Source organism: Adiantum capillus-veneris, chromosome 5 (genome assembly GCF_014529385.1).
Source record: "Adiantum capillus-veneris isolate H3 chromosome 5, ASM1452938v2, whole genome shotgun sequence".
NCBI lineage: Eukaryota > Viridiplantae > Streptophyta > Polypodiopsida > Polypodiales > Pteridaceae > Adiantum > Adiantum capillus-veneris.
In genome coordinates this window covers 16,223,942-16,296,030 of record NC_140935.1, presented here as the reverse complement: position 1 = coordinate 16,296,030, position 72,089 = coordinate 16,223,942, and the positions used below count along the sequence as shown (strand labels likewise).

The following is a 72,089-nucleotide window of genomic DNA, read 5'->3' as shown; positions in this document are numbered from 1 at the left end:
AAAATTAGGTTTAGTTGGCTTTTATAGGAGCTCACCCCATTCACATTTGGGCGCCCATGCTTAACCAACTAATCCCTTGAATGTCCAAGTTAAAGTACGCCTCTCATCGGCGATCACTCTACCTTTCCCTATTGGTCCGACAAGCCCGGTACCTGACTCTATCGAATACATAATACGCGTCCATCGTAGGTGATGGGGTGTCCGTGAGCCGTGAGGGTTAACACCTAAAAATGAGGGGAGAGGGATCTTTATATAGGCTCTCAAGGCCAGGTCTAAGAATAGAGGAAAGCAAAGAGACCTAAGTTCACGTAAGTTCGCGGCTCTTTTTCTTTTTGCCGGATAGGAATTTTGATGGGCAATTTCAATTCTCCAATTTTAAAAGAAGCTTGTCTTTCAAGGCAAGAACTCTAAACTTAACTCCCTCCTCTTTCTTTCCTGAAAATACTCCTCCTTTACTAAAATTTCTCTCTCTTTCCTAAAAGGTCAACTCCTATCTTTAGATACAATCTTGAGGCTTACATTTCCCATCAACCTATTGTTTTCAAGTGAATAAGGGTCATAATTAGTAGTTCTAGAGTCCGATTTTCAATCTAATCGTTCCATTAGAATGCTCTTTAAGTTAATAAAATGAAAACCTTAAATATTTGAAAAGTAAATGAAATAATTTTATTGAAAAATATTGGGTACATTATAATTTTTGGTCTCAATTGATCTAGAGATGCCCCAAATGTGGACTACAGAGGTCAACGCAAAGGTGACAGGGGAGAGCCGCAGGGACAAGGCATCCTTAGGAAGATGGGCATCACAATGCGAGAAAAGGTTACAAGATATTGCCTTCTCAACTCAGACATGATGCAAAAGTGGCTAGAGAGGTACAAATGGGAAAAGCAACAATGCTTGACAGATCGCCTACAATTTGATCGCAATCGTGCCACTAAAAATCTTTCTATTCTAGATCATCTTCAAAAATGGGGATGGGGCTATTGTGGTAGATAGGGTTGGAAAGGCCATGCGACAAAGGATTCGACCGCTCTATACGGTTCAGTTTGGTCACTGTGTGATGGAGGTTTGGGATAATCTTGACGATGAAAGAAAGAGTTACATCATCGAGAGTCATTCGTAGAGAGTACAGGCCGGCGAAGGGGTATGATGAAGTCTTGAATGCTTGGATTTTGGGCGTGGCAAAGGCCACAATGTCACACCGTCGGTCAGAGGCGAGAGACATGCACAATGCCAACAGTTCAAAGCCGGCATGGTTGAATGTAGAGGAGTGGGCGGGGATTGCACGAGAGACACAAGACAACCCATGAGATTTCAGCAACAGAGAGATGTAGCCAAAGCACGTTTGGAGTCTATAGGAGCGTCACATCTTGGGAGTGGAGTCTATGATACACTTAGACATGAGTTTATAAGTATTATACGTATGCTTTGCATTGTTGAAAATATATATGAAGTTTGAAGATTTAGCTCATGATGAAACCATAATTTTGTAGGAAGTTACCGTGAAGCGCCTTTCGACACGTCAAGAGGAGAAGTACGGGTATAAGTATGGACTTGTGGCCCTTTTGACCCAGCTGTAGAAGGAGTGAGAGGATGTCAACTGGGAGGCATTACCATGATGGTCTTCTTGATATAGTCTTACTCAGTCATCTTTATACAATCTTTTTTGTAGGTATGGCCTTCTTGATACACTTTTACCTACTGATTGTTTGCATGTACAGTTTTGTAGTGCTTATTTTTATGTTTTTCATTCCGTTTGTGATTATGATTTGTTTCACAATTATGGTATGGCACAGAGGTTATGGTTATGGTATGGCACAAAGGTTTTGATCATGGTTTGGAAATCAAGTTATGGTTATGGTTTTGCAATGATGGTATGGCAATTATGATATGGTTAGGGTTTGACAATCAAGTTATGGTTATGGTTTACAGTGATGGTATGGCAATCATGTGATAGTTATGGTTTGTCAATTAGATTATGATTCCGGTTATGGTTATGTCGTTGTGCCTATGGTTGGGAGTCAACGTTATGGTTATGATTTTGAGAACTTGTCATAATCAAGCTTTTGATTTTGTGGTTTGTTTTTTTTTACATTTTGCTAATCCGTATACACCCGCTCTTTAGCATCAACTTGTAGGTGGAGTGTGGTTGCTTGTGCACTCTTCCTTTGGGTAGAGAGGGCTATTTTCTGTGACTACAGTACATGCAACATCAGTTTCCATCCCTCTCTATCCATAAAAAATTTTATAGGTTTGGTCGTTGGAACACACTGCGGTATACACGCTAGTATAGGCGTCGAAAAATCCATCAATATTACATACAACTTTTGGCGCTAATAACTACGTTCATACAAGCGTATATTACTGCATGTATTCCGACGGTTATAAATGTGTATATTTCAACGGCTTTTACCGATATTTATACTAACGCTACGATACCGATGCTTATTACAATGCTTCTTCCAGCATATTTTACTAATAAAAGAAATCTTGTCTCGCTAGTATCTGCGCCGATTTTTGTGCACGTGTTGTAGTGACCGGGAGGGCCTAACCTGCACATTCCATAGACTCAGACACTCTTTGCAACACCACAAGCAAGCACAGTCCCTTTGCATTGCTCTTTCCACAACCTTTCACATCCGCAACACCTCTCTCTCTCTCTCTCTCTCTCTCTCTCTCTCTCTCTCTCTCTCTTTGCACATCACAATCTCGTGGGGCGGGGCAGAGGGGGGGGGGGGGGGAATGCATGGCAACACACACCCAAAACACACACACACAACAATAGAAAAGAGAAGGAGGGAGGGAAAATTGCCAAAAATTGTGGCAATGGTTTCTTCTACTTGCTCAAGAACACCATGTACAATCTTGCTCCGTCGACAGAACCTCCATGGGCACAAAAAACTATCCCAATCGCCCTTGTTGGTGCCTTCTCTATGGATATTCTATCCTCCTACCCTCATTGCAGATGACCAAAAACACTCCTCTCCTCTTGGAGCTCTCCTTCTCACAAAAAGACCTCCAAAATAAACCCCTAATTGAAAAACAATTTCCCCCCTATAGGGCGTTTTTATCCCCTCCAGACAAGTGTCCACTTTGCCTCTTTGGAATCGCATGAGAATGGTCACTACTTTGATCAGTCAACCTTCAATTGCTTACATGAGATCCTTCCGGAGGGGCAACAACAATGCCATTGTTTCTCCCTTGTAATCTTGCCCTCAAAAGGTTATTGGTGGGAGAACCACTTGGCTATTCTAGCCATGTCTTAAAGGTAGGTGCATTCAACACTTGGCCATCATAACACTTGTAATTTTACACAATGTTTGTGGGATGAGTAGATTCTAGATCAACCACTTGGCCATTTAGACTAAGAATTGGAAAGTAGGTGCATTATTGGAGTAGGGTGTCATCAACAGATTTAGAGAATAAAGAAGGCTATCTTCCTAGTCGCCCCGATCTTTTAGGACGGGGACCTTGCAGAGTAGATCCTAGATCCACCACTTGGCCATTTAAACCAAAGTTTAGGAATTAGATACATCAAAGATCCACCACTTATAGGACTGTGCACATCACCATCCACTACGTGCACCACCACCACCGTCTCTCAGCCCTGCCAAAACCCACTAGGAGCACCACACCACCAACACAATGGCAGTGTAGTGCTCGTTGTCACCATAGCAAGCCACGCAAGGGAGATCTCCCTCTCTCCCCTAGATACATCTAATGGGGGTCACAACATAGCTTATACACCCTTCTCTGTCGGTCCATGCAATTTATATTGTCCTATTTTCTCACCACATGGCACTGCTTTTTTGTGTTGGCCATTCAAGCTTCAATAGATTCAAAAAAACATTAACCTTTTGAACCCCCCCCCCCCCCCCCCCCCCCCCCCCCCCCCGAGACTTCAACCACTTATCATCTACTACTCATTGACCCAATCTCCAAGCCGCAAAGACCATCTAGAACTTCACCTCATTGCCTTCAAATTATGGAAGCCTTATCGCACTTGGACCCTACCATGCTTGCAAAAATTGAACAAAACTAGCTGGCACCACCCGATTGGCAACCAATGCCCACTTCAAGTGCTTGTACCCCAACCTTTGTGACTCCCATTGACGATCCCTTGCATCCTATCAACTTCATAGAGTATACACCACATTCTAGAACTTTGTTGAGGCCAAAAAACTACCAAATGGCACATCTACCGATGCAATCGGTTGGGCACGTAACTAGCCCCCTTGAAAATTTGAACTGGCCATAACTTGCCCGTTGGAGCTCTCATTGATGATTCAAAAAAACCAACATGCTCCAAAACTTGAGTACTTTGTATCTATCCTCTGACATGAACTCTCACTACTTGTTCCCACTTTCCCCATCCGTCTGTGTTCTACAAACCACTTCAAAATTCAAGTCACCATAACTTTCACTTCATAGGTCCATTTGAGAAGTCGTCTAATCTAACTTGTAGAGAATCTTGAAAAACACATTGCAAAACAAAGTCCCAACACTTTGGAATTCTACACCTACCATTATCTTTGTCCTATTTTGATGCCTTCTTAGCCTAAAAAACCGCATTAAGCATACATATCCACTATCACTTGCCTACCCATGTCTTCCACACCAGCTTTAGCACTCTAGCCTACACCTGTCAGCATAGAAATCTATGCATGTGCCTACTGCTATCATTGACCACCTTTGGATGCACCATCATTGTCCACCCCCTTGTTGGAAATTTATGTTCAACCAAAAGATTGCTTTATTCCCCTAGAAACTGCAAAAACTAACAAATACTGTGATCAAACCAAAAGAAACCACCATATGTACAAGGTCTCATTCCTGCTTCTACCACTTCTCAAGTGCCTTTCCCAACCCCTTGTATCACAACATAGCTTCCACCTGGGGCAAATGGCCAACCACTCGTTGCACTGTGCAAAAAACCACCAACGCTTCTTGGATCACATAGGAAAACTTGGTCCTCACCCTTCACCTCCATCACCTTCCCATAGTGCTTCACTCAACCACCAACCTGATCTCTCCATATGTCTTCATCTATATCCTCATCTTGCATGTCAATGCATGAAAAAACTATACCCGACCCTCCCTTCCATCCATGCACTGCAACAATTTCCATGCAAGAGATCTCCTCTAAAAGGCATTGTGTTTGATAGAAACACTCCTCCACAGTTGTCTTAGCCGGTATAACCATGGTAGCAGACAATTTCCCACCCAAAGGAATATCCTCTATTGGAGGGGCAAACCCTCGCATCTGTATCATGGGCAAAGCTCTATTAACAAGCACCTACAAATCTTCATCCATTTCCACCATTGGATCATTCTTGGATCGTCAAACCCCCAATCAAAATCATCCTAAATGCATACGTGAACCAAAGAACGTGTATCCATGGCATCACATGTGCAATCCATAGGTGAGTGTAGTACTTCCCCTTTATAGAATCTAGCACATCATGAGAACAAGAAAAGCACCCAACTCCCTTGTTCTCAACTTCATTGCTATTCTCATGTTGATTGTGCATGATCACTTGGATATCCATAAATGCTACCTTATCTTTTTTTGCAAAGCTATGAACTAACTGCACCTCTACAACACTCTCCACTTCAACCCTCATTAACACGGCCATCAACATAGTGCTGCATTCCATCCTTGTTTGCATATCCTTCCTCACATGCTGTAGCACTTCAACCTGATCTTCTTTGACATTGCCGATTACCACATTATCAGACACACAACAAGGTATCTCTACCCTTACCAACACAGGTTCATCGGAGTCTGTCTGCTCATCATAAGAGGCGGAATCATTTGATCTATCCTCCTTTCTTGTCTTTCAAAAGCGTGAGATTGTATCTTCATCTTTATCCTCTTGCTGCTCCATAAAGGCTTGACCACCCTCTTGGCTTTGCACACAGTGTTCATCCACTTCCATGCTCTTCACATCTACAACTTGGATACACTTTGCTACCTTTTCATGCATAACCGCTATGAGAACATGCTCTTTTACCTCTTCATTCTTCTCTTGAAACTCATCACATGTCATTTTCCTTTCACACAGGCTCTCTTTGACAAGAGGCTTATCCTCATTAACAAGAGGCTTATATCATTATCCATTGGCATAGGCATATCTTAAACTGGAAACTCCAAAGGAACATAATCAATCATAGGCCTTACCCTAGCAGGCTTTGAACTCCACATAATTGGAACCACCTTTGATTGGCCCATATAACACCTTGCTGTCATGACATGCATATACTACACAGGCTTCAACAAGCCTAGCTCAACTTTCTTCGTCACTTTGTATTTCTTTACTTTAGCAACCTTGAAAGCTTCATCATAGCTCTTTGGGTCCTCATCCTCCACTTTCTCTTGAACTCGTGGATGTAAGCAAGCTAGAAACCTCTCCAACTTGAATACTTCCACATTGGCCACTTGGGTAGCAACAACCAAATCCTTCCAGCATGCTTCAAACTTATTCAAAATCATTGAAATCTTCACTTACATCTTGCCATAGGCCTTTGTTCCTCGTATCCACTTCAACATCCAAATCCACCCTTCAAAACCTATTAAGAAACTAATCTCGAGGAACACCAATCCAACTCTCTCTACTTGTAGCCACCAAACCATTGAACTAGGCCTTTCTCTTACCTTGCAAGACCAATGGCAACCTATGCGACTTCTCTTCATCACTCCACATATGCAATGACAATATAAACAGTTCTCAAAATGTGAGATCCACTAATACGCATCGTTATCACCATTGAAAATTGGGCCAACACTTTGCCACATTTTGGATTACGAACACATCACCATGGAGCAATCAACATGTTCCTTTGTGGGGATAGTAGAAGATGTAGAGGGGGAATGGGGAACATGCCCAACATACACAACAATGCCTCTCTATAGCCCAAGGTATTCACAACAGCCATGTCCTCTTGAATACACCTTCAAAAAAATACACTTTACACTGATAGGGCCTCACCTACACATTCCATAGACTCACTCACTCTATGTAGCACCACAAGCAAGAACACTCACTTTGCACTACTCACTCCACAGCATTCCACACATGCAACACCTCTCTCTCTCTCTCTCTCTCTCTCTCTCTCTCTCTCTCTCTCTCTCTCTCTCTCTCTCTCTCTCTCTCTCTCTCTCTCTCTCTCTCTCTCTCTCTCTCTCTCTCTCTCTCTCTCTCTCTCTCTCTCTCTCTCTCTCTCTCTCTCTTTGCACAACACAACCTGGGGGGGGCAGACATGCCAACACACACACAAGAAGGGGAAATTGACACAAATTGCAGTAATGACTGCTTCTATTTGCTTGAAAACACCATGTACAATCTTGCTCCATCGACACGTCCTCAATGAGCACAATAAGCTATCCCAATATCCCTTGTTGGCACCTTCTATATGGAGCTTCCTTCCTCCTGGCCTCATTGTAGAGACCAAAACCACTCCTCTCCTCTTGGAGCTCTTGTTCTTTGAAAAATATTTCCACAAATAAACCCCCCAATTGCAAGAACTTTTGTCCCTATATTCCATTTTTATCCCCTCCTTAGCAAGTGCCTTACCTCCGAACAAGTGTCCACTTTGCCTCTTTGGAATTTCATGAGAACGGTCACTACTTTGTATGACGGTGTTGTTGTTGCTTCCTTGTGACCTTGACCTCAAAAGATTATCAAAAAGGGAACCCCCGCTATAGAACATTCCACATTATCATCCGCTTTGCACGCCATCGTCACCATCACTCGGCCCTACCAAAACCCGTGAGGGGTGCCACTTGCTCACCACCAATGCAGTGCTGGCTTGTTGTCTCAATAGACATCCATGCAATGTAGCTCTCCCTCTCTCCCCTTGATACACCTAATGGGGGTCACAATGCAACTTATATACCCTTCTCTACTGTTCCATGCATATGGGGTATGCCCTTGCCATGTGACTGCTCCATTAAGTTGCCCTTCAAGCTTCAAAATATTCAAAAAAAATATAAATCTTTCGATATTTTTTCCCCGACTTCAATCGCCCTATCATCTACTGCTCACCAACCCGGTCTTTAAGCTTCAAAGACCATCTGGAACTTCACCTCACCTCTTCAAAGTATGCAAGCTTTACCGCACTTGGAACCAACCGTTGGAAAGGGGGAAGGGGGAACACACCCAGCACACTCCAAGCTTGCCTCTCTATAGCCCATGATAAATTCCACACCCCAAACCACATAGAATCACACACATGCGTACACTTTCTGCCAACCTCCAATGCATCAACTCGCCCTCGAGCACCACCATATTTCCCACATGTCCCATGGCTTTGATCATCGACCTACTTTTCATGAACATCTTTGACTACCGATGCTAGGAGAATTCAATTAGCTAGCTTGAGCACCATCAAAAAAAAACTCCAAGGCTTCATCATGGGCATTAGTCAACAAAGTTTGGTCCGCAAAAAAAGTTTTTTGTTGACAAGATCTCCGCCGGGAGATGTTATAACCACCTTGACTCTAAATTTGCACGCTCACCATAACTTTTAGTTGGAGAAGTGACATTCCCCTTTATGTGAGCATCCAAAGAGATTTGGACTCGTCAAACACGAGCAAACATTATGCATATTTTGTGGCATCATTTGAAGATGAGATCCACCATCCCTTGGCACCCTCAAGCATCATGACCTAGCAAAGCTTTTGAACCATATTCAACCTAAGATTTTGAACCATATTCGACCTGTTAGATGTTTCATTTGGCACACATATCTCGACCATGCTAGTTGTACCTTGTATCAAATAGCCATTGAAGCACTATGCCATCTGCTTGCAAGTATCCATGTACCAGCTTTTGAGATCTCCCTCGGCCAACCAAATCTAGTTGCATCATCATTTCTCAACCCCTCGTTAAGCATTGATGCTCAACCATAGCATTATTTAGGTAAAATAGAAGTGCATAATAAGAGTACAATATAGATATGTACATAGGCTAGATAAAAGTAGATAGAGAGAAAGGTTCATCTGTTGTAGAATCCTCCTGGATCAATGGGAAATTTATGAGCTTTCCAAAGCGTGGTTGCAACTCCTCTTGGATGAATTTGGTAGTATTGAGCATCGCCATCCATCTGTACTACATGCATATTCCATACGCCGACTTCATACACAAAGTAAGCCTGTAAACCAGCCTGTGAAGCCTCTGCACCATACATCATTATCCTCTCACCTGCTAGAGAGCCCTTCATAGCATAATATTCTCCCCAAAAACTTTGCAATCGGTACACAATTTCTTGCAAAGCCACCTTCAGCAACATGTCCATCAACAGCATGGCACAAACCTTTGACAACATGTCTTCCAACGGTGCTTCTTGGAGAACCAAGCCTACCTGCTTCTCAAGCATACTCTCTATTGTAGGTACTTCGAATTACATACAGCCATACTTGACTCACATGCAAGTATTCCTCTACCATAGCCTTTGATGCTACATCTTCAACCACTTCGGGTGAGAGCAAGTCGGATTGCTCAATCATCAGCTCTTGAATCTCAACCTGCTCTTCTAGGATTGCTTCTACAACCATATTATCTGCTAAGCCAAAGATAAAGCCATGATCTATTACCTTGTTCTCTGGTATGTTGAAATCATCCACACCTTCTGAAATGCACTACTTCTCTTCAACAAAATCGATAGGACAAGGTTGCCCAACCCACTAGCTACCTTCTTCTTGCACACCGTCCTCAAGCTCCATGTACTCATCACCTGTTTCTTTTGTTTGTTTTCTTTCCAAGTAATATTTGTACACATTTTGTTTGTTAAAAATTACATCCCTACTCCTAAAGATTCTACCATCTTCAAAATTCCATAGGAGATACCCAAAGTCACTTTCTCCATAGCCAATGAAGAAACACTTGTTGGACTTTGCATCTAGCTTTGATCTTAGGCTTCTACCTATGTGCATGAAAGCCTCACACCCAAACACTTTGAGAAATGCATAATTCTTCGGTTTACCTGTCCATGCCTCTTCTGGAACTCCCCCACCCAATGCCGTTGACGGTGATCGGTTGATTGAGTACACAGACGTACTTATACAGCTTCCACCCAAAGCTCAAGCGGTAGGCCTGCAGGTAGCCGCATGCATCGTGCTCGCTCCATGATTTAACTATTCATCCTTTCTGAAATCCCATTTTGTTGAGGTGTCCTTGGGGTTGTCAATTGCCTCCAAATACCATTTCTAGCACAAAATCTTTCAAAAGCTTGGCTGCAATATTCGCCTCCATTGTCGGATCTAAGGCATTTAACCTTAGTACCTGTTTCATTCTCCACAAGGCTTTCCACCTTTCGAATATGGAAAACACATCAAATTTATTCTTCATCACATAAACCCATGTTTTCCTAGTCGCATCGTCTATGAATATTACATAGTACCATGAGCCACCAAGTGATGGTGTACTTGCATGACCCTAAACGTCATAATGAACCATAAACACAATCTTCACAGAACTCTAAGTCCACTTTTTTCAAATCTGGTAGAAGCTTCTTTGTTAGAAAGATTTGCATTCCTTTGGTACTCATATGCCCAAGCCGATAGTGCCACACCGCACTGTTGACTTCTGTAGCTATTGCACAAGTTGAAGATTGCGTGCTAACAATACACAAGTAAAGTATACCGACCTTTTCTCCCTTGGAAACCACCAAAGATCTCTTTGAGATCTTCCATTGTTTGCTTCTGAATGCAATGTTATGACCTTCATCATCCAATTGTCCTGTAGAGATCAATTTTTTATGAAGAGAAGGAACATGCCTAACATCTTTAAGCTTCCTTTCATTTTCGTTAGCAGTTTTGACACAAATGTACCTTTGCTGACAATTTCACAAGCTTCATCATCTCCGAAGTATACATACTCAAAATTACATTTGGTGTAATCTTGGAAATGCTGCTTGTACGATGTCGCATGGAATGAAGCCCTGGAATCTACTATCCAGGAATTAGACACATTGTTTAATGAGAGAATTAGAGCATCTTTCTCTACTTTACCTGTCACATTGGCCTCCAATGTTGGCTTCTTATCTTGAGACTACAACTCCTTCTTCTTGGACCAACAATCCTTCTTGAGGTGGCCCTTCTTGCCGCAGTTCCAACATTCAAGAACTGACTTTGTGTGTGACTAGCTTCGCCTTAAGCGATCACGACCCTTTTGGTTTCTGAACCTCTCCTTAGGCCTTTCTCTTGTTTCTATTGACAATGCAGCACTTGATGATTCTCATATGCTTGTCCTTCGCATTTCCTTGCTTAGGAGAACACCCACAACATCATCAAACTTAAGAGTAGAAGTACTTACAGGCATAACAAGGATGTCCCAACTATCCGGTAGAGATGATAGTATAAGAAGAGCTTGCACTTCATCATCGAAATTGATTTTCACCGATCGAAATTGACTTATGTTTGTGTTAAAGTCATTTAGGTGTTCTGCAACTGAACCATTCTCTTCCATCTTTAGATTGAATAAGCGCTTCATGAGAAATACCTTATTGGATGCCAATGGTTTCTTATAGAAGTCGTCAAGTGACTTCATCAAGTCCACCGTGGTCTTCGTCTCCAAAACATTGAAGGCCACCGTTGACGCCAAGCTTAACCGGATTGTTCCCAATGCATTTTGGTAAAGTACAATTCATGCTTCATCTGGCATCGTTGAGGGCTTCTTTGCAAGACCGCCTAGTGGCAAATAGAGGTCCTTCTGGTAGAGATAGTCTTCAATCTGCATCTTCCAATTTTTGTAGTTTTTATCATTGAACTTCTCAATCTTGAGCTTTCCTTCCTCAGCCATTACTGCCACTCAATTCAAGGAATTCTCTCCTTGAGATAATTTAGCTACGAGCAAAACCTTGCTCTGATGCCAGTTGTTAGAAAATATGACGTAGCTAAGTAAATAATTGAGTAGATTACTTAATGGAGAGAGATAATTTTTGCACACAAGAGATTATAGAGTAGAGAGAGAGAGAGATTACACACGATAACAGTGGTTCATCCAATGTAGGCTACATCCATGGGAAAGCAGCCACTAAATGGCTTTAGTACTTCAAACAATAAGTAGGTTATAAGGGATTATACCCTTAATAGAGCTCCCACCTTGCTTCACTCTCACCACCCCACACCCACCTTGTTGCATCAACTTCACACTATCAAATGTGTGTAGAAATGACCTCTTTTTCTAGGCCAAAAGGGCTGCCTCTCTCAGGAGAGGCAGCCATGTGTGCCATCCTTTTGTAGATAAGTCTAAATCGGACCCTCCAATCTGTCCATGTGTGGCCGCCCTTGAGAAGACAAATCCGCTTTTGAATTCGACCACTGGCCATTGACTTCTGACCATCGGCCACCAGTCATTGACTACCGGCCCCACGGCCCAACCGGCCAACCAACCGGTCATTTTCCTACCACTTTCCAACCGCCGTCCGGCCATAATATTTTGATCACTCGAGACTGGGCATGAAAGGGCATGAGAATTTTGGTTTCCGGTGGGTGGTTTTTATTTTTGGTGAGTGATTTTTCTTCATGGCCGATGGCTTCCCCTCATAACGAGGGCCTTACAAATGTGCGTTTTTTATACAAAAAATTACAAGGGTTAAATCAGGCTCCATACTTAACACCCTTCATGAACATCTTTGACTAGGATGCTAAGAAAAATCAATTAGCTAGCTTGAGCACCATCAAAACAAATCTCCAAGGCTTCATCATGGCCATAAGTCAACAAAGTTTGCTCCGCAAAAAAGGAGATCTCCGCCAGGAGATGTTTTAACTGCCTTGACTCTAAAGTTGCAACTGCTCGCCATAACTTTTAGTTGGAGAAGTGTCATTCTCCGATATGCGAGCATCCAAAGAGATTTGAACTCATCAAACACGAGTAAGCATTATGCATATATTGTGGAATCATTTGAAGATGAGATCCACCATCCCTTAGCACCTTCAAGCATCATGACCTGGCAAAGCTTCTGAACCATATTCGACCTATTAAATATCTCATTTGGCACACATACCTCGACCATGCTAGTTATACCTTGCATCAAATAGCCGCTAAAGCACTATGCCATCTGCTTTACAAATATCCATGTACCAGCTTTTGAGCTCTCCTTGGGCCGACCAAATATGACTGCACCATCATTGCCCAACCCCTCATTGAGCACTGATGCTCAACCATAGCATTAGTTAGGTAAAATAGAACTCCATAATAAGAGAACTGCAATATAGATATGTATATAGGCTAGATAAAAGTAGATAGAGAGAAAGGTTCATCTGCACTAGAACCCTCCCGGATCAAATGGAAAGCCGTGAGCTTTCCCAAGCATGGTTACAACTCCTCTTGGATCAAATTGGCAGTACTGACCATCGCCATTCGTCTATACTACATGCATATTTCACCCTTCCTTTGCACTTGTAAGCTCAAAAATCAACCTCTCGTACAGCTTCGCATAGCACCGATCTTCGACAACCTATATCCATACGCCAACTTCATACACAAAGTAAGCCTGTAAACCAACCACCTGCACCATACATCACTATCCTCTCACGTTCTAGAGAGCCCTCCATAGCATAAGCTTCTCCCAAAAAACTTTGCAATCAGTACACAGTTACCTCCAAAGCCACCTTCAGCAACATGCCCATCAGTCTGTATTACATGCATATTTCACCCTTCCTTTGCACTTGCAAGCTCAAAAATCAACCTCTCGTACAGCTTCGCATAGCACCGATCTCCAACAACCTGTATCCATACGCCGGCTTCATACACAAAGTAAGCCTGTAAACCAACCTGTGAAGCATCTGCACCATACATCACTATCCTCTCACCTACTAGAGAGTCCTCCATAGCATAATCTTCTCCCAAAAAACTTTGCAATTGGTACATAGTTACGTGCAAATCCACCTTCAGCAACATGCCCATCAACAGCGTGGCACAAATCATTGGCAACCTGTCTTCCAATGGTGCTTCTTCTTGGAGAACCAAGCCTAACTGCTTCCCAAGTATACTCTCTATTGTAGGTCCTTTGAATGATATACACCTCATACTTGACTCACCATGCAAGTCTTCGTCTGCCATAGCCTTTGATGCTACATCTTCAACCACTTAGGGTGCGAGCAAGTCGGATTGCTCAATCATCAACTCTTGAATGTCAACCTGCTCTTCTTGGACCGCTTCTACAACCATATCATTTGCTAAGCCAAAGATAAAGCCATGATCTATTACCTTGTTCTCTAGTTTGTTGGCATCGTCCACACCTTCTGGAATTTCACTGCCACTCTTCAACAAAATAGATAGGTCAAGTTTCCCAACCCGATGGCTAGCTTCTTCTTGCACAACTTCGAGCATCGCTTTGTCAACATCTTCAAACTTGTCCTGTGGTCTCCGATCCATAGCTTCATTTGATTCTTCATGCATACACACTTCAACCAGGACCGCATCCTTGCTAACTAGGCTAATAGACTCTTGTACAACAACATATCAAATTGGAGATACAAATTGAAACGAATGACCAGAATGGCTTACCAATGGCAAAAAAGCTACCTCTTTGACGCTTGAACTTTCTTTTGCACATCATTGAAGCTCTATTGTTGGGCTATACCCATAAATTGCAGGCTTCAACAAGCCCATTTCCAGTTTCCTCTTTCCCTTCTCCAAGAAAACCATTTGCGCATAGTCCTCTGCACCACCACACTCGACCTTCTCTTTGATTCGTGGATGCAAGCAGGCTAGAAACTGCTCTCGCTGAAATGATCTTCATTTCGCACACATATAACAGCAGCTAGTCTCTTTCAAATAGACAAAGAAAAAATCTTCACTTACATCTTGCTTTAGCTTGCTTAATTGTTTACCGAAATCTGATGGAGAAACCGCTTTTGAAAAGCTTCAACAAAACACTTGCGAATCTCGCTTGGCAATTGTCAATCTGCAACCTTCAATCCTTCAAACCAGACTTTGGCTCGTTCTTGTAGAACGAATGGTAGTGCCTTCAATTTGGATTCATCTCCACAAATTCTCATCTGCAGGTATAGCTCCAAATTGGAAAACCAATTTGTAGCCTCTTCTTCTCCAGCAAGCACCAATCTGATATCAAGCATCATCTTCAGGCTTTAAATTTTCACCGAGGAGCAATTAGTAGGTCCTTAGTGGGGGCACCACTGATGGAAAGAGGGAATGGGAAACACACCTAGCACACTCCAAGCTTTCCTCTCTATAGCCCAGGATAAATTCCACACCCCTAACCACACAGAATCACACACATGCACACACTTTCTGCCAACCTCCAATGCACCGGCTCGCCCTCGAGCACCACCAGCTACCCGAAATCACTTATCGACAGCCCACCATCACACACTGTAAACCCACTCACAGTAGGAGGCTACACGTGCCTCGAACGCCTCCGAAATCCGCACACAATCTCCCTCCCTCTCTCTTTGCACACTCACAGCCTTTCCAGAGCCACAACTATCACGGATGCTACGCACGAGATACGAGGAACAGACAAGAAGATTGGTGGCAAATCCAACACAAAAATTAACCCAATCATACCATAAATCCGCTTATGCATAGCGAAAAAGAACTCGGGTACAATGATGTCTTATGTCGACTACGTGCTTTGATGCAATCCTTGGCGGCCACTCTTATGGCAGCGCCACCTTCCTTGCAATCCACTGGCCGGCCCTTTACATGCTTGGCATCCTTGTTCTCTTTCTTTGACCATCCTCCTCATAGTGTTGTATGCCCCTCCTCTGCTCTTCGCAGCCCTTCTCGGGCTCCTTGATTTTCTCAAAGCCCTCTTCCAAGCCTGACAACCGTATTGTTCCAAGGCCTGACCACCTTCAACACTGATGGCAACCACACACTGATGCAACCTCAACTACTGCCTGACCCCTTCTTGGCCTTCTTCACCTCCTCCTCCTTGCTATTGAATCCCCCTTTCAGCCCAAGTCCGCCACTACCCCTAGCGCCTCATCCTCTGCCTATAGTGCAGCCAGCTAATGGATAGGCTGCACTCCTTTTTTTCCTGTGGGTCACGGCCCCTCCTTTTTTAACTGCAGCCAACCAATTCCGTACTCGTCTCTGGCCTCCCCCCATGCATGGCGCCACTTTCCTTTGTATGACGGGTTGCAGCCCACCACCATCAATCCAACACTCCATGTAGCCCTACACCCCGCTATCCTCCTGCTGCTTGCGACATGACATGCTGCTCCTGCTCATGCAAACTCCCGTGCCTCTCTACAGTGCCATCCACCTGTCTTCTTACGTCTTCGAGCACTCCAGTGGTGCCGCCACCCTCCTGTAATAGAGTTTATCTATTCTTGCTATAAAAAGATTACAGTCCTCAGGTTTAACTCCTCTCTTTAAAAAAATATAGCTTGACACTGTTTCCCACACGTCCCATGGCTCCGATCATCGACCTACCCTTTATGAACATCTTTGACTACCAATGCTAGGAAAATTCACTAAGCTAGCTTGAGGACCATTAAAAAAAATCTCCAAGGCTTCATCATGTCCATAAGTCAACAAAGTTCGCTCCACAAAAAACGTTTTCTAGTGACGAGATATCCGCTAAGAGATGCTACAATGGCCTTGACTCTAAAGTTGCGTCTAAACACCCCTCAAGGCTCCCGTGCTGCTCAATTAGGATGGGGCAACCACAAGCAAGAAAAAAACAAGAATAACCCACATCTAAAAAAGTTAAAGGGAACCACCTAGTTATGGATGCAAACTAGGATGCAAGCGAGGAGAATCCCTGAGCAACACAAGTAAGAAAGAAGTGTAAACTAATTACACTAATACCAGTGCTACACATCCACACACCAAACACCTAGAGAGAGAGAGAGAGAGATATATATTTTATTTTATTTTTTTGCAAAGATTTAGCTTCAATTTTAATGATTGACATGGGTGTATAAACAACTTCGAGGAGAGTAAAGAAACACAATTAATCTTGATGATATTGAATTGCAGTTGCGATTTTGTCCTTTCTGTCTCTGCTAATATCACTGAGGCGAGGGAGATCGAAGGCGAACATAGAGAGAGGGAGAGAGAGATGTTCAGGTAGTGCATGGAGAGAGAGAGAGAGAGAGAGATTTTTCTCTAGCGCAGGCGAGTGCGTGCAAGCAATAGCATGGGCACTATCCGAGGCAGACTCTCTCTCTTTCTCTGTCTCGCGCGATGCCGTTGTGATGTCAATTGTATTTCTGATCGCGTACAATTCACAAGGCAGGCATTGTGTGCTTCGTTGGGTGTGGTTTTGCCCATGCACAGGGCTCATATGGGGAAGCCGCCTGGGGATGTCCATCGATATGGCTATGATGAATGTTTGAAGACGTTGGGTTTGACGTCTCAAGTCCTACGTAGATCTTTTATGATATGACCTCTCCCATCATTCACAACCCTTTCTTCAAAGCATGTAGCATTCGTTATCATTTCACGAAGAAGAAGGCTCTAAAAGGAGAACTTTATCTCCTTTTTTTTTTTTGCAAAACTCACAATTGTGAGTGCATAGTATTAAGAACATCAGAAATATACAGCTCATACCAAGCCTTGAGATTCAAAGGATTACAAGTTTTCTGCTTGACAGAGAAACCACAACTACTCCTAGGCTTTACTCATTACAAGATGTCATCATGACATGTATTGTTCTAGACCAATCCTCTAAGGCTTGTTCGTTGCCTCACACCAAAAAGCCTCATGAGATATTTGTACCAAATCTTTCCACTGGAAGTTTCACTTCTTTAAGAAGAAGCTTGGTCTTAGCAAGTGCACTCGTGCCCTTGAGGGAGGGAGGGAGCGAGGGAGGGAGGGAGCGAGGGGGGTTTGAAGAACAAGGTGTCATCTACGTCATACATGCAACTACCATTGCAGAAGCCCAAACACATACAGTAGATTTTCAACATGGTAACCTATCTCATGTAATTTTCACGTTACTATATGATTCTTACTCATTTATAATGAGCTCCACCTCAATCTATGCATGATATCACAAGAAGATTTAGAGATTTCCTCGTGTAGGAAAAGGAAGACTTTTTCAGTGTGTTTTCATACAATGCATAACATCATGAGCTTCTGCTCGGGAGGCACCGCATACCTAGCTAGGTACGATTGGGGGCAGGGGACCCCCGCCCCCCCCACCGGGCCAACGGTCCTTTGCCCCCAATCGTACCTAGCTACGTATGCCGTGCCTCCTTCACAGAAGATCAGGATGTTGAGTTAAGTCATAATGTGATAATTATTGTGAGGATCTGTCCAAAACTTTTTGTGTATCATCAATTATCATATATTTATGAGAAAAAGGCCTACAGGTCAACACCTTCACAGCAAGTACTTTGGAGGGTGTTCTCTCTCACACGGTGACAAATTTTGAGTTAGTAAGGCACACAGTTGGAGCTTTGCATGTGGAATATTACGATACCAAGATGCATCGCCTGAGGAGGCTAATCCCACAAGTAATATTCTTTGTAGACAAGCCCTCGATGCAAAAATTTAGGCACTCCTACCTACCAGTCCCCTACGTGTGAAAACGTGGATAAGTTATCTTTTGGCAATTGAAAATACAACCTGGGCTAGGGTGCGTTAGTATTCTTAAGCTGGCTCAAGCTAGTTATAATGCCTATGAATTTCTTAAATAACTCAAAATCATAAAAGTCAAGATGCCTCCACAAAAAAACTTCATAAATCTAGATTACAACATCTTCTCTCCCTCTAGTGTTTTTTACCCTCAACACTTTCCATGGGTTCCTTGTATCCGGCTCACTAGCTATCTCTCTACGGTAAGAAATTTATTAGTTCCAGTAGCAGTAGGCTACAAACGTCATATTCATAGGCACCCTTTTCTTGTACGGTAAATCAAGAATTTGTCACTCGCAAAGTCTTGGGACAAGATAGTGTCTCCATTGGACTCCCCAAAGACATTGTTATACAAAACATATGAGGTTCACTGAAGAAAAGTTCTCCATCCATTATCAACAAGCGCTCTTATCTCCCTCGTAGACATTAGGGCCATTGTTGCCCTCGTTATAGTGTTCACACTCCAGTAAACTTACAAAGGATATCAAACAAACAGAGGGAAGCAGACATGGATTTAATATTTACATAATTACCAAAAAAATTGTGTGATCAGGAGGTCTTGTTGACATATTTACATAATCACAGTTAACATGATCACAAACAAGCCGGTTCAGAGCAACCTGAAAACCCACAAAAGCCCGATGGGCTTTTGCGTTTTCCCTTCAGGCCCACTAAGAAAACGCTAAAGCCCGGTGGGCTACAACTTAATATATAGAGGGTCCTAATCGGGTCCGCTAGGTGTTTCTTGTTGAGCCACACACACACACACAACACATAGAGAGAGAGAGAGAGAGAGAGAGAGAGAGAGAGATCAACGAGTGCCTTTGTTGCGGGATCTACCTAGCGTTGCCACGATTATAATGACTACTTGCACGCTAAAAAAAGATATCATTTGACACACTTACAACCACAAATAGCTTGTAGATGCATTAGCATACGTGCTCTGGTTCGCAAGGAATGCTTGGCATTGTTGTGTAGCTCTCTCTAAGCCAATCATGATGGTGCAGTTGAATCTCCAATGCGATGAGCGAGCATGAAGTAGCGTAAGGATGGAGCTCTCTCTCTCTCTCTCTCTCTCTCTCTCTCTCTCTCTCTCTCTCTCTCTCTCTCTCACACACACACACACACACACACACACACGATCAATGACAGCTTAAAACTCTGATTATAATTAAGTTATCTTTACAAAATAACCTAGGTACCTTATATACTAAGGCTACCATAGGTTCAATCAAAATAGAGTTCAAGGGGTCAAATAGCTTTGTATTTACAATCTGGAAGTGCCATTGGACTCCGGCTTCTACAACTAGAATAAATACTCTCATTATAAATGATGTTCTTAACTATAATCCATATCATTTCATAACTCTAAATAAATAAAACTTTGGTATGGAAGTTGAGTTATGTCATGTTGTTGACCCATGGGTCAACACTCCCCCCCTCCAAATTCATTTCATCCCTAACATGACCTCATTGTTAATGTCGGTGTTGTCTTTGTTGTCGTTTTTCTTTCTTGTGCTTTATGTCCTTCACATCCAAACCCCAACTGCAACATCTCTTGTTCTCATTATAGGGCTATTGCTAGATCTAAATGAAAAAAAAAAAATCCAATCTCGTTCAGCTTGACTCTTATCATCATGGATAGATAAAGCTACAAATTCATCCATTCAAAGTTTTCTAGTAACTTGATCAAACCTCTTTTTGTTTCCATAAATATGATCACTTTACTTCCATCCATCATTTGCTAATTATAAATAGAATGATTAGTTACACATCCTTTGCGATTTGAAAACAATAAGACACAACTATTTTCACATGCTACAAAGAATCATCAACATTTACATTGAAACGATGATAATGTTACCATATACATGTGGTAGTGATGTATGTGAACACACTAGGACCGCCGGCGTATTTTTTCCCTCTTTAGGAGGTTTTTTCCCCCGAGCATTTTATATACGCCCATCACTCTAGGGCTATCTATATTTCCATTGCACACTAAGTATATACACTCTCTGCTGTGTGCCTTGAGCTTCCTTCATCTTCTCCAAGATGTGTGCGTTTCTCTGCAACCCTAATTCCAACAATTGGTATCAGAGCGGCTTAGCCGCCAGCTGCTCCAGCACACGCCTGCTCACTTTCTCCGATTACAGTGAGGTTTGGCGAGCGTTCGCAGGTCGACAAATATTTCGGGAAGGCTCTTAGAGCTTAGTCTGCTAAGATTTTTTATTCGGGTTCATTTCGGCCTCCGTTTCCACTACAGGCAGGTCTGCACAGGCAATTTCATCATTTTGTGCAAAATTTTTGTCAGTGTCAATTTCTGCATAACAGGTGCCTTACAGTCTTCTACGGTTTGTGTTACATAGCATGTGTTGTTCCCGCTCCGTTTCCCCTATTTTCGGGCAGTTTTCACATCAGGTGCAGCATTTACCATGGCTGACAACAACACAGATATGTTCAAGATGTTTGTTGTTGAGGACAAGTTGGATGGGGACAACTACCCTATGTGGGGTTATATGATGCCACATGTTCTTGTGTCAAAGGGCGTCTGGAACATTGTGCAGGGCATTGATGTACGTCCTGGTTCTGAGGATGTTGCAGGTCTTGTTGCGAGGATTACTGCTATTAGAGTTGTTTTGCCTACAGCAGAACAAGCTCGTTGGGATGTAAAGGATGTGCAAGCTCACGCATTGATTGTGTTGTCTGTGAAGCGTACCATTGTTCCTCACATCCGTTCAGCAAAAGCTGCAAAACAGGCTTGGGATATTCTAGCAGGTCTTTATGCAAGCCACAATGAGACTAAAATTGCTTTGCTGCGTAAAGAGTTGGAGTCGAAAATTATGCATGAGGAAGATGATATGGACACTTTCCTTGCTAGTGTCAAGGATATCAATGAGCAACTTATTTCTGCAGGTAAGGTCAATTCAGACAGTTCCCTTGTGCAGACTGTTCTTGATGCCTTACCAGATTCTTACCAGACTTTTGCTAGTACTTGGAGACTTATGACCCAAGGAAATCGAAAAGTTGTCAAGTTTGATGCATTATGCACATTGCTGTTGTAAGAGTCACTTTCCAAAAATAACAGGACTAGACAGCGTGCAGTTGAACAGGTTTTATTGCTTCTCAAAGAAAGGGTGGTAACAACAATGCAACCACTTCTTATGGTTCTGCTGCGAGTGGCAAAAATTATGTTCCTAATGCTTCTGCTGGCAACACTTCGTCTGGCAATTCTGGTGATAAGGGAAAAAAGAAGATGCGTTGCCATTATTGCAAAGCTAATGATCACTTGATCAAGTTGTGTCCTAAGTTGAAGGCCAAAGAGGCTAAGAAGAAAGAGGTTGGTTCCACTACAAATGCAGCCATTGTTGAGTCTTCTGTGAAAGGAGACCGTGTTGCTGATGTTGATGCAGAATGGGCTTTTAGTGCAGAGTGCACTTACAATCCTGTTGTTCATGATGCATGCTTATCAGTTGCTGCAGATTCACATGTGTGGTATTTCGACAGTGATGCTACAAAGCACATTACCTCACATCGTGAATTGTTTACCTCTCTCGAGTCTGTCCCTCATGGGAATTCAGTCACTTGTGCCAACAATGCCTCTTATCCGGTTCAAGGAGTTGGAAAGATTGTGCTTACTGCTGCAAATGGCAGTTCCTTCACACTTGTTGATGCACTTTATGTACCTGGGATCAAGAAGAATCTCTTGTCTATATCCGCACTTGCTAGACTTGGACTTGTAGTCAAATTTGTGGATGACAGACGTACAATTCATGATCTCAGTTTTGGTGATAAAATTGTTGCATCTGGCCTTTTGTGTCGTGGGCTGTATAATCTCACTTTGTATGACAAGTGTGGACAAAATCTTGCAAATGCTGTTGCAGATTCAAGGGCTATTTCAGATGCAAAACTTTGGCATGCACGTTTTGGTCATCTGAATTTTGTCAGTTTGCTGCGTTTGCAAAAATCTGATATGGTTGCTTCTTTGCCGCCTCTTGAAGCAGTTGTCAAACATGTTTGTGAAGGCTGTATTTTGGGTAAGATGCAACGTTCTAAGTTTCCAAAGGATGGTTCAGTTCGGGCCACATGCAGGTTGCAGCTTGTGCATAGTGATGTTTGTGGGCCCATGCAAACTCCGCCCTTGGGCAATTACCTTTACTTCGTGACTTTCATTGATGATTACTCCAGGCATACATGGGTATTTCCGTTTAAAGTGAAGTCTGAAGTTTTTATGTGCTTCAAACAATTTCTGGCTATGGCTGAAAATGTCTCGAAATGTACTATGGGCACCCTCCGTTCCGATCGAGGGGGGGAGTATATGTCTCATGAATTTAATGCATTTCTGGATAGTCGTGGGATAAAACACTAATGTATAGTGCCTTATACACCTCAGCAAAATGGTGTTGCTGAGTATGGTCAAAAGTTAAGCTTTGCCGCATTCTTTTTGGCTTGAGGCCATCATGCGTGCCACTTATGTACTAAACAGGTGTCCTACGAAAGCTTTGTAGTCTATTACTCCATATGAAGCATGACATGATAGAAAGCCTTCTATTGAGCACATGCGTGTTTTTGGTTGTTTGGCATATGCTTTGGTGCCACAAGTGCAGCGCAGAAAATTGGATGATAAGGTTGTCAAATGTATTTTTATTGGTTATAGTGTTGAAAGCAAAGGTTACAGGTTGTATCATCCGCAAACAAAACGTATTCTGGTTTCACGGGATGTAGTGTTTGTGGAAGATTCTGTTCAGCCCTTGTTGTCATGTACTAGAGACAGTAATGTAAGCTCATAGGACATTTATGACACTTTGTTGCCTCTTTTCAGTGGTGGAAACACGAATGTGATTTCCAATAAGGCAAATGTACAGCCTATGGGTGTTCTGAAACTGTTACAGATCAGCCTATTACCGATACAGATGTACATGATGTACTTGATGAGGAAAGGGCTGAAAATGAGCAGGCTAGAGATATGCCAAAATGGCTGATGCACACTTTGCGGGACAGTAAATTGGATGCACCTTTGTCTAGTCGTACTCGTTCAGGCTCTCGCCATGCATCTTATGCATCACATTGTTATGCTTTGGTTGTGTCTAGCTTACATGATGTTGAGGAGCCTCTGTCTTTTGATGAAGCACAAAATTCAAAAAATTGGATGGCTGCCATGCAATCAGAATATGATGCACTTATAGAAAATGACACATGGACTTTATGTGATTTGCCTCCTGGCAAAAAGGCCATTGGTACGAAGTGGGTTTACAAGTTGAAACGCAAGCCGGATGGTGAGATCGATCGCCATAAGGCTCGACTTGTTGCAAAGGGTTATGCCCTGCAAAAAGGCATAGATTATGAAGAGACTTTTGCTCCCACTTATCGTATCACTACTGTGCGTTTTCTATGTGCATTGGCAGCTCATTTTGGTTGGGATGTACATCAATCAAACATTGTTACTGCTTTCTTGAATGGTGACATATTTAAGGAAGTTTATGTAACGCAGCCTCGCGGTTTTGTCATAAAAGGACAAGAGGACAAAGTGTGTTGATGTAAGAAGGCTTTGTATGGGTTGAAGCAATCTCCTCGTGCATGGTATGAGAAAGTTGACACTCATTTGGTCAAATGAGGCTTTCGTAACAGTCCAACTGAAAGCACATTGTATGTAAAGCGTGAGGGTGATGTGCATCTCATTGTGGTTCTTTATGTCGATTATTTGATGATCACTGGACCAAATGAGAGACATATTGTTGAATTTAAGGCTGATTTGAATGCTACTTTCAAGATGAAAGATTTGGGGCTGTTGCATCATTACTTGGGTATACAGTTTAAGCAGTGTGATGGTGGTATTGCCTTGTGTCAAAAAAGTTACATAGAGACATTGCTATGTAAGTTTGGACTTGAGGATTGCAAACCTATTGCCACTCCCATGGAAACAGGTTTGAAGTTGAGTCTACATGATGCTGGCGATCCTGCTGATGTCACTCTTTACCAAATTGTTGTTGGCTCCCTCATTTATGTATGCAACACAAGGCCAGATATTCAGTTTGCAGTCTCACAGGTCAGCAGATTTATGCATAGCCCAGGGTCTAAGCATTGGCAGGCTGTCAAGAGGATTTTTCGCTACCTTAGTGGCACTTTACATCTTGGCTTGTTTTGACAGCTACGGTTGAGTGTGTATGGCTCAGATGCCTTATGGCTGATTTGGGTGTTGGACAGGACACTACCAACACTATCTACACTGATAGTCAGAGCGCATTGGCAATTGCGAGGAACCCAGTTTTTCATGCTCGCACAAAGCACATTGAGGTGCATTACCACTATGTCAGGGAGAGGCTCTCAGCAGGAGAGATTGGCTTGGCTTATGTGCCAACACAGGACAACCTTGCAGATCTTTTCACAAAGGCATTGTCTCGTGAGAAGCTTGAGGATTTCCGCAAAGCTTTGGGCTTACTCCCCTTTGTGGACTGATCATGTCCTCACGGCATGGCACTTCCCTTTACCCATGTGCCAGCTATCGTTCACCGCATCACTCCAGGGGGGGGGTTTGTTACCATATACATGTGGTAGTGATGTGTGTGAAGACACTAGGACCGTCGAGGCATTTTTTCCCTCTTTAGGAGGTTTTTTCCCCGGAGCATTGTATATATGCCCATCACTCTAGGGCTATCAATGTTTCCATTGCACACTAAGTAATACACTCTCTGTTGTGTGCCTTGAGCTTCCTTCATCTTCTCCAAGCTATGTGCATTTCTCTGCAACCCTAATTCCAACAAATAATTATTTGCAAAACAGACACGAAAGCAAAAATATCGATGATTGGCCATCTCATGCACTAACAATCTTTCATAATACATAATGCACTCCCTATATAAACCAATGCATAAAAACAAGGCAATGAAATCTTCAATACAATTATACAATTAAGGACTACTTGTACCCAATCAAGGATTGTAGCCCCCTTATGCATCCAGTTCAATATATAAAAGCTAATTTCACCCAATGAAAAATTATAGCTCTCGTATTGTGTAGTGACAATGTATATCAATTCAAATCTATGATGGTGAAAAATGCAAGACTTCAAGGATCTTTATATACCCAATACACTAGTACAAGGCATGCGACCCTTAACCATCAACTCGTTATTTAAATATGTTCATCTTCTAAAATCAACTTCAACCCTTTTATAGACCAATGGCTTCGTCACAATGAGCACGACTCTCCAAAGTTCCAAATTTTTTAGTTTTATACCTTTATTTTTGGTGAAGGATTAATTTATTTTTAGAAGTGGTTACTGTATTAAGAATCAGTTCGGCCCAAAAAGGACCAGTGACTCTGTAAACTTAGGTCAATTCAGAAGGACATAATTGTACCCGACGCTCGAATACACTCCCAAGGGATTTGCCTAGTTAAAATACCAAAGTAAAAAGAGGTTAACTATATACAGTTTAGGCCCATCGGGCTTTTTCATTTTCTTGACGGGCCCGACGGGAAAATGAAAAAGCCCGACAGACCTACCGGCTCTGTTGGTTTTTGCAACTCACCATCAAGATCACGTTAAAAATCAACGTGATCACGTCTTTTTAATGTGTAATTACTTACATTATTAACTTGATTACACGATCGTGATCACGTCAATGAAATCCCTGGAAGCAGAAGCATAGGGAACATAGGGCTTGGGGCTTAGAATGACGAATGCCAATTCCAAATGGAAAAACCCGTTTCCTACATTCCCTTTTTGGGCACTCTCCCTGTTTGCACACACACAAGGGAGCACTTTCCCAATGTTCTTAAAATTCATTCCCTTATGGAAATATAATTTTTCTTTTGGATTTTTTTTTTTTTTGGGGTCTGCTCACATGAACTCTTGGTTTGTAACTATATGCAAACTAGAAACTAGTGTGCTATGACTACGCTACAAGGAACAATTCAATACTTCGGTTCAATTTATGGATTCATGAATTATTTATACTTTCTAGAAAATAGTGCAATATATGTTGGTTTATAGCTATCTCTATTTTTTCTTTGTTTGCAAAACCTTGGATAGGACACGTCGTGCTTGTGTTTTTTATAAACTTCATTGATGTTTTTACATTGCTTTTTACTTGGTGAGCCAAAGCTCTTTTTTCCAAACAAGGCCAAGGAATTGAGCCACTTGGCTCAATCCAGACCCTAGATCCTCAATTATTACTTTCTCAATCGTAACCATACAATCATTAAAAAAAAAAGAACTAAAACAGCAGACTTTTTTCACCACACTGCAATCCGCACTGCTTTTTATTTGTGCTGCTATAAAATAAACAAGTAAGCAGTCGCAAGCCAGAACCAGAATGATGAAGCGCAAGCGAAGAGCATGATTGAATTTTTCCTTGGGGCAGTGATAATCTATTCACATCTTCTCAAAGGTCTTTTGTGCAACAAGTGGTTGAGGTAGAAACCCCATATAGCAAGCACGACTTTAGCTCGACAACACTGCAAGGTTCGTTATCTGCATCCAATTTTCCACGCGCATGCGTTTGCTAAGCGCAACACATAAATGCTACGGGGCAGGGCACGGCTTCCGTTTCTTATAATTTTTTGGAGAGACCACAGTGCCAACTCTCCACCATACTTTTGTATGGCACCTCTGTATGACGTGCACTGTATACTTTGCACTTTCAATCTATGACATTTCATTGCAAGACGATATGTTTAACTATTCACATTGCTTTTTTGTAGCTCGAGTCAAAAATCGGTCTGTAGATTGGACAATCGAAAAGCAGTAGTACAACATTGCAGGTCAGTAAAGCACCTCATTTATTGTTGCAAGACATTTATGCTTTATCTATTTGCTTGTTTTAGAATTTTTTGCATTACTTCCTTTTCTTCAGTTTATTTGGATCTCGTTTTCAAGACTATACACTTGATGTCGATCTCTGCACATGCTAGTTACACACGCAACTCTTTACATGCGGTTGCTAGCCAATGCATGTGATGTATTACAATAGTGAATGCATGTAGTGTATCACAATAGTGAATTCACCTTGTGCATCTTTACTTTAGATCTAAATAATCGATACCATACTAGGTGTTGAAATAATTAATATCATACTATATATGTCCTCGTTTCTCTCGTACTAGGTGTTAGTATGAAGTTCTCAAGACCTAGAAGATTACAGTCCAAGTATCAATAAGCTAGGGAGCAAACTGACGTAACCAACTTGAAACTCGCTTACCGTCCATATGCTAGATCATGGTTTAAAATTACTGCATTGTATAAAGATTGGAGCATGCAATCTGACATCTTTGCTCACAATCGAGAAATATGTCCGTCCTGCACGGCGGAATACCTAACATATATAGCGATAAACTAGGTCAACACACAAATGAAATAGACACTCCTACTGTCCTCACTTTTGTATTATTGTTGGACGCTTTGCCATCGAAGCGGGAACAACAAGACTTAGCAGTATTGTATCTAAAATACATTACCAGTTCAAGATACCAACCATGAATCACCAGTAACCCCTCTCTATTCATGACACCAATGAGTGATATTTCGATAGAAAAGGGACATATGTTATAATTATAGACGAGCTATCCATGTTAATCCAAACGACATTTTACCTTATCGTAGGACAAAATGTTAACGTAACAAGGAATACATTGACAAATCACTTCAACAACAAATGTGTTCTCTTTCTCGGTGATCTTGCCCAACTACCCCCAGTTTGTAGTCACGCACAGGAGCTTTGTAACACATGCTATATCACAAGCTCGGTCCACTTTCTACATGCAACTTTCTATAGGACCCTGAATTGCTTCAGTTCTTGACCATTATTCATGAAAGAAAACCAGTTGTAGATGAGATTAATTGTACCTTGGGTACATGTATTATAGATGAAGCACATATGCATGACTACATCAACAACTCTACTCTGATAATTTGTACTCACAGATGAGGCTTCCAATACTATAAAAACCTGGCCTTGAATAAGTTGTACAATCAAACTGATATTAAACATGTTGCAAACGGTGCAACATGTTTTGTCGATGCCATAGCACAAAAAAACAAAGAAGGTGAGGTTACATGTATCGTTGTCCTCATTCATTGTACTCATATTAACTACAAAAGAAGAAAGGCAAAACACAAATAACTACAAAAGAAGAAAGCAAAAACATAGTCAACATCCACCTTCTATGCTACCAACCATTCGATGAAAATTTTCTTTTCAAAATACTTTCCGTTTGCAAGAATTTACATGTAGCACGTATACTAGAAAAAAAAGATCATCAGTAGACAACCTCCCTTTGGATATAATCTCAACTGTAATTATCCCTATAATCTTGAATAATTGATGCACTTAATTGTCTCCTCCCATAAACATTATTTCAAATGTATATCCCTTTCACACAGTGCCGCCCTTGCCAAATTAATCATGCTCTTGTTTCCTTCAGTGCTAGATACTAAATGTCAATTTGCATATGTCCTAGTGTATTCTATAAATTTTGTATAGCAAGGCCCATCAAGCAAGACTAGTTCTTGAAGGGATGTGCGAATCTGTTTTGATGTTGATCTCTGATAAATTTTTTGGCTCACTCATAAGCCAGTGGCGTCTTTCATTATAAAACGCTGCATATTTAGCAAAGCAGCACGTCAATACCCAACCATAGTTTGTTTGACCCCTTTAAAATCCCTATAATTGCCTATCAGATTTGTGTCGCCTGATGCTTAACACTCCACTCAACCAAGCATGTGTGCCAATCATTAGTCCTACACATGATGAGCATTTTGTATTGGAACCTCCACCCATTGTAGACGTGCCACATGACTAAAGAACACGGGGTCTTTAATGAAGACCCCGTCATGGGATCAAGGCGGGCATGGCACGCGTGAATCTCGAGGGAGATGGACGTCCAACAAAAAACGCAAGTCAACACCCGCCCGGCGAGTCGAACCCACCACCTTGGCCACGGCAGCATGGTGAGCTAACCACACATGCGCGTGCATTTCGGTGTCTAACAATGCGAGAAATAAACTATATAACCTAAACTTCTATGGGGAAAAGTAAACTAGGACAGAAAATGTAAACTCGGACACGCCCGTTTAAAATCGGACGGCCGCGTTTACCTCTTCTTTTGTGTGTGTAGCTACTCGCCGTGGATCCCATGATGGGGTCTTCATTTAAGACCCCGTGTTACTTAGTCCTGAGGGTAGACATGGTTGAAGTTTCTTTTTTGCTACTACCCTCTCTCTCTCTCTCTCTCTCTCTCTCTCTCTCTCTCTCTCTCTCTCTCTCTCTCTCTCTCTCTCTCTCTCTCTCTCTCTCTCGCTTTGTGTCACTCTGCTCCCGGAGCTGCAAGCCACACCCACCGCTTGAAGGAGGTTCTGACGCGTGGAAGGAGGAGGGAACCGGACTTCCCTCCCCGTTATCATCCACTCTCTTCTCTACAAAAACATGTTTGCTGTTTTTTCCCTGCAACATCTTTTTTTTTAATCCCATCTTCAAAATCGCTCCTCATGCAAAAACTCTGTTTTCGACCCACGGACATGTTCCTCTTACTTATTAAGATCCCCACTTGAGCGTTTCTAATGCATCAAAAAAGGTCAAAATTGAAGTTTCTCAAGTGGAGCATTGAAAAAAAATCTAAAAAATATAAATCTTGGTATCATCGGGTTCATCTTTTCATGAGGATTCTGATGCAATTTTTCAATATTCAAAATGATTCGATTTGCAAAATCTCCCGCAAGAATATTAAAAGTAAAAGGCTTGTTGTAGACCGTCCCTAAACTGGCTACTTAATTTGTCCTTCCCACAAACTTGGCTCTCCTCCAATGTTAAAGGGAGACTTATGCTTTTCTTTCACTATTAAAGGTTCTTAGGGGGAAAAAAAAAGAAGGGAACATCGTTGCAAACTTGCAAGAAGGGAGCTTGTCTATGACACTTTGCACCGAGCCACGAGTGCAACAAATTTCTCTTATTGCCTCTTATTGATCACCTATCCACTATCCACTTCAGGTCATAGTTGAGAGTATCAACTTGGGCCCACCTTCTCGATCACTCTCGGTTGCAATCAACAAAAATACCAACAACTTCTCTTAGGGCTGTGGGCACAGGAGGCTTGGTTATCAGTTATCTAGGCCGAAAACTAAGCCTCCTACATGGTCATGCGTAAATAACTAAGGGGGCATAATTCTACAATGCATTGTGTTTTGTAACTAAGAGCAAATTTGCACAAGTGAGGGTGCTACCCCTACTGTGCATAAGCAATTTTGGTATTTACCTAATAAGAAAGGGAGCCGTTTTGTGTGCAAGCAATTCAATCGCTACAGTAGAGCACACGATTTCCAACTTTGCCAATTTCGACAGAGTTAAACAAGGAAGTCATAGTTGGCTTGCGTCAACAGATGAGGATTAAACCGTACCCGTGCGGACGCACCCTAAGGCGATTTCGACATCTTTTATTTTACCATAACAAGGAGCGAGATAATTTAAATTAGAGAGAGAACAAAATTACAAAAACACTTGAGGTCCATAGACCTGAGCAGACTGATTTCGGCATCCTTGCACAAGTTATTGAGAAAAGAAGCATTGATGTGGATGAGGATTTTACGTGCAAGGTGAATCAAGTGATGGCGGCAGCAACGTGTCTCCCTACGAGTGGGCCCGAATTCTACACAAGAAACTGAAGAAAGCCAGGGAGCCACCACGCATCACACAAATTCTTCCTCTGTCAACTCCCTATGCGGTTATGCAGGTTGCAGTTGTCCTCCATCCATGTGGCAATAAGACCTGATTAGTAGCCTGCGTGTGACCATGTTGATTCCCTGCATTGATGCTTCTTTAATGGAGGGCATATTAGTTTCCCATATTTATCTATTACAAATAACCATGCTCGCATGACCATGATCTTTTCCTCTGCTACTCTCATGCCATTAATATCGTCCTAAAGCCATGGACACGCTGCTCAAAGAGGGTGGGCTACAATGGACCCAGGTCGAACTTCTACCATTGCCATATGGCAGCATATGGTCTAGTTAATGTACTACACGCTCAAAGGCAAAGCTTTACATTTCTCCAATTTCAAAAGGCACCTAGAAGAGGAGGCAAAGTTGGAGCATGATCAAACAACAGCATCATCCAAGTTTTGTTCATAGCATGGTAAAAAATCCTTGCATGTTTCACCACTTAATCTACACTGCATCACTCTTTCATCATGGATTAATTGCAATCATTTGCCAATTTCTCCAAACGTAGCAAAGCCTTTGGCAAGCACGAGCATCCATCTCGAGAGAAGACCTCACTCTGCATCCGAAGAAAACAACAGCATGCATAAAAAAACTGAGCATTCGGGTCTTTCCTCTATTGCGTATGTGTGGCTACATGCTTGCTGGTCTTGCTAAGGATTCGTAGCTCCAACTTGTTGCACGTGAAGGGCACAATAACTGGAAGTATAATTCTCTCTAGAACATTGGGACCCAATCCCTCCTCTCTCATACAAGATCGTGTGAGAACTTAGAGATTAATATCACTATTAATTAATATGCTAATGTCAAGAAATAAGAGAGTGCAAGATTGAAATAGAGCAATGACAATAGATTGCACTTGAATGGAGAAAGAACACCCTCTTACAAATGAGGGCAGCTTATGGGCTTTATATACAAGTTGAGAGAGTGAGGAATATCCATCACATGTGAATTATAGGTAGGTGGAATAGACACATGTTGAGACTTACATAGATGGAAGGAGTCCATCTGGGAATTAGGGAATAGAGGTAGATGGAAAGAAGTCCGCACTTAATAATTTATTGGATAACTTTTACATCCCCCTTAAGAGTGTACTTCTCATTGTAACGCATTGAGATTGATGAACAAAAAACTTTGTGAGGTAGCTATGTCCTAGGTACATGCTATCCCCCCTCAATGAGAAGTTCATCCAGTAGGGATCAAACTAAAATTAGGAGATGAGGCATGAGAGATGGAGTCAATTGCTTGTAAAAGCATGTAATCCGATGTGCCAAGAAGAGGTATGTCATCCACAAAGAGGCATAAGATAGCCATGCCTTTAGAGGTCTGCCATATGTAGATATTGTAGTCCAGTACTGACGAATAGGTGTCGAAGTAATCCACACCTTGTTGTTGAGTGAAGCCACAAGCAACAAGGCGTGCCTTGTAGCGATCAACTAAGCCATTGGGGTGGTATTTCTTCTTTAATACCCATTTGCAAGAGACAATGTTATGATTCTTAAGAAGTAGCACAAGCTCCCAAGTGTTAGCTTCTTTGAGGGCTTGGAGTTTATCCAATATGGCGGCATGCCACTCCTTGCTCTCGCTAGAAGCGAGGGCATCCAGAACGGAGAGGGGAAGGGCATCTTCAAGAGGCCTTGGTGGATGTTCAAGAATCATTTCATTACTGAGGACAACAGAAAAATTGGTGGCTTCATAGATCTTGCAAAGAGAGCGGGTGCAGCCATGCGAGCTAGTGGCAGCTTGGTCCAAGTGTATAGCCGAGTTGTGTTGCGATGGCGAAGTGGCAAAAGTAGAGCTATGGGGATCGACTTCGTCAACATGTGCTGGGATGGGAGTGCCTGGCAAGGCTTCGTGAGAGTTGCGGAAAAAAAATGGAGATTGTGAAGGTGAAGTCGGTAGCAAAGGTGATGGGAGCTCACGAGGTGGAGCAAGGAATAAAGGGGTGGTGCTTTTATGTGTTTTTTGAAGCGCACGTGTTGTATTGGATTTGTTGCGAAGCAAAAATGAGGATTGTCCAGGTGAAAAAGCCGGGGTGCGATGAGGTGAAGATGTAGTTGTGGGTGACTGTGGTGAGCGAGGGCGACAAATAAGAGGCGGTGATGACAGTGGAGCATCAAGTGTCTATGGCGTGATGGAAGTAGCGGCAGCCGACGCGGATTGTGTTGGTGATGGCGTCAACTGCAAGGAGATGGGTGCAAGAGGTGGTGCAGGAGTGTTGCTGATTGGTTGTGCATGAGAATGCAGGGCACGAGGAGGTGGATGGTCAATGAGGAGAGGCCTTTGGATGGTGAAGGAAGGCTCAAAATTGTGCCCAGAAGGGTGGCATGGGTGTGTGTGTCAACAAAGATTGATGAAAAGAGTTGACTGGTGCTGAGAATGTAGTGTGCAATGGTGGAGAAGATTTACATGATATGATGAATTCTTCATCAAAGACGACGGTGCAAACGAAGAGAAACTTGTGATGGTCTGGAATATGGAGGCAGTATGCATTGATGCCAAAGTGAGCACCATAGCTGACAAAAGTTGTGCGTTGAGCACGCGGTGATAGTTTTGATAGAGTTTGCATCACAAATGGGCATGCAATGTTACCAAAGATGCGAAGATGGCCAAAATGAGGTGGGTGACCATGCTAAAAGGTGTAGGGTATAGTAGTAGGATTGTGGGTGGATGGAATGCGGTTTTGAATGTAGCAGGTAGTGGTGGTAGCTTCTTCCTAATAGGTGTCTGGGAGGCTAGTTTAAAGAAGCATGGCACGAGTAACTTCAAATAGTGTGCGATTCTTGCGCTCGGCACGACCGTTTTGTTGTGGGTGGTTGGTGATGGAGAATTCATGTTGAATGCCAGCAGAAAGACATAGATCTTTGAATGCATGAGAAGTGTACTCCTCACCATGATCTCTAAAGAGAGTTTTAATGTGGCAGCCATGTTTAGTCTCAACTAATGCCTTGAATGTGCAAAAATGAGAGAAGGTTAAGAACTTCTTGGCCATGTAGTAAGTAGTTGTGTATTTTGAGAAATCATCTATAAAAATAAGCATATACTTATTGCCAGCGAGGGAGTTGACGAGCAATGGACCACAAACATCAGAGTGGATGAGGTCGAGAGGTGCAGTGGCTCGTGATGATGATGTTTAGAATGGGACTGATGTGATTTAGCAAGAATGCAACCCTCACAAAGTGTGATGTGAGTGAGGTGCTTGGGAAGACCTGGTGCAAGTTGGCGATGAGTGAGTCGATGCAAAACATATTGAGAAATATGTCCTAGTCTATAATGCCATTTGAGTGTGTTTTCTGGTGTTTTTATGGACGATGCAGATGCATGTACAGGGGATGAGTCACCTAATGGATAAAGACGCCCTGTTTTGGAGACCAAAAGTGTGACATACTGACCATCTTTGTTTTGTGCCAAAATGTGGCAGCCTTCTCGCATGAATTTGATGATGATGCCGTTGTCAGTTAGCTCGCTGACAGAGATGATATTTTTTTTGAGGCCAGGGATATAATATACGTGAGAAATAGTAGTGTGTAGGCCATTAGGTAGGTTAATGGCAGCATCTCCATAGGCTTTGGCCAGCTGGTTTGATGTTATCACCAAGGAATACTTCTAGAGGATGTTCTAGATAAGTGATGTCGGATAGCCAATGTAGGTGATATGTCATATGATGGGTGGTGCCCGTATCAATTAGCCAGATATTGGGATATGAAGTAGCTATAATGGTGGCATATAGTTGCAAAGGATAAGATGGGCTATCATAAGTAGATATGTCAGCATAATGAGCTAGATCATAAATAGAAGGAGATGGCGGGCCATGGCGTGTCCCCCCTTGAGGGTAAGAAGGATATAGATTAGGGTAAGAGATAGGACAATTACCTTGATTGCGTGGTTGCTGACAAATCTTTGTGAGGTGTTCAAAGCGATGACAGTTGGTGCATTGCTTTACATTTTGGTGACTGTGATGGCTTTGAAACTGCAACTTTCTTCCAAAATTATTATGTTGTCGAGGAGGGCCCGAATGTTGAGGCTTCTTGTCGTTGTAAGGGTGTGAGTCTCTTGTCATAGTGACAAGCACTATAGGTTTCTGCGAGTTGCTAGTATGGCCGCGAAGCGTTTCCTCCTTATGGATTTTGGCTACAAGATTTTGTAGCTGCAAGTTAGCTGTGGTGGCTTGTGCAGTGGTAAAGGTTCTCCATGATGCAAGAAAGGAATCCAATAAGAGCATACTTTGAAGCTCTTTAGGGATGGCAGGCCTTGAGATAAGTACTTCATCTAGAAGTATTTGCCACGTCTCCAAAAACTTAGAAGATGACTGACCCTCTTGCATGGTAGTGTTTACCAATTTCTCAATCAGGGAAACTTGGTAGACAAGGTCAGTGTGCTCATAGTTCTTCTCGAAGAACTTCCAAATGGCGCCAGCAATAGCTAGCTTTTTCATCATTTGGACTTGCCGATCTTGACAATGGAGAATGAACTCCATCTTGGCATTATTGTTTCTACTATGCAAAGTATTGTAGGTGTCCATGAAGTATGTTGAATCTTTGTCTTTGGGGTAGTCAGGTTGCTCTTCGACTCCTGACGTGACGTCCCAAAGTTGCAGTTGCGTGAGGTAGAATTCCATCCGAATCTTCCACACTTATTAGTTTGTGCCATTAAGCTTGTCGATAATATAGCGGGGCTTGTAGGTGGATGCGGAAGATGAAGAAGCAAACTCGGCAATCTTTCGAGGTTCTGGATTCCTTGAAAAGAATGGAGAGTGAGAATTCGAGTGTGGGCTAGAGAGGATGGAATGCTCTTAGTGCTAATTAAAAGTAATAATCTTAAGTTCTATTGCTCTGATACCATGTGAGAACTTACACATTAACTTAATGTGATAATAGAAATAGAGCAATGACAATAGATTGCACTTGAATGGAGAAAGAGCACCCTGTTACAAATGAGGGCAACTTATGGGCTTTATATAAAAGTTAAGAGAGTGAGGAATATCCATCACATGTGAATTATAGGTAGGTGGGAACAGACACATGTTGAGACTTACATAGGTGGAAGGAGTCCATGTGGGAATTAGGGAATAGAGGTAGGTGGAAAGAAGTCCACACTTAATAATTTAATGGATAACTTTTAGAGATCTGACACAGTGTATCAATTTTTTCATGTTCTATCAAAAAGAGAAGGATACACAGTGTATCAATTTTTTCATGTTCTATCAAAAAGAGAAGGATATCGCGTACTGGCTCAATTATATTTATCCGCATAAAGTAAATAAGTGCATCATCTATTCAGTCATTGGTTCCTTCATAAACATACCTTGACAAAAAACATTCTTCCGGGAATAGCGAAAATGCCCTAGTGAAAAAACTACCCAAAAGACGCAAATCTTTTTGCCACCTTACTAGGTTACTCAACAACCCAAAGAGGACATCAATGTATATTGTTCTTTCGTGCGGTTCATCAAGCACGATAAAAGAATCTTCTTCCACAGGCATCTCTTAGAAGCATTGCATCTGTCATATACTTGATTACTGAGTTAGACCTCATGCAACGCTCAAACGTCATTGTAATTGCATAACCAACCTCTTCACCAACCCCGTTGGCTACAGACATTGCAGCCTCTTAGAGGTTGTGTGCAGCCAATCTTCTTTTTGTTGTGTACCCTACTTTTCCTCTTGTTTTCGGTGAACAAGTTTCTCCAATCACAAATAAAATCTGGCTCTCGTCTTTGCTCCTCTACTGTAAGGTTTGACTGCTCGCCAAATGTGTGTTTCTATCATTCCGACCCCCCTCCTCCGGCCTTCGCATTCATCATCATCGTCACTACCAGCACATTGATTGTATCTGTCCCTGCGAACATCATGCAATCACCATCCCTATGGCTACGATCTCTTCTATATCATCCTCTTTGTCATGTGACATGGTCTCTCCGTCTTTCATGATACCTTCTCTTCTGTCCATCCTGTCTACTGCGACCAGCCGTGCTTTAATTTCCTAGCGTTTCTGTTTTTTGCTGCTATTAAAAACTCCACTCTCGGAACGTTCAAAAACTTCCTCTGATATGAAACCCTCTCATTGCACCCAAAATGCTATCAGACATTCATGGTAACCAGGTGCGAGCAAGTTGCCATGCGAGCTTCTGTTGGTAAATGCTTTGGAGAGAAGTAAGATGAGAGGAGAGACTCATAACCTATTCTCTCAATAAGCTGCAAGAGGCACTTTTTCCAGCAAAGCATGGACCCACCCTTTTGTTGTTTCCTGTCCCATGGACGGAGCAAGAGGGCAACCAGTTAGTGAACAGTGAACCAGTTGACAACTTTTTTTCCCCCAAAAATGTGCACGTGAACAGAAAATGTTTCAAAATATTCGCAACCGGTTGCAAACCGGAGAACTAACCCTTCATTTCACCCAATATGTTTCGAAGTTTCAAAACAACACTGTTGTCATTCAACTATGTTGGAATTGTGTATCGGGTCACCAGGTAGATGCTGGGATATGCAATATCCTACTTACAATTCAATGCTCTACGGATACGTTTGAACATTGTTTGCGACTACCAGAGCATCATTCAAACAATAGAAAAAAACTGCCAACCATGTCACTATTATCATACATATTTCCCCCCCTATTTATTAATCCCATTCCCTACTCTTGTTCATTCCGCTGCTACTCTTCTTGATTTTCGGCCCTCCCCATTGCCCATTCCATGTGGCTACGGACTATCCTACTTACAATTCAATGTAATTACTTCTGGGATATGTACTACTATCCTACTTGCAATTGAATGTAGAATGAATACTTTTGAACATTGTTTGTGACTAACAGAGCATCATTCAAACTACAGAAAACAACTACCAACCATATCACTATTAGCATACATTCCCCCCCCCCCCCCCCCCCCCCCCCCTATTTTTGATTCCCGTTCCCTATGCTTGTCCATTCCGCCGCCACTTTTTCCCGATCCTCAGCCCTCCCAGTTGCCTGTTCCATGTGGCTACGAAACACTCACCTAAAAAGTTGTTGCTTACAACATTATTATAGAACCAGCTTTTGCCAAGACACATCCATCCCCTGCGAGGGAATGTCTTACTCGGGCTAAACCTTTGACTGCATCTTCCCTTGACATAATTACAAATGGTTTAACCTACAAGGTTTGGTTGTTGAATGAGAAGGGTATGACCCATTTGTAATCCCCCTTGTACAAGGTAGCCTTAGTTTACAGTCTAGGGGCATTCATGTTTTGAACTGCACAACTTGTTACCATTACTACACTTGTACTGTCCCCATCGCTGAACCCGTGTGGGCACCCAGTACGCTGTGTCTTGAGGTTCGGGCTGAGGTCTTAGCTGCTGAGGGTCACCTCTTGTGCTGGTGATACTGCCTCAGTGTTTTCCTAAGGTGGAAATGTGTCCATGCAGTCGCTCTACTTTTCGACATTCTAAAAAGTAGGCTGGACCAACTAGGCCACCCTGATTTCACATTCAAATCGGCCATTGCATTACAGTTGACTCCTGGTCAGAAAAATAGCAATCACTTATTAATGAGTTGACCATAAAGAAAGACATAACCTAAGAAGCTCTACCAATGAATTAGGTTTGATTGGTAACTCATGACTAGCCTTGGTTTTGAGGTACTAGTGAAATTTGAACCTGGGAGTTTACGCACCCCAACATCCGCCTTAACCATTAGGTTAAGGCCCACTGACACGACTGGCCTTATTTTTGCATCACATACTCGACACACAAGACATTACAGGAGATGATGCACTTAGAATTAAGAAAAATGCACATCAAACATGTGAAACACCAACGAAAAAATCCCAGTAAACTCACTAATTACTGGTCCCTGGATATTTGGTATCACCGGTCCATGTACCTAAAGGATGCTTACCGGAGCATGTACAAAAAATTCCTGCGTCACCTTGGTGCAATACCATGCTGTCCCTATTTACAATGTTCTACCTCAATTATGCTTTGTACATCCCTAATTCATGTTGCAACCAAGCCATCCATTGCTTCTTCCAATTTGCCTGGTACACATCCCACATTGGGAAGACATCCCCCTTATATAGGAGCAAGGAGCCATCGCTGCCCTAATCCACCAATACGACCTTCAACTCCTCGAACTCAAGATCCTCTTGATCACCGTCTTCATATTTCACCTGGAAACGTCGCTAAATGTTAGCGCAAATCCATAATCCAGCACATAGTCATCTGAGTAACCCCCAGATAATCTTACCTTGTAATACTCGGATTTGCTGTCAAATTCCATCACCGTTCCCTTGTATAAAGTTCCATCAAAGTCCTTCTCTACTGTTTTGCCTACTAAGGATTTAAGATTGTCAAAAGTTTCAACATGTCTGCGCTTGCCTCTGTTTTGTTCAGCTGGTAAGTTCGACAAGCTACGGCGCTTTGTCCCCTTTGCCTTTACAGAGCCTTTTTGGGTTGGTTTTCGTCCACGTTTCTTCGGAGGGCTCTTCCTAATTGATGACTTCGTAGTACTCGATCGGGTCTTCCTACCTTTCTTCGGTTTAGCATCTGTCCTTGTGATCTCCTGCTGGGTTTCAGCCTCAAAGCTTCTCTTCCTTTTGCCTCTACTCTTTGCCGGAAAGTTTGGTTCAGTTTCCACCCCTGCATTGGTGGTCAGTGTTGTTGAAGCTCCTCTTTTTGAGCCTTTCAGCTTTGACGCTTGGGAGGACTTTACTTTGTGCGGCAGCTTCTCCCTTGTCTGTGTAGTTGTGCCTTTCTTCTTAGGTCTTCCTCTTGGCTTTCTAATGTCTTGGCTTTTAGTCTTCGGTCTCCTGAGGAAGCAATGTTTCAAGGTCAGAAGGATGAAGTTAATTCATTGGGTGCATGCAAGAATGCGTGCACACACCCACCCACCTCACTTTTCTAGCACCTCCCTTTGCAGGTGGCTTCTTCCTCTTTGCCGTAGAGGAGTCTAATATATTGTTCTCTACCAGGAGAATTTCCGTCACCTCCACCAGCTCTAGATCTTCCTGATCTCCATCTTCATAAACAACCTGGACATAGGATGACATTACTCCACCTTAGCACTATACTTCACATGATTATATGTGCGCGTGCGCGCCACACAGTGTGTGTATATATGTGTGTCTATATGTATGTATACACATATAGATATATATGTAGGTATGTATGCATAAATATAGATATAGATATATGGTATGTGTATGCATATATACATATATACGTACATACATAATCACACACACACCCCCACATACGTACCTACCTACCTACATAGAGACATCCTTACATACATACAAGGAGACATACATAGGAACGAACGTACATAAATGGGTCATACATACATAGGTATTCACATGCATGCATACATACCTACATACATTCATGCACATATACATATAGAGATACATACGTAAATGCATACATGTCTACCTACATACATACATGCAGTACTTATGTATGTGTACTACATACATACACACACATGAAAATACTCACTTTGAACCACTGGTTCTCAGAATCATACTCAACAACTTCGCCTTTGTAATTCTTACTTCCAAATTTCTTCATAACGTTCCTGCCCATAATTTCTTGGATGTCTTGTTCAGTAACAACCTGAAAGCATATCACTGTCAGAATTCATCCCTGAGAGTTCTCATACAAGACCATGATTGCAAAAGACTGGAGACTCTCTACATACACCACCCAATGTAGTACGCTGCCGCAGATCGCGAAGAGGAAAAGCTCGACATAGTATGGGCGAAGAAGGATACCTGTTTCTTTTGAGGATGAGGATTCCCAGAATTTCTCTTATTCGTCGGTGCCGATGCATCTGCTTTCTTCTCTTTATCCTCTGATAAGTGGCCTTGTGATAAAACACCTACTTGAGGGTCAATAGTATCAAGACCTTCTTCCTTGTGTGCTTGCCCTCCATTAATGGGACCTTCCGTATCTAATACACTTTCATTTCGTCCATCACGACTAGCAGAATTGGGCTCTGCCTCGCCAGAAGAAGGTTTATTAATGTGCGGTATAGCGCGGCCCATATCATGTTTGTCCGGATTGCTCAAAACCTTCAGCTCAGTAACTCCACTAGGTGCAGAGGTGGTGACATCCAAAGGAGCTTCCAAGGGAGGCGTGTCCACAATTTGAAGCGGCCCTGAAAAGCCAAAGGGTTTTGGTAACCAGAAGAAAGGCTATGAACGAATGCTAGTCATTTGTGACTCTTGTGATCCTTACCATATAGTGAAGCAGGTTCACCACCTTTTTCATCCGACATTGGCATACTAGAGGCTGTAAGTGCGTCGTTCTGTAGCACTACCATGTCGTCGAAATCTTGACCATTGATTGGCTGCGTCTCACCAAGTGGCGTCTCACCAGAAAGATAGCCTGGCTGCATGCTGTCATATTGGCTCTCCGAAACCACCTGCGTTTCACCACCCTCATTGTATCCAATATTGAAATGATCTGGCTTCGACTCTTCCAATGAGTCTGGCTCTGTTGCCATGTGGAGTTGCTCTTCTAAATTCCTTGTTGCTGCCTCATTATCGGGTGCCGCCAAGGTAGATGGGATACCTCTAGACACACTCTGATTAAAGTCTCTACAATATCAAATGAAGACAACAGAAAAGAACTACTGTTTGGGTCTTTCAAAAACTCAAAACACCAAAAATAGAGCACCATTTTACACAAATGCACAAAAAACTCGTGCACAGACATAAAAACACAATATTAATTTGAATATTTACACTCTCAACAAATGGAACATTTCATTCGCCATCATAGTCTTAATATTAACTCTGCATTACTGAACTGCTGCTTAATACCTTGTGCAAAGTATGGCATAGATCCAAACCTCATCAAAATTCTGAACAAGCACAAAAACCAAACAAATTGGTCGAAGCATACCCTGAGACAATCACTTCATTCCCTGGGCGAAGCTCGAAGGGCGCATTCGGTGCCATCATCGGCGTACTCCCAAACCCACATGCAGGAACTGAAGCGGGCAGCTCTGCACTTGGAGACAAAAACACAGCTTGATTGCCACTAATGATACCGGGAGGCGACAAACTCATAAAATCGCCATTTCCAACAGGAACCACACGTGGTGCAGGAATATCCTGGTTAGTGGTGGCCATAATTACTGGTGCACCCATTGGGGGCGGTAGCATTTCGTAGCCTCCAGCTACTGTGGTGTTTGGTAATGGAGTACGCAAGCTTGTCACAGGAGAAACATAAGTTCCTGTGTTTGGCAAGGAGCTATTTGTATTTGTGTTGTCCCTTCCATTTCCTCCGAGAGAAAGCCCAGTGCTTACTGGCGGGGCAGATAGCCCACCCCCCTCTGGGCTAAACATTTTATCTGAACGCCTGCAAATCGTTACACTCAACTTGGATGATGATGACACGCACACCCCTCTCTCTCTCTCTCTCTCTCTCTCTCTCTCTCACACACACACACTTTCAATACCTGACGCTCTGTACAGAGTGGCGCTGAACTTCCATCATTTAGGCAGATTTTGTGTCGAGTTCTTCACACGAGCAGCAACTTCACTAGCAGAGAAAGTGGATGAATGTGTGTGTGTGTGAGTGTGTGTGTGTGTGTGTGAGAGAGAGAGAGAGGCAAAACTGCGTAGACGCTCCAGAGAGAGGAGAGAGGGCCAACTTTGCCAAGCGAACGCCGCAGAGATGGCACGCGTGCATAGAATGGACCTACGTGGATGCTTTACATACTTGCCGCTTGCTCATGCCCATTTTATGGATTGACGAGCTCACGCGACCCGCCCATACACTTTCTTAAGTTCACTCATGTGGGATAAGTTGGTGTTTTATTTGGTGCTTGGGTCCCCATATATTGGAGAGAAAAGCTGTAAGCGGCTAATCAGAAGCTCTTTCCAAGGGTCTGCCCCTGGAAGCAAACCACGCACAGTAATTGCTCAAGAGCGCAACGAATTGGCAAGCAGAGTGAATAATCCCCATCGGATATAATGATGAGCCAAGCCACTTAGGCCTTGGCAGGCCTACCATCTCCTCTTGAACACAGGTAGTTCCTGTTGGAAGCGAGTCCCATGGCCATGCAAGTAAGCTGATGTGTTATCTCAAGCTTGGCATCCAAGAACTCCTTTCCCCTCAAGTTTAGTCTGATCCCTGCAATCTAGTCGCCTAGGTTGTCAAGAAATCACTCATAGCCTCCGCAAAGAATACACTTAGCTTCTCTCTCTCTCTCTCTCTCTCTCTCTCTCTCTCTCTCTCTCCCTCCTTCCTTTTAAATTTACCAACACCATACACAATTTTCCAACTCAAGCATGGCCCCCCTCGAATAAACATCTACAATGGACTGTGACACAGGAGTAGTTGCTGCCACCGCGAGCATGCATTCCTAATTTGCAAAGAAGGTGAAATAGTGCCTCCATGGATTCAGTTGATTGGATGTTGGTTCACGCTCCTCTGCGGTTGTTGTAAGAGCACTCATTTTGAGTCAAGGCAAGCACCTATATTTTCTCGTAAGCATGCAATGCAACCATCATCTTCTGGTTTTAAGAATCTTGATTTCATGCTTCGCTAGCTCCTTATCATTTGACAATACAGACTACTAAAACCTATATGATGATGAAGCTTGTTGTTTGGCAGCAATAGCAGATGACCAAATTAGCCACAGGCAAGTGCTAAGAAGGCAGTAGAGATGAAGAGAGACAAAAGAGAAGCTAAGTGTATAGTTGCCATTATCCATGTTTTTGTGGCATTGAAGGTGCTTTTACCGTCCAGATCAGCTACAACCCTCTTTGATTTGTGCAATCATGAACGCCCAACATTGTTCGCTAGTGCGAGAAACACTCAAGCTGTAGCTTCAACCTACTACTGAACATGCAGGGATGTAGAAAAAAGGACGGTTTGGCATGAGATGACTTTTGGGTTGCCATTGTAGGTTGCCTTAGGTGAGAGAGTGCTTAGAAGTTGGAACTTCAGAGGCTCAACGTACACAATTCGTGTCTCTTTTGGCTTCCCAAAGACAAAGATACGACATCAAATTGCTGTGTGCTTTAAATTAGTCATTCTTCTAAAGAATGTGCATGCCAAAGCTTGCTATGTTGACGTTTACAACATATTGAAATGCCTTTATAGATATGTGCGACCTATAAGTGAAGCCTCTCATAATATACTCCATGTACCTTGCTCATCCAATCTGTTGGTCCTCGTGTCAGACCTAGCTAGACCATCTCATGTAGCTAAGACCAGCATGGTGGTTGCCTCTATTGTTGCACTTGTGGACACTCAAAGTGTAAGCAGATAGCATGCGGGACTGTGTCGCACCTACTCTAAGAGCATGTTGTACGATGCGGCGTCGATGCCATAAAATGTTCGGGAATAATGTGTCTCAGCTTAATATCATGCCATTTTCAATTTGAAAAATGCAGGTTGAGGGCAAGGGGATAGGCATTGAAGGTGCTTTTGCCGTCCATATGAGCTATAACCCTATTTGATTTGTGCAATCATCAACGCCCAACATTGTTCGCTAGTGTGAGAAACACTCAAGCTATAGCTTCAACCTGCATACTGATCATGCGGGGATGTAGAAAAAAGGATGGTTTGGCATGAGACGACTTTTGGGTTGCCATTGTAGGTTGCCTTAGGTGAGAGAGTGCTTAGAAGTTGGAACTTCAGAGGCTCAAGGTACACAATTCGTGTCTCTTTCGGCTTCCCAAGACAAAGAAACAACATCAAATTGTTGTGTGTTTTAAATTAGTCATTCTTCCAAAGAATGTGCATGCCAAAGCTTGCTATGTTGACGTTTACAACATATTGAAATGCCTTTATAGATATGTGAAACCTGTAAGTGAAGCCTCTCATAATATACTCCATGTACCGTGCTCATCCAATATGTTGGTCCTCGTGTCAGACCTAGCTAGACATCTCATGTAGCTAAGACCAGCATGGTGGTTGCCTCTATTGTTGCACTTGTGGACACTCAAAGTGTAAGCAGATAGCGTGCGCGACTGTGTCGCACCTACTCTAAGAGCATGCTGTACGATGCGACGTCGATGCCATACAGTGTTCGGGAAAAATGTGTCTCAGCTTAATATCATGCCGTTTTCAATTTGAAAATGCAGGTTGAGGGCAAGGGGAAAAGGAGAAATTCCATCTCAAAATAGTGCAAAAACTCAAAAAATTAACCTAATTTTCAAAAATTTCTTCTTGACAAAATCAAGAGAAGGAATTTTGAATGTTTGGAAAAATAAATTTTCCCGAACATTGATGCCATACCCCTTTCTAGTCACATCTCCTGCAGCTAACTCAATAGATACAGCTCGTGTAAGGGAAATTCTCTCTCTCTCTCTCTCTCTCTCTCTCTCTCTCTCTCTCTCTCTCTCTCTCTCTCTCTCTCCACCAAGCTGAGCGTCTCATCATCAATCATTAGTTCCGACTCGGTGCTTGTGTCTCTTCTTGATTCTCCTTACACAGAAAATGGTAGCTGGTACTCACAGCATTACCATCCTTGTCTTGAGTTATCAGCTTCTAGGCTGCGATTGTTACCTCTATTGCCTGCTCAGTATGAAGCATGCTTGCTTCCACTACATGCAACAATCCTAGTTATGGCTCTTGCGTCAATAGGCTAAAGTGAAAGCCATAATTTTCTTGAGGAGGTAAGTGAAAGAAGCGGTAAGTGCAGCACCTTGCGTTGCTTCCGCTACCTATGGGCAGCCATGCAGACATACAAAAGGTCAAGCGAGTGTGTGTGTGTGTGTGTGTGTGTGTGTGTGAGAGAGAGAGAGAGAGAGAGAGAGACAGAGAGAGATCCGAGGAGGGGTGGGGAGCCTAATGCGGCTGCTTTGCAGTCTTGTAGAGAGGGTGGTAATATGGCAACTGAGATGTAGCTTTGGCCCTGATTCCCAATGGGCCTTCTGGGCGTTGGCAACCGTTAGGGGCCATTGGCCTCTTGGACTTCCAGTGTAGGAAACCGAATGGACATCATTGCTCTGCGTGCTACAGGAAGCGTCCAAGATAGGCAACCGAATGGGCATCATTGCCTTGCGTGCTACAAGAAGCTCGGTTACTCAGGTTGGATCCAGCTTGAGTGAGCATTGAGTCCATCCTAGCATCCCTTATTACGCCACATGGCAAGCCGGAATCCTTGGTTGCTTAATAGAGTAGTATAGATGGTGACCAGGTGAAAACGCAATTTTCACGATGGCCCCCCACGAGCGATTTACGTTTATGAAGAGCCACTACTACCAGTCGGTGAAAAATCAAAGAATGGTGGTAATAGTTTGAAATGGAAAATGGAAGGGTCAAAACTGCTAGATGTATCCATGTAGCGGTTGTATGAGGCCCTCTCTCTCTCTCTCTCTCTCTCTCTCTCTCTCTCTCTCTCTCTCTCTCTCTCTCTCTCTCTCTCTCTCTCTCTCTTGCCCGCGAACTTGTATCTTGTTGGGGAGGGGAGCATGAGAGGGCATTTCACAAGACATTAGAATTCACAAAACAAACTCTGAACACGGATCCAAAGCTAAACAAAGGGTTAGATGAACTGGTAAATAGAGGTGCTCATGATTCTGTCGATAGTGAAGAGAAAAGTAAAGACAAGAATGCGGTTAGCGATGACGTATAAGAGGTGCTTGATGATAAGCTAACATAATACCAAGTTGATGATGATGCCGAAGAGGGATCTCCTTTAACGATTCAACAAGAGAGCATGTGTGGGAGTCAGAACGTGTAAGGGATCTTGGGGTAGAGCAAACCCTAGTTGAGTAAAATTTTTGAAAAATATTGGAGGAGATGAATCTAGGGAGATTCTTTCTCTCTCCCTCTCAATGTTTAGTAGGTAGAGGCGCTCTGTCCACTGATAGTTTAGGAAATAGACGCTGAAGGTGAAAATGAATAGCCATTATGTCGATTGTTCATCTCAATCTTGCTTCTTTAAAACCTTCTTACTAGCCTATACTGTAAATAGTTATACACACCATATTATATATATATATATATATATATATAGAGAGAGAGAGAGAGAGAGAGGTTTGTTGCATTTTTTTAAGTGGGTGAAAAAATCATGGTTTTTCCAAGGGATGAGTGGCTACTAAAATCAAAATTTGCCACTACATGAACGAAATGGGTGGCTACTAGTCAAAAGTCGCTACTAAATAGATCAAGACGAGGAACCAACATGAGCTTGTCTATGGAGGTGAGAAGGCCACAACACTAAATAACAAGAAGCAATTGAGAGTATGTAGATTTGAAGCCTCTTGTTGGTAGGAAAAGAGATTGGTGATGTTGGTGGTATTGTGACTAAAGAGAAAAGCCATGTGTTGGTATTGTGACTAAAGCATTGATCATACATTTGCTTCTTTGATGAGCTGTAGGTCCCTCCATCACAAGGGCTTGTAAAACCCCACCATCAATTGCTATCAGTTTATCGGTAGAAGAACACTACTCACAAATTGCAACCTACTATTGGGCATATAGGTGTAAACCACCAAAAGAGATCAACTTGCTCACAACCAATATGACAGGGGAAAAATCGCCATAGATACAGCACCTTCATCATCATATCCTTGACAATAAAGTTTTGAAGAGAAGAGTTTACTACAACTAAACTACTTTGCAACATGCTTCTTTGCATGTCAAATACGCATTTGGGACTTTAGGCAGATTGGATGCTGTCTACAGTCAGGATGACTAAAATGTGGCATGTTCCATTTGTTATAGAACTTCTATTGTCATATGTACTACCCCAAGGTTAAAAACAATTTCAGACATTTCCATTCATAGTTTTTGCTTCATTTCTCTAAAACCTCTAAGTTCCTCAATTCTTGAACTATATTTCCATTCATATTTTGTCTTTTCATTTTTGTGCCAAGTTATTCCTTAAATCGTCAAGAACATGTGTCATTTCTATTCATGCACTTCTCACATCCGATTCATAAGGAGTGTTTTCTCTCCATAGGATATTTTAGTGAGTGTCACAAATGTATACAACATGCATAGGTGCTTGACAAAGTGTATGCTATATATGATTATAAGGAATAGATTGGAGGATAGGGTGGTTATTTCAAGGACTATGTGAGAGCCAGGGAAATGCGTAAGGGTTCTCCGTCCCACCACCCTTTTTATAGGCCCTTGTCCATCAGATTTAGAATCCCTTATCCACAGTACTTAGCAGCCCGCTTTTGGCTTGGGTCTGTGACCCCCATTGGGTTTGCCCTTGGCATTACATTACTCCACCCTTTGAGAAGCGTTTTTATCCTTAAAAACAAAAGTGGTGCTAGCGTCATAAAAACACTAATGCCGCTAAGTTGCTTGGGTCATGTAGAGATCTTTGCCTCCATTGTCCTATGTATACTCAAGCTTCTCTTTCTTGTAAAGAGATCCAAGAGCATGAGTAGTGAAATCCTTGAGAGAGAGAGAGAGAGAGAGGGGGGGGGCCGGGGGGGGGGGGGGGGGGGGGAGGGGGGTCGACCTTACAAAATTTAGCCCTCTATCTAGTGTCATCTCATGTTGATAATCCTTTTCTTAATTTTGGTTATAAGCATGCTAGTAATATGTAGGTTGATTAAGGTGTGTGTGTGTGATAACAGGTCATGAATTTAAACTTCTTCTTTTTCTTCTTCGTCTTCTTCTTCTTCTTCTTCTTCTCTCTCTCTCTCTCTCTCTCTCTCTCTCTCTAGCCTCAATCGAAGAGCACAACATCCTCTATGCACTGACATAAAAATAGGAAAATTTTGAGCAATGGAAGACTTTGAGATAGCACCATTTCTAAAGTGAACACGCTTGGGGAATTTAACTCTCATCTCTTGTTTTGCATACAACATATTCCAACACTTGAAATAATTCTTCTTCTTCAACAAGGTTCCACAACCATCGTGGAAAATCATTCCAAATCTCCTAAGAATGAAGATAGTAATACAACCAATCCATCAATGACAACAAAAACCATGATTATGACATGCTTGATATCATTGAAGTTAAACATAAACAAGCAAGGTGAAGGATTGCACACACTTGCAAATGAGAATGGCATGCTAAGGGTTCTTATTGTTGAGAATGAGCAAAACCGATCTTGTTGAAACTTGGGAGCATGATGCACAAAGGATTTTAACGGGCTAGAGAAATACAATGTACATTCATTGATGTGGTAAAAAAGTCTCAATCATAAAAGAGGTCTGTTAACCCTCACGGCACACGGACACTGTAACCATATTATTTATTTAAGTAGAGTCAGGCACCGGGCTTGTCGGTCCAATAGGGAAAGGTAGAGTGATCGCCGATGAGAGGCGCACTCTAACTTGGACATTCAAGGGATTAGTTGGCTAAGCATGGGCGCCCAAGTGTGAATGGGGTGAGCTCCTATAAAAGCCAACTAAACCTAATTTTTACTCATTCTCTCATTTGTGCAATAGAAGAGTGCTCTTGCTCCATCTCCATCTCCATCTTCTTCTTCTTCACCTCCTTGTGTGTGTGTGTGAGAGAGAGAGAGAGAGGGAGAGTGTGTGTGCGATCGAGCATTACGAAGGCACGACAGCGACGAAGCGGTTGAGCGCGGCACGACTGCAGCTTCTTCTTCATCGCGGCGAGGAATCCACCACGAAGGCGAGCGTAGAGCGGTGAGTGACACACCCTTTGTTTTCTTGAGCTTGCTAGTTTAGGCTTGTTGTGTGCTTGGAGCCGTTTGTGGCTCACACACGGTGTATTGGCAAGTCCCTTGCTTCGACAGTGCGGCAAGGAGCGCACATTTTTGGCGCCGCTGCCGAGGATATGCCCTACACTAAGCTCGGTTAGCACTTTACGCTTCCTTGTGGTGCAATTTCTATCATAGGAAAGGCAGGGAAGGAGTGTGTGGAGATTTCTGTTTTTTGCGTTTTCTGCATTTGCTGTCAAGTTTCAATTTCTGCTATTGTCTGCGTTTTTTTCAATTTCTGCAATTTCTGCATTTTCAAGTTCGGCGTTTTCAAGTTCTGCAATTTTCTGCATTTCTTGCGTTTTTTCAATTTTTTGCATTTCTGCATTTTCAATTTCTGCGTTTTCAATTTCTGCAATTTTCTGCATTTCTGCGTTTTTTTCAATTTTCTGCATTTCTGCATTTTCAATTTCTGTATTTTCAGCATCAAAAAAAAAGAAGGTTTTTTTTGAAAAAAAAAATAATTAAAAAAATAAAATAAAATCGAAAAATAAAAACGCGAGTGAGCGGGCGGCTAAATTTTTCGAAAATAAAAAACGTGACTCTTAAAACGGACGGGTTGGTTTGTATAAAAGATAGATCGGGATCGGGATCATGATCATTTCCCCAAGCCCAAGCCCAAGCCCAAGCCCAAGCCCAAGCCCAAGCCAAGGCCCAGGCCTCAGTCCTCACTCCTATGATATATACTAGACTCACTCTTATATATATACCCTACTCCCTCAAGAGAGAATGAGAGCATGTGGGACAAGTCCTCCACTCTCCTCCTTTCTCTTCCCACTTGCATCCTTAGACTTTCTAGTTTGGGCCTAGTTCCCTACTGGAAATTGACAGTTTTAGGGATTCCGAGGGCATAGAGTGACCAAACGGAGGGCTGTAAAGCACGGCACGACCCTCTGACCGATACGCTCGTTTCGAGCTATCACACGGCCCATTCCAAACACACTCTAAAAAATCTAGCAAAAAAACAAACAAAAAACACGCTAAAAACTAGTCACAAGGCCTCCTAGAGCAGCTTTTTGACACCTTAGGGTATCAAAAGCACATGCACTTACGCTCTGGGCGGGTGCTAGAACACGAGCATATTGAGGGTGCCTCTGTTCATACGGACACCCATTACCCATCCACGATAAGCTCTAGACCCTCAGCGGGGACACAAGGTAGCACCACCCAAGACCCTAAAATAGCCGCTAGTGATTCCTCCTCCGACTCAGAAATCATGGAAGCATACCCTACCCAAAACACTGAGAGAGAAGGCCATGCACCTCCCGAAGCTCCACAGCCTAGTACTAGTATGTTTAGCCGTTTCATGGAAACATTAGGTAGAGCTACTCGCTCGGAACCTGATGCAAATGAAGCACACGAAGGGGGTGGGGAAGTGGACTCTCCTTTCACATCGCAAGTGGACCCCACACCCCCAAAGAGTGTCCATGTGGATATCCTGCCAACTTCTTACCAAGAAGGCCCTGTTGAGCTGCCTCCTTCAGAAGTTCCCTCTAGAGTACCGTTGGTAACAAGTAAAACCATGGGGAGCAACATTGCTTCTACCTCACAAGAAACCGTTAACACGTCGACTCTAGAAAGATTGTTCATTAATGATCATTGGACATACGACCTCCACACTGAGGTGTTGACGGATCTACACTCTGGCCACGCCTACCATGTAGGATGGATAGAGATTGTACAATCCACCTCTAGTGCCACGAGCATCGAAGATCAACAAAAAATGATCTGTAATGTTATCCATGGCATTATTCAATCAGAAAGGCAAAACCGAGGGGTAAATATACTCTCAACTGGCCCCATGAGATTTCTGGATACGAGCAAGGCTCAACAGCCTACTCTATCACAAATGGAGACTCCTCTAATGAGCCCCATGGACCCATCTTACGTCATTTCACCTGGGGTCTCTATGCAATTGAGCCTCCGAGCGAAAACTTTAGCTTCCCTAACTTGGCTCAACCCTCTATCAAGGAAAACACAGTGCTCACTCCAGGGATAAGCCTGACAGAGAATGTACCGATGACATCTACGGTTAGCGCAGTGCCACTACCTAGTGTCGTAGTACCTAATATGGGGCCTCGACCGTATGTGCCTCTAGCGCCTTATGCACACATGGCCCCCACACCTCCAATTGTACCACTTGTTCATGCTCCTCGAGTGCCGCTCCCTAGCTCTTATCCGAGTGGACCTATGCCCGGTTATGTTCCATATCCTGCATCATCCACACATATGCCAAGACCGGTACCCGTTCCTCTCCCACATATGATTCCAAGAGTACCTCCACCGGCCCTGCCTCCTCACATAGGTGACTTGGCAGCGTTTGCTCAAACCATAGGTCGATCTATCGCGGAAAATATGCGTCATGCATCTGATAGAGAGCCTAAAAGTAAGGCAGTACAAATTGCCAAACTCACGCAAAAATTCAATGGGGACGAAGATGCTAGGAAACACATTGAAGTGTTTGAACAAGTATGTGATTCCTTAGGGGAACGCAACGAACTACATAAGTGCAATGCCTTAAGCTTGACATTAAGTGGGAAGGCTGGAGATTGGTATAGGACCCTAAGGGTGGACGAGAAAACAATCTACCCTACCCTTCGAAGGTTGTTTCTAAAGGAGTACATACGAGAAGGTGTGCTTTGGGGTGTAGCATCTCAGCTACAGAAGGCCGAACGTAAGGAAGGAGAGTCAGTAAGGGACTTCATTAGTCGTCTAAAGCACTTAAACTCTCGCTGCCCTGTAAATGAGCGCTTCAACAATAACCAACTGCTTGATCGATTCATTCGAGGGTTGAGGAATGAAGGAATCTATAATGGACTAGTGATTAGAGGTATCACAACCTGGGAAGATGTCACTGCCAATGCAATCCAATTAGAGGACAACTTGATGATAGCAGGCATGAGGGTGTCTACTGACACGAGATCCACTAGCTCACAAGCCATTGAGTATGAACCCATGACTGCAAAGCCCATTGCCAATGAGCCAAAGGTATTTGAGACATTCTTGACAGACCTCACCAAGGCAATCCAAGAGTCTCTTAAGGATAATCGACCCCCTCAAAATAGTCACATGTATCCAAGAAGGGAGCAACAATGGTGTTCCATTTGCTTAGGTCCACATAGCACTAGTGAGTGCCCTACGTTTAGAGTAAAATTTAATGGAACTTGCAACGCATGTGGTAGGTATGGTCACCAAGCTAAGGATTGTTTAATGATCAAACGTATGATGGCAAATAGACCACCTGTAGCCTGGACGGATGCGCCTCGAGCTCCTGTATTGATGCCTGCTCCACCTGTTGAGCAACTACCGCAACACATGGTCCCTAGATCTCAAAATGTTGTACAAGCTACACCGCTACCACCTCCTGTGCTAGGACCGCAGCCCCCGCATCCAAGAGTCGCCCCTATGAACCAAGTGGGTTGCGAGCCATCAAATGCTTATGCAGATGGCTGTGAGGAGGAAATAGACACTAGTATTGCCTACGGACTTGATACATTGGAAGAGTGTCCTATATACTACATGGAAGATTGTTGGGGACAAGTCAAGCCGGTTTATCAAGCTGCTGCTCTCGCATCCAGAGGTCAAAATATCAACACCCAGGCTAGGAGGCCACCTCTTCAATGCTACGAGTGTGGTGGACCACATCGAGTAGCGGAGTGCCCTATTAGGCTGCAAAAGAATGCTGCACAGATGCAAATGAATCAAGGGAGCACGTCTGCAATGCCAATACTCACATGTAATCGTTGTGGCATAGATCACTTGATTGCCCAATGCCCCTATAACCCAAATGCGCCTAAAATCACACCCCTGAATTTGGTCGAAATTGCTAGTGTGACATCGCCAATACCACCCGTCGCACCCGCTTATGCGATTACACGGTCCATGCTTCAAGGGCCAGGCCATATCCTCGAAGAGAGAGATACCGCGTCAGTTATCCAAGCAAAGAAAAAGAAGACACGAAGGAAGAAGTCGCAGAATACGGAAAATTCAAAGCCAAGTTCCAAAACAAACATAGGAACAGGAGATGACCCCGTGTATATGAATGACCTCGAGGATGATTCAGATTCAGTCGAGACAATGGAGACTAGAACCAATACCACAAAGGGAAAGACCGACAAAGAAAACCGTAACATGGAACCAAATGAAAACCGAATAAGAGAAAACCATAAAGAGCCTCTGAAAACACCACAAGTGTTTCCAAATCCAATCCAAGACCCCCAAGATAAACCGCAGGGGCAAAAAGGGAAGAATCGTAAAAAGAAGATTGGGACGTACCCAAACCCAGTAGACGAGATTAAGCAGGTGAAACATCTAAGAGGTTTAGTGGAGGAGACTCAAAGGAAACTAGAACCAGAACCCATGCAGGTCAAAATTCATGACACAGTGTTTCCCACGCAAGTTCATCCACCCCACATGAACCATAGACCGTTAGCCATATCTAGTATCATCCAAGAAGGGAGTGAGGACGGGACATCAGAAAGTGAGCATACACCCTTCTTGTTGGAAAGGATGTTTAACGAAGGAATACCTGATCCCATTGAGGAATATGAGATTCCATCCTCACCAGTTCCTAGTCAAGGACCTACACCCTGCAAAACGCCAATGAATGTTGCCAAACTAGTGGACTTCATGTCTTCTGAGGTCCGAACCACGATCATAGCAAAGCTGTATGGAGATCCTGAGTTATTCCTTGCACTTCGAGCATTCCTTAACGGAGAGCTACGAACGGGATTACCGCAGTTTGCGCAACCAAATAGGCCTGACTCGATTATGATTGATGAGGAAAATCATGTGCAATCACTTGACTTAGATGGACACGAGTCTGTGATCGAGGTACCCATTAACGAATTAGGGCAGTATTTTGAAGGCGACGAGTCTAATGCGACCCTACCCATCACTACCAAGGGATTAACTATAAAGGGAATTCTTGATGGTGGTGCGGGAGTTAGCATCGTTACAAAAGATTGTTGGGAATCCATGGGAAAACCCCGCCTCAGTGTTACTAACATTGTGGTAAAGATGGCAAATGGTACCATAGCCAAACCTATGGGGATGCTCAAGGATCTTAAGATCAAAGTTCTAGGACACAAGGTACGACATACGTTCATTGTAATGGATTTCTCTAAACACCTTATGTCATATGAAATGATTTTAGGACGACCATTCATGAGGGAAGCACAAATGGTTCATGATTGGTCTAAAAATCATGTCTATTTGCAATTCCAAGACTCTGTCCTTAGAGTGGATTTGGTGACTGGTAAGGTACACCCCTTAGGGAGTAAAACCATTATTGATCATCGCTCTGACACCACAGTTCACTCGGCCCCACTACAATATTGTTACACTTGTAAGAAGGATACAGACATTGGCCAAGATTCTCCTTACATGGATGTGTTACCGGGTATGACGGAATCGGACAATGTGGATTGGGTCCACCTAGCATCAACCATAGACACTTGGGGAAATAGGGGGACAACCTGGGTAACACCTGAGGGGGATGAAATGCCTATACCCTTAAATATGCTACAAGCAATGCATATCGCTTCCGACAAGACTCATCCTAATGTAACGAAGAAAACATACAAGTGGGTCCCTAAAGCTTCTTTAGTGACCATAGCTAGTGCTAAAAGACAGAAGCCTTGTAAGAAACGTACCACTCGCTCCAAGAAAAATAAGAAAATGTTGCGATGGATCCCTAAACGACTATTGGAAGCCCAAGGCTACTATCAAGGAAATGATCAAATATGGGTGCCAAAACGTAGATTGTGCTCTTACCTATCACCTGACCCAAGTGAGCCCAATCCCGTATCTCCAAAACAAATCAATGATCATGAAAAGAAAAAAATCACAGAATGCTACACACCCGCTCCCGAGCTAGTTTGGGTACCAAAGAAAGAAGGATTTGTTCCACCTAGCTCAGGAAGGGGGGAGTCCCATGAAGCTTCTAGCTCCTCATGTAATACATCCATAGAGGTAAAAGCTTCTACACAGCCTCCATCTATAGTAGTGGACCTCCATGAAGCTACAAAAGAATCCACACCTCCCAGTGTTCAAGAATCACCTAATGAACCACTTCAAGTTCGATCCTGGGAGAGTACCTTACCACCCTTGCAACTTGACGAGGCACCTAGGGTAATAGAAAACTACTGGCAAAAATCCTCACCTATTACCAATTGGAACAATTGGTTTCAAAGGGTGACAAGCTCATTTCAAATGGTATGATCTACCCAAGGAAGGGGGGAGTGTTTGTGGACATCCATCATTCACTTGTTTCCCTCTCAACCTTTTTCCCTGACCTCTCAATCACCAATCTTAGGGAATGTACATATAAAGCTTTATACTCACAAAAAACAAAAAAAATAAAGTGCAAGAGCAATTAGCAAACGAGTATGCACAATAAAAGTCAAAACATTGACTCAGACCTACACATGTCACATCTGGTACAGTGAAACAGAAACATATGCCATAAAACACCTTTGATCCTCATCACTTAAGTGATGGAGGGTAAGTAAGATTAGTACGATAGGAGTGTTTCTGTTTTAGAGTTGAGTGATTAGCGAAGTTCTCTTTTCCCACTAATGTGCCTCCTGGAGGTATTCCTTTTGTTTTCTAGTGTGTACAGGAGCGTGTTGCTATTGATAGGATTTGGACCTTCATGGAACCTTTCTCTCGTTCACACTTCAAATCAAGCGCGACCATCGACACAAACAGGTGTTTCTTGTCCATTAGCATTGCCCTTATCTTTTTGCATCCATGTTTGTCTGCTTTGATTGTGATTGGTAGCATAATATTCAGTGCATTTGCTTAGTATCAAACATTTAATTCAATGTAATGTTTTGTCATAATCAGTTGTCTAGGTTTAAAAATCAAGCAGTCCGACTAAGCTAGTTTGACCAAGCTAGGTATTAGAAATCTTCTCTTAATACCATGGGGAATGCCTTCCTAATAAGCAATGGTTACTTAGGTTCTTAATCTGATTTAGGCAGCATTGTGTGAAATGTACTAGGGCTTTCTAGTGGGCTTGACCCTATTGACCTTTAGCTTAAGTATTATAAAGGGAGTTTACTAATGTGATGAGCCTGGGGAGGGTAACAGTGTTATATGACCCCCCAAAGTTACAAAATTTAAATGCTGAAAATGAACAAGCAAAAATCAAAGTGCCACAATGTAAAATTTTAAGCTGGAAGAGAAATCCCTGCTTAAATTGGTACTTCACTCACATGTATCGCCTATGGTACTAGAGCCCTAGAGGTTCCCAGTGTGGGCGCTTTTCCTTGAGAAGCAAAAAACCCAAGGCATACAAAATAAGCACACACATCAAATGGAATCAATGTGAAAAGACTTTGAGGGTCAAAGAAAAAGTAATCAGTCAGGCGATGATTTCATGAGAAATTCCTTTTATGGTAGCTTAACTACAAGGTTTTCTAGATATAGCCTCTAGTCAGCCCTCGAACATGAATACTTGGCTCTCGCGATTAAACAACTTAATTGACCACTGAAAATTAAGAAGCTTACCCATGGTATTAATATTCGATCTCTAGTGCCTTTCGACCGTCAAATTAGCGACCCCAGACTTGTTTAATTTTTTACCTTTACATCTGTTTATGCATTTGATTACATTGCAATTTAATGTTCATTGCTAACAAATTGTTTGAAATTCTTTTACCAATCAATTTGTCTACCTAAAACTGCATATGCTTTTTAAGAGAATGCAATTACTGTGCCAATGTTGTTTGATTTTGCAGTGACTGAAGAAGGCTAAGGACATTCATCTCAAATGCTCTTCCACCTCGACGAACCAGCTTCAACTCAATAGCTTCCGAGGACGGAATCTACATCAGGAAGGGGGGCATGTTAACCCTCACGGCACACGGACACTGTAACCATATTATTTATTTAAGTAGAGTCAGGCACCGGGCTTGTCGGTCCAATAGGGAAAGGTAGAGTGATCGCCGATGAGAGGCGCACTCTAACTTGGACATTCAAGGGATTAGTTGGCTAAGCATGGGCGCCCAAGTGTGAATGGGGTGAGCTCCTATAAAAGCCAACTAAACCTAATTTTTACTCATTCTCTCATTTGTGCAATAGAAGAGTGCTCTTGCTCCATCTCCATCTCCATCTTCTTCTTCTTCACCTCCTTGTGTGTGTGTGTGTGAGAGAGAGAGAGAGAGGGAGAGTGTGTGTGCGATCGAGCATTACGAAGGCACGACGGCGGCGAAGCGGTTGAGCGCGGCACGACTGCAGCTTCTTCTTCATCGCGGCGAGAAATCCACCACGAAGGCGAGCGTAGAGCGGTGAGTGACACACCCTTTGTTTTCTTGAGCTTGCTAGTTTAGGCTTGTTGTGTGCTTGGAGCCGTTTGTGGCTCGCACACGGTGTATTGGCAAGTCCCTTGCTTCGACAGTGCGGCAAGGAGCGCACAAGGTCAATGAGAGGTAGTATGCATGATTAAGAAAGGGTTGGAAGATTTTGCATCAATTTTAAAAGACGACAAGCACAAACATTATGTATGGCTGAAAATTATGGCTCTAAAAAGAGCACCCATTTTTGTACGTGGTTGCTACATTCCTCATCTTAATTCCCCTCTTATGCTTGCATGGATATATATCAGCCATTTGTTGATTTAGATAAGGACATTTCTTATTTAGGCAAAGATGATGGGGATATGAATGACCGCACAAATGCATTCAAACATGATACACAACAATTTGATATGACATATATTTCAAGAGTGTTGGAGGATGTTCACTTGTATGATCATACTTCAATGGATGAGATAGAGCCGGATCACTATGGAAAGCTACTTCTATATATGTGCAATAGTACGAGTATGCTCATTGAAAATGATGTATCTTTATGAAGTGGAACTCATGGATTTACATTGGGATTTACATGTAGAAACCACAGTGGAGATAATGGGATTGACTATATGCTACTCTGTGAAGCCATCATGTATCGCATAAAGAGATTTACACTTGGCCAACGGAGCCTTAGAATTATACCATCAGACCTTATGTATTGAACATTACATGTGGATAAACAACTAAGTATAAAAATCTTAGCCAAAGTGAGTATTTTTTTTCTATTTGTATGGATTTCAAATGAGCACCAATGTATATTGACATGGTTGAGAAAAAGTAATGGACGACAAGCTCCAACATGATGCATGATTGGAAACTAAATGAGAAGAATGATTTTCATAAAGCATGTCAAAGGTGTCAACAAAGATAGATAATGTAAGAGGTGGTTTGATAAAGAGTGTCAAGATGCTCGAAAGTTCTTGATCAAGCTAGATGCAACTAAGGACAAAGACAAGTATCAAAGTCATTTGCATGCACACGAGGCACTAACTCAAAAGAAGAGAAAAATATGGAAAGTCAATCGACAAATTTTTCGAGTCCAAGAAAATAACTTGTGGAAGATTTTGGAGAAACCTAAAGGGCAAGTAGATTGAGAGTTTTGACTACTTATGATGTAATCGCTTCTTCTTCCAATTTTTTCTTAGAGTTCTCAATCATGACCATCTTGACAAAGCAATACTCACAAGAGAGAAAACCAGAAATAGAAAAATGTGCAATAAGAACTAAGTGAGCTCTAAAGGGGTCTCACCTCCTTGGGTGATTCACTCAAAAATATGTAAAACAACATGTGATTTCAATAGAAGGGGTTAATTTCTCTTATGAAATCACAAAAAATATACATACATAAGGGTGTTATAAAATAAAAAAGTGAAAATTTTGGTACATAAGAGGTCTTTTTATTAAAAAATTGGTACATAAGGAGTCTCTATATACATTAGAAAATGAAATAGGGGGTTTTATAAATAGCTCTTGAATGCACGTGTTATAAACGATCTCTATATAGTGACCCCCCCCCCCCCCCCCCCCGAGCTCACCTCTCCATCTCAGCCAAGGTGAAGAAAAGTTGTCTCTTTGTATGGATCTAGAATGAGCACCAATGTATATTGAAATGGTTGAGCAATCTTTATGGATGACAAGCTCCAACATGGCGCACCATTGGAAAGTAAATGGTAATCTTTCAATGTTAGGGTTTAGGCTAATTGGCCAAACACCCATGTCAACAATTTGCTGCAATCTGACGTCTGCAACATAGCTCTCTGGCCCTAACATACTCTCAATACTCAGGGAAGTGACTCAATGGGGCACAAAGACTCTTTGAGGGTGTCAACCTCAAGAAGTGAACCTATGGAACGAAGCTATCATCAGCACTAACAAACCTATCACTCTCCACTGAGGAAATCTGCCTATTGTCTATCTCACCGCTCTATGCCGTCACGCCATTTTGACACTCAAACGACCTTGAAATGCAACAAAACTTTAGAAGGAGGTCTAATAGGCATAGGGATAATATCCTACCTAGTTTGGTTGCAATCCAAAAAGGTACCAAAATCACGATCCATCACAATCAAGGTTCTAAAAACTACAACTAAACGATCCAAAAAGGTCACCCTATGGTTTAGGAACACACTCCTATGATCGAAACATAAAAAAACAACCATTTTTGCACTCAAAATACCGATTTAGCTCACATATAGACAATCACAAACCACGACAAATTTGAGAATGATTAAACTTAAATTAAAGAGCACAAGACAAGGAACACGATGCACTTTGCAAAATTGAATTTTGATTACCAGAGCTTGAGAAAATTGTATTACAAGGTTCTTGAGAGAAGCCGCTCTCAGTTTTACGCTCAAAGATCTTCATAACTTTAGATAAGATACAAAAGGTTCTGTTCAAACTTGAAAATTTGAACTTTATACCTAGGGTTCATTTGTCCAATGGTGGCTAAAAGCTCAAGACAAAAAGACTACAACTCATATTTCACAATGATGTGGCTCAGTAGGCTCAATAATCATAGCTACTCTTTTTTACAAGAATTTCTCAAAAAAATAATATGATTACAAAAAATAATGGCTCTGTTGTTGGGAGGATAAGGGAGAACGGTTGCTTCCATAATTTCAATTTTTTCACACACTTACCTGTCAACCTCTCACCACCTCTCCCAAATTCAAGTACACACACCTAAACTTTGTCACCACACACAAAACATAGACTTGATAGTGAAAGATTGTAAGAGGAAGATGATGTAGACAAAATTAGAGAGTGCACAACATAACATAGCATAGCATGAGAGAGAGAGAGAGAGAGAGAGGAATTTTGAAAATCAATGGCCTAAAGATTGTAGCTCCAAACTTCGTGACACCTCTTCAGGAGTTTGGCATTTAATCTTTGTTATTGCTTATTGGTGCCAAAAATTGGAGGCCACTCTTTACACTTAGTTCCACTTTAGTCTTTGTGTGGTGGCTACCACTTATTGCATGACCCTCTTAAGGGTGACTTCTCACTAATTATTTACAAGCGAGCCATAATGGATTATTGAAAAAATAAACTATAACACTATGCAAATAGAAATTGGCCGAGAATAATTTATTGCCAAAGCTCCCAAAGTTCCAATCTACACAACATCAACTCATTGTTAGTAAAAATAGAAAGACAACACATGAATTAACCATTAGATGCAAGCTATCCAAACTGTAGTTACCACATACAATAGGAGGGTGCCCAATCTTGTAACATCCCTCCCTCTAGGGATAGCAACTGTCCTCAGTTGCTCACTAGAGAATCAACTGGACCGTTGGTGATGGAAAGTGTGGAGAAGATTTTTTAAAAAAAATTAGGCATCCATTTAGCATCTTCTCTAGGGTGGTCTTTAAAAGCCAAAAGATAAAAATTATAAACCATGTCAATGCGTGTAGTGGTGGTCTCATGATCAACTATTTGGTCAGGGATGAGTTGCTCTTCTTGATCTATAAGTGTAGGTGGTTCCTCATATATATGATGTGTAGGTAGGGGTCCTTGAAAGGGTCATAATAAACTAATGTGAAATGCATTGTGAATGTGCCAGTGTGAAAGTAATTCCAAGCAAAATGAAATATCATTTTCACAATAATAAAAATTTCAAATGGACATAAAAACGAGGAGCGAGATTAACAAAGACATTTGTATCAACATTTTTAATTCTTCTCTTTGAAGCATAACATAATCTCCTTCCTTAAATTCATGTGCTTTAAGTGATTATTAGCATGCTTAGTGTATCGTTCTTATGTATGCTTAATAGCAGAGTGTACACTTTCTTAAATATAATGAAAATTTGCAGTGAAAGTATTAGCAACTGACACAATGTTAGAAAGAGGTGAAGTAGGAGTAGGAAGAGAATTACCATTCACAATCTCAAATGGAGATTTACTTGTAGCAAAGTGAGCTGTGTTGTTGTAAGAAAACTATAAAATATGAAGGTAATCATCCCATTTCTTTGGTTGAGAAGACACATAAGCTTTCAATAAATCAATAATAGTGTAATAAGTGAATTCAGTTTAACCATTAGACTCATGATAGAATGCAAAAGTGAAGTCAAGTGTAGTGCCAAGGTTTTCAAAACTATAGCCCAAAAAGCACTACAAAATTTGGAACCTCTATCAGTTATGAATACTTTTGGCAAACCATGATGAGGAAAAACAACTTTTAAAAAGAGAAGTGCAGCTTGATGTGCATTGAGAGTTTTCTTGCATGGAATGAAACATGATTGCTTAGAAAAATGATCAATTATAATCCAAATCATATTGTGTTTGTGAGTTGTGAGTGAAAAACCAGTAACAAAGTCCATAGAAATGTGTTCCCAAGGTCTTTTAGGAATAGGGAAAGGGTGTAAAAGACCTAAATTCTTACTTGTTTTGCTGCTTTGATATTTTGGCAAATCAAACAAGATTAACATCACTTTTCATAGCATACCAAGAAAATCACGACATAAATTTTGAAAGGTAGCAGCAAAACCTCTATGTCGAGCGCATAAGGTGGTTTATGTAATTCTTCAATGAGTAAGACACAAAATGGTTTGGTGACACACAATTTTTGTTTAAAGTGGATAAAATTTTCTTGCATAGTGTATCCAAGAAAGGTGTGCACTAAATTTTCAAGCATATATGACTAAGTGGTTTTAAAGTCATAGTCTTGTGTACAAGTATCAGGCATAGAATCAAAAGAAGTACTTGTAATAGTTGATAGACTATTAAGAGAAGATCTTTGACCCAAAGCATCAGCTACAACGTTTTCTTTACCAGGTTGGTACTGAATATTGGGCTGAAAACTTTGAATAAAAGCAGCCCACTTAATATACCTATCATCTGTTAGGAGTTGAGATAATAAGTATTTGATACTTTGTTGATCCGTTTTAATTATCAAGTCAGTACCCCCCAGATAGTGTTTCCAAATTCTCAAAGCACTACAACAATATGTACTGAACTTAGATTCAAATGGCTTAAATTTACAATTTTCAAATGCAAGTGGATGATTTTCTTGCATAAGAACTACACCGATAATTTTTCTACTAGCATCAATGCTACAACAAGCAATGGTCGATCAAAATTAGGCAATTGTAAGACATGTGCATTAATCAAAGCATTCTTGAGTGCAATGAATGAGCTTTCTTGTAAGTGAGTCTATACATTGTGTGTTTTTCTTTAACAGAAGAGTTAAATAATGATATTTGTAAGTAAAATTATGAACAAACTTTATATAATAACTGAATAGACCAATGAAAGAGTGTAGATCATGCAGGTTTTTGGGTCTAGGCCATGACTGAAGAGCTTCAATTTTGTTGAGGTCTCTGTTGGAATTAGGGTTGCAGAGAAACGCACACAGCTTGGAGAAGACGAAGGAAGCTCAAGGCACACAATAGAGAGTGTATTACTTAGTGTGCAATGGATAGATAGATAGCCCTAGAGTGATGGGAGTATATACAATGCTCAGGTAAAACAAGCCAAGATGTAAAGTGCCACTAAGGTAGCGAAAAATCCTCTTGACATCCTGCCAATGCTTAGACCCTGGGCTATGCATAAATCTGTTGACTTGTGAGACTGCAAACTTAATATCCGGCCTCATGTTGCATACATAAATGAGGTAGCCAACAGCAGTTTGAAAAAGAGTGACACCGACAGGATCACCAACATTATGTAGACTCAACTTCAAACCTGTTTCCATGGGAGTGGCAATAGGTTTGCAATCCTCAAGTCCAGACTTACATAGCAATGTCTCTATGTAACTTTTCTGACACAAGGCAATACCACCATCACACTGCTTAAACTGTATACCCAAGTAATGATGCAACAGCCCCAAATCTTTTATCTTGAAAGTAGCATTCAAATGAGCCTTAAATTCAGCAATATGTCTCTCATTTGGTCCAATGATCAACAAATCATCGACATAAAGAACCACAATGAGAAGTATATCACCCTCACGCTTTACATACAATGTGCTTTCTGTTGGACTGTTACGAAAGCCTCGTTTAACCAAATGAGTGTTAGATTTCTCATACCAAGCACGAGGAGATTGCTTCAACCCATACAAAGCCTTCTTACATCTGCACACTTTGTGCTCTTGTCCTTTTATGACAAAATCGCGAGGCTGCGTTACATAAACTTCCTCAAATATGTCACCATTCAAGAAAGCAGTAACAATGTCTAATTGATATACATCCCAACCAAAATGAGCTGCCATGCACATAGAAAACGCACAATAGTCATACGACAAGTGGGAGAAAAAGTCTCTTCATAATCTATGCCTTTTTGCTGTGCATAACCCTTTGCAACAAGTCCAGCCTTATGGCGATCGATCTCACCATCCGGCTTGCGTTTCAACTTGTAAACCCACTTCATACCAATGGCCTTTTTGCCAAGAGTCAAATCACATAAATTCCATGTGTCATTTTCTATAAGTGCATCATATTCTGATTGCATGACAGCCATCCAATTTTCTGAATTCTATGCTTCATCAAAAGACAGAGGCTCCTCAACATCATGTAAGCTAGACACAGCCAAAGCATAACAATCTGATACATAAGATGCATGGCGAGAGCCCGAACGAGTACGACTAGACAAAGGTGCATCCAATTTACTGTCACGCAAAGTGTGCACCAGCCATTTTGGCATACCTCTAGCATTTTCAGCCCTTTCCTCATCAAGTATATCATGTACATCTATATCAGTAATAGGCTGATATGTAACATTTTCAAAAACCCCCATAGGCTATACATTTTCAGAAACCCCCATAGGCTATACATTTGTTATAAATGTCCTGTGAGCTTACATTACTATCTCTAGTACATGACAGCAAGGGCTGAACAGAATCTTCCACAAACACTACATCCCGTGAAACCAGAATACGCTTTTTTGCGGATTATATAACCTGTAACCTTTGCTTTCAGCACTATAACCAACAAAAATACATTTGACAGCCTTATCATCCAATTTTTTGCGCTGTGTTTGTGGCACCAAAGCATATGCCAAACAACCAAAAACACGCATGTGCACAATAGAAGGCTTTCTATCATGCCATGCTTCATATGGAGTAATAGACTGCAAAGCTTTTGTAGGACACCTATTAAGTACATAAGTAGCACACATGATGGCCTCGAGCCAAAAAGAATGCGGCAAAGCTTGACTTTTGACCATACATCGTGCCATTTCCGTCAGTGACCTATTTTTCCTCTCAACAACACCATTTTGTTGAGGTGTATAAGGCACTGTACATTGGTGTTTTATCCCACGACTAGCCAGAAATGCATTAAATTCATGAGATATATACTCCCCCCCTCGATCGGAACGGAGGGTGCCTATAGTACATTTCGAGACATTTTCAGCCATAGCCAGAAATTGTTTGAAGCACATAAAAACTTTGGACTTCGCTTTAAGCGGAAATACCCATGCATGCCTGGAGTAATCATCAATGAAAGTCATGAAGTAAAGGTAATTGTCCAAGGATGGAGTTTGCATGGGCCCACAAACATCATTATGTACAAGCTGCAACCTGCATGTGGCCCGAACTGAACCATCCTTTGGAAACTTAGAACACTGCATCTTACACAAAATACAGCCTTCACAAACATGTTTGACAGGTGCTTCAAGAGGCGGCAAAGAAGCAACCATATCAGATTTCCGCAAACGCAGCAAACTGACAAAATTCAGATGACCAAAACGTGAATGCCAAAGTTTTGCATCTGAAATAGCCCTTGAATCTACAACAGCATTTGCAAAATTTTGTCCACACTTGTCATACAAAGTGAGCTTATACATCCCACGGCACAAAAGGCCAGATGCAACAATTTCATCACCAAAATTGAGATCATGAACTGTACATCTGTCATCCACAAATTTGATTACAAGTCCAAGTGTAGCAAGTGCAGATACAGACAAGAGATTCTTCTTGATCCCAGTTACATAAAGTGCATCAACAAGTGTGAAAGAACTACCATTTGCAGCAGTAAGCACAATCTTTCCAACTCCCTGAACCGGATAAGAGGCATTGTTGGCACAAGTGACTAAATTCCCATGAGGACAGACTCAAGAGAGGTAAACAATTCACGATGTGAGGTAATGTGCTTTGTAGCACCACTATCGAAATACCACACATGTGAATCTGCAGCAACTAACAAGCATGCATCATGGACAGCAGGATTGTAAGTGCACTCTGTGCTAAAGCCCAATCTGCGTCAACATCAGCATCACAGTCTCCTTTCATAGAAGACTCAACAATGGCTACATTTGTAGTGGAACCAGCATTTGCAATGGAACCACCCTCTTTCTTCTTAGCATCTTTGGCCTTCAACTTAGGACACGACTTGATCAAGTGATCATTAGCTTTACAGTAATGGCAACGCATCTTGTTTTTGCCCTTATCACCAGAATTGCCAGACGAAGTGCTGCCAGCAAAAGCATTAGGAACAGAAGTTTTGCCACTCACAGCAGTACCATAAGAAGTGGTTGCATTGCTGTTACCACCCTTTCTTTGAGAAGCAATAAAAGCCTATTCAATTGCACGCTGTCTAGTCCTGTTTTTTCTGGAAAGTGACTCTTGCAATAGGAATGTGTATAATGCATCAAACTTGACAACTTCTAGATTTCCTTGGGTCATAAGTCTTCAAGTACTAGCAAAAGTCTGGTAGGAATCTCGTAAGGCATCAAGAACAGTCTGTGCAAGGGAACTGTCTGAAATGAGCTCAGGTGCAGAAATAAGTTGCTCGTTGATATCCTTGAAACTAGCAAGAAAAGTTTCCATATCATCTTCCTCATGCATAATCTTTGACTCCAACTCTTTATGCAGCAAAGCAATTATAGTCTCATTGTGACTTGCATAAAGACCAGCCAAAATATATAAAGCCTGTTTCGCAGATTTTGCTGAACAACGGATGTGAGGAATAATGGTGTGCTTCACAGACAACACAATCAATGCATGAGCCTGTGCATCCTTTACATCCCAACGAGCTTAGGCAAAACAACTCTAATAGCGGAAATCCTTGCAGCAAGACCTGCAACATCCTCAACATCGCCTACATCCTCAGAACCAGGATGTACATCAATGCCTTGCACAATATTGTAGACGCCCTTTGACACAAGAATGTGTTGCATCATATAAGCCCACATAGGGTAATTGTCCCCATCCAACCTATCCTCAACAGGAAACATCTTGAACACATATGTGTTGTTGTTGTCAGCCATGGTAAATGCTGCACCTGATGTGAAAACTGCCCGAAAATAGCAGAAAAGGAGCGGGAACAACACGTGCTATATAGCACAAACAGTAGAAGACTGTAAGGAACCTACTATGCAGAAAATGGCACTGACAGAAATTCTGCACAAAATGACAAAATTGCTTGTGCAGACCTGCTTGTAGTGGAAACGGAGGCAGAAATGAGCCCGAATCAAAAATCTGAGTAGATCAAGCTCTACGAGCTTACCCGAAATATTTGTCGACCTGTGAACGCTTGCCAAAGCTCACTGAAATAAGAGAAAGTGAGCAGGCGTGTGCTGGAGCATCTGGCGACTAAGCTCGGGAGGACGCAACCTGCTATGATACCAATTGTTGGAATTAGGGTTGCAGAGAAACGCACATAGCTTGGAGAAGATGAAGGAAGCTCAAGGCACACAATAGAGAGAGTATTACTTAGTGTGCAATGGATAGATAGATAGCCCTAGAGTGATGGGCGTATATACAATGCTCGGGGGAAAATACCTCCTAAAGAGGGAAAAAATGCCCCGACGGTCCTAGTGTGTTCACACACATCACTACCACATGTATATGGTAACAGTCTCATTTTACGATACAAAATGTCCTAAATACTCAATTTTAGATTGGAAAAATGAACTCTTCTTGGGACTTAAGTGTAGATGGTTCTAAGAAAGAAGGTCAAAGACACGTGTTAAATGCTCCCTATGTTCTTGCTCAGGTTTGCTAATTACAAGAATATCATAAACAAATACATTGGTGGTCAACAAAAATTCGATTCATCATACGAGTGAAAGTAGCTGGTGCTATTGTCAGACCAAATGGCATGATAAGTAATTCATAGTGTCCTATTTATGTTCTGAATGTAGTTTTGTAAACATCTTCTTCAAACATTTTAACTATGTGATACCCCGATTTAAAGTCTATTTTGCTAAAAATGTTTGCCCTTTCAGTTCATCCAGTAGATCATCCACTCTGGAAATAGGAAATTGAAATTATGTATGGTCACTCTCTTCCTACTCCTGCTTCACGTTTTTCTAATGTTGTGTCTTTCATTGATGATTTTATTGCTAGTTTTCAAGATGTTTATGCAAGTGTGAATTCTGCCATTAAACATTCACAGGAACTTTACACTAAGCATGCTAACAAGCACCACAAGGCACACAAATTTAAGAAAGGTGATTATGTTATGCTTCGCATTGCAAAAACAAGGATCAAAAGTGTTGCTACTAATGTTTTTGTTAAACTTGCTCCTCGTTGTTATGGTCCATTCAAAATTTCTGATGTGATCAATGATGTTTCATTTTGTTCAGACTTACCTTCACATTGACACATTCACAATGTATTCCACATTAGTCTTTTAAGACCCTTCAAAGGACCCCTACCTACAGATCACATTTATGAGGATCCACCTTCACTTGTGGACCAAGAAGAGCAACTCATCCTTGCACAAATAGCTGCTCATGAGACCACCACCACATGCACTGGCATGGTTTATAACCGCTATCTTTTGACTTTCATAGGCCACCCTAGAGAGGATGCCAAATGGATGCCTGAAAAGTTTTTCCGCAACTTCCCAGACCCTCTCCACACTTTTCATCACTCACGGTCCAGTTGATTCTCTATTGAGAAACTGAGGAAAGTTGTTATCCCTGGTGGGAGGGATGTTACAAAACTGAACACCCTCCTGTTGTATGTGGTTAACTGTAATTGAGATAGCTAGCGTAGTGGTTAATTATGTGCTGTCTATTTGATTTTACTAATAGTTAGTTGATGATGTTTTGTAGATTAAAATTTTGGGAGTTGAAAAGGAGGCGCTATCAAATAATGACCCTCTCGATCATTTTATTTTTGCACGTTATTTAGACTTTTTATTCAATAAGACACTATGGCTGCTTGTACATAGCTCTAGTGAGAACTCATTCTTATGGAAAATGCAATAATTGATGTGCTCTACTCAAGTACTAAAGAGGACTAGATGTAAGAGAGGGGCCTCCAATTTTGGCACCCAAAAAATGAAATAATAAATGAAATACCAAACTCCACAAGAAGGGGTGCCGTGGAGTTTGGGGCTATGATTTTAGGCCATTCACTTGCAAGATTACTTACTCTTCTCTCTCAGACTATGCTAAATCATGCTATGACTCCTCTAATCATGTATACAATCTCTTACAATCTCTGACACTCTCTTTTCCCCCAGAAAATAATAGAAGCATTGTTCTAAGCGTCGCTAATAACATCCCTACAAGCTTTTGCAATTTTTGATGTGTGTAGCAACACTTACAAATTGTAAAATGTCAATTATGTAATGCAAATAACTTGACCCAAATTTGTCGCGAGAGCCGTTTTTCCCCCCACGACAATTGAGGAGATATTTGACTAAGGAGCAAAGAACGCAGAGGTTGCCCCCTCTCTCCCTCCCCATTTCTCTTCAATGCTGCCTCTTCCCCTCCCCATCTATCTCTCTTCAGTGCCGCCAGGTATCGGTACACACACACACACACACAAAAAGAGAGAGAGAGAGAGAGAGAGAGAGAGAGAGAGAGAGAGAGAGAGAGAGAGAGAGAGAGAGATGAAATGATATATTAACACCTACAAAAGGCCACAATGACCTATGAGACCAAGAAGTTACAAAGTAGTGAAAGAAAGACCAACATCCTAAATAAAATGTTGTAGTGAAAGTGAAACTAGGGGAGGGACTAGAGACTCTCCAGTAATACAAAGGTACAAAAATAAAATGAGGAAAAGTGAAAGACTAAACTAAAAGACTAAAATCATCAAACTAAAATCATCATCATCAATGCCTGAGGATGCCTGAGATCAGGCGCTATTCGAGAAAGTATTGCATTGGCAACTGAAGAGTTTGTCAATGTCCACCTCTATAAATCATTGTAATGGGCATCTCCCATGTCTTGCTAGAATAGACCTGATTCTTTGATGGAGCCTCCGTTGATGTCTTGGTCACCCCCACAGATGTGGGCATCTAGCTCTCCCGAGCTCAGTGGCTCTTTCCACTAGTATACCTATGGTAGAAGTGCGCTCTGAAGTTTGCTGTGAAGGATGCTCATTTGGCTGCTAAGTCCCTACTCTAAATAAGTCAGTGATCTCCATCTATGAATGTTTCCCACTGCCTGATCTCCTCAAGAGACTCTCCTTGTGTTTGCACAACTCTAACAAAAATAGCCTGAGGCATGTCTGATCTTGATCTCTCATGTCTCTAGCCAACGGTCCAAAGAACTCTTGGAATAGATAGTGAAAGTGGCCTCGTATCTCACAGTATACCGGACAATGAGAAAGCGATGTAATTGTTTTATTGGTTCTATATGACACAATGGGCATATCCTAGATTCTGTTGGTACTCTCCTAATCTACCAGTCTCAATCTCTAGCTGATGCGATGATGTGTGCATCTGACCAATAACACATCGTATCCCATAGGATAAATGACTATCCATATAGGCCAATTTGATCACATATCTATCCTTTGTTAGTTGGATAAGATGCTCTCTATAGAAAGCCATCTTCATGCCCAATCCTTGTATCGGATGTATCCATGTGATTCTGGTATCTAGTTGAATCACATCCTGATGTAAAAGTCTGGTAATCTCTATCTGTTCAGAGAAAGGGAGGGTGCATTCAAGGAGTAATGGAATGGAGGCAATCTATCCATGCTGAAGCCATGTGACTAAAACCATGATGTCATGTGCCCATACTAGCATGTTATGTCCCCCTGTAGCGCTAGCTGTCAAGATGACTCAAGGGCTAGCGATAATATTTGTCTCTTGGGAGGTCCCATAAATTATGCATGAAGGAAACTAATCTAGTAAGGGCCTCAATTGGGGGGGGGGGGGGGGGGGAGGCAACTAGCTCAACTCAAATATTCTCATGTGGCATTGATGCCTTAGCCCAAATCATCCAAGAGATTATAGAGACTATAGGTCTCTCCGTACATCTCCATCCATCAGTGCTACCAGATCGGCCCTAGTGAGGGGTCCCCAAATATGAACCCCATAGAGCATAGCTAAAGTCACCAGAGTGTCAAAAAGCCATTTCTTTGTTCGAGGTTCCTCAAATTGAACCTGTCAACACATCTTCTTCAAACCTCCCAAGGGTATAAGCTCTCATCAATCTAGTCTCTACTGCTCTCCTCAATGAAAAATGCCGATCCATTGAAGACTACTATCACCAGATTGGCACCACTCTATATACAAAACGGGACGCCACCTGCGAGCGGACAATTTTGATAAAACCCCTATATACGATTGGTATTAGGGAATATGACCCCCCTTTCTACGCTTATACGATAATCAATGAAGAAAACTATCATACCCCTATCTTACATATAAAATTTAGGTCTCACATTATCTAATTGAGTAAAACTAGTTAAAGAGTGTATAGCATAGTGATTTGCAACATAATAAGGAACCACTTCTGTTGATAACTAGATGTACTCTCAATGTATCTTAGTTTGACTTTCAATCTATGTGCTCAATCATCTTGCATCTATCCAAAGCTGGTGTAAATTAACCCTTGGCATGCTCCAAATGAGCCCTTATCTATGACCGGCTTGATGCAAAATTTGATGTGTAACCTGGAAAAA

General features: G+C 42.1%; 1 protein-coding gene across 2 annotated transcripts; it reads right to left on the bottom strand.

Moving 5' to 3' along the window:
- Nucleotides 1-39,006: 39,006 nt before the first annotated feature.
- On the bottom strand, nt 39,007-43,246 carry LOC147456930 (uncharacterized). 2 transcript variants are annotated; one of them, XM_086512006.1, is made up of 8 exons: nt 42,715-43,246; nt 42,156-42,614; nt 41,487-41,824; nt 41,021-41,406; nt 40,746-40,862; nt 40,140-40,279; nt 39,496-40,057; nt 39,007-39,418 (listed from the first exon to the last, which is right to left on the bottom strand). In XM_086512006.1, exons 1-8 carry the CDS (start codon nt 42,750-42,752, stop codon nt 39,350-39,352), a joined length of 2,109 nt encoding a protein of 702 aa, XP_086368132.1. In that variant the 5' UTR covers nt 42,753-43,246; the 3' UTR covers nt 39,007-39,349. The 2 variants fall into 2 exon arrangements, with proteins under 2 accessions (XP_086368132.1, XP_086368131.1); XM_086512005.1 differs by having other exon boundaries at nt 41,487-41,848; nt 42,715-43,171.
- Between the last annotated feature and the right edge of the window lie 28,843 nt (nt 43,247-72,089).

What these genes read in the sequence shown, in the direction of transcription:
- LOC147456930 (XM_086512005.1), bottom strand. Translation starts at nt 42,752, where the DNA reads ATGATGGAAGTTCAGCGCCACTCTGTACAGAGCGTCAG. An exon ending in CACTCTGTACAGAGCGTCAG is followed by an intron (nt 42,615 to 42,714) that starts GTATTGAAAGTG and finishes AACGATTTGCAG; the next exon opens with GCGTTCAGATAAAATGTTTA. An exon ending in CTGAGAACCAGTGGTTCAAA is followed by an intron (nt 40,280 to 40,745) that starts GTGAGTATTTTC and finishes TCCTATGTCCAG; the next exon opens with GTTGTTTATGAAGATGGAGA.